Below are 72,089 nucleotides of genomic sequence, written 5' to 3' on the forward strand. Positions count from 1 at the left end.
TCAAGGCTGACGCTCTCTCTAGAAGCTTCTTTGCTGATTCTCCTGTGGTGACCAAGCCTGCTACCATCTTAGGCGAAGGGGTAGTTCTTTCTGCTATCTCGCCCGATTTGAGACGTGCTCTGGAAGAGTTCCAGGAGGACAAACCTGAGCGTTGTCCCAGTGGAAAGTTGTATGTTCCTGACCAGTGGAAGAAGAGAGTGATGACTGAAGTTCATTGCTCTGCATTGGCTGGTCATCCAGGTATTTTTGGAACTAGAGATCTGGTGAGTCGGTCTTTTTGGTGGCCCGCCTTGTCTCGTGATGTCAGGAATTTTGTGCAGTCCTGTGAGACTTGCTCCCGGTCTAAACCTTGTTCTCGCTCTAGTTGGTTGTTGATGCCTTTGCCGGCCCCCAGGAGGCCATGGACCCATATTTCAATGGATTTCATCTCTGAAATGCCTGTCTCTCAGAGAATGACTGCTATTTGGGTGATTTGTTATAGGTTCTCTAAGATGGTTCATCTTGTACCACTTCCTAAGTTGCCATCTTCCTCTGAGTTGGTGCCCCTGTTTTTGCAACAGGTGGTTCGCTTGCACGGGATTCCTGAGAACATTGTATCTGACAGAGGAGTTCAGTTTGTGTCTAGATTTTGGAGGACTTTCTGTTCCAAGCTGGGAATTCAGTTGTCCTTCTCCTCTGCTTTTCACCCTCAGACCAATGGGCAGACGGAGAGAACAAACCAGACCTTGGAGTCGTATTTGAGATGATTTATTTCCGCTGATCAGGATGATTGGGTTTCATTTTTGTCCTTGGCCGAATTTGCTTTAAATAATAGAGCTAGTTCTGCCACTTTGATGTCACCTTTTTTTTGTAACTTTGGGTTTCATCCTCGATTTTCTTCAGGGCAGGTGGAACCTTCTGCCTGCCCAGGTGTTGACACTGTGGTGGAGAGAATGCACCAGATCAGGGACCAAGTGGTGGATAAGTTATCTCTCTCCCAAGAAAAGGCCCAGCGGTTTTCCAACCGACATAGGACCATTGGTCCCCAGTTTAAGGTTGGTGATATGGTTTGGTTATCATCAAAAAATATCGCTATGAAGGTGGCTTCTCCTAAGTTTAAGCCTAGATTTATTGGACCTTACAAGATTTTGGAGATTATTAATCCGGTCTCTTTTCATTTGGCTCTTCCTGTCACATTTAAAATCCATAATGTGTTTCATAAGTCCTTGTTGAAGAGGTTTGTTGAATCAGTTGTTCCTGGGGTGGCACCTACGGACCCTGTATTGGGTGAAAGTAACATGGAATATGAGGTAGAGAAGATACTGGATTCCCATCTGGCTAGATGGAGACTCCAGTATTTGGTTAAGTGGAAGGGTTATGGTCAGGAGGATAATTCCTGGGTCTCTGCCTCTGATATTCATGCCAAAAGATTGGTGCGTGCCTTTCATCGGGCTCACCCTGATCGCCCTGGTGGCGTGGATGAGGGTTCGGTGACCCCTCCTCAAGGGGGAGGTACTGTTGTGAATTCATTTTCCCCTTCATCATTGAGGTCTGATAAACTCCCTCTTCTGGTGAAGGAAGGTAGTGAGGCTGATTACCAAGCACCTGAGCTGGATGATGATGACTGGGTGACAGGAATTGCTGACTGGATATAAGGCAGCCGATGCCCTTCTGCCTTACTGGTGATTTCCCTGAGGGATTTTAGGAGACCAGTCTGATTCCTGCTCCTCAAAAGCTAAGTTTTCTCCTCTGCTTTTTGCATTTGTGTTTTGGTTTTGTTTTGCTTTGTTTTTCTGGATTTCTGCCATTCCCTGCTGGGGTGTGCTGAATTCCTTTTTGCTCTGTCTTCAGAAAATACCTGAGTACTGATATAGTCTTTTTGAAGCCTAGCGTCTTCAGGGCTTTTTTACCTATCAGTCTGTTGGCTCTTGTTTTGATAGGGTTTTGACGGATTGCAGACAGCAGCTTTTCTATCCTGTCCTATTTAGTTAGCTTTGGCCCCATCATTTGCTCAGCCTATCTTTCTATCTGTGTGAGTGTTTTTTCATCTTGCTTCACCGTCATTATATGATGGGGGCTGCCTATTGCTTTGGGGTCTGCTCTGGGGCAGTTTAGATTTCCCTTTCTGTCTTTAGGCTATTTAGTTCTCCGGCTGTGATCGAGGGGTCTAGGGCACCATAGGAACCCCCCACGGCTACTGCTAGTTGTTGTTGATAGGTTCAGGGGTCTGAAATCCGATAGCTGCCAACTTCTCTGGTTTTCTGGACTTAGATAGTATTTCTGTTTTTGCCTCCTACGGTGACTCATTCATAACATTACAGCATCTTAGAGAGCATGATTCAGGCAGGCCATGCAGGAATGACATTGTCGCAAACTGTGAATCAAAGAGCACACCACCATCCAGAAAGCAGTAAGCCGGTGAAATTCTGCAGATAATCATAAAAAATAAAACCTCATATGAATGAAGTTACATATAAGTTTAAAGTTAAAACCTTATTTTAGGAAAATTATTTTATCCATAAAATTGAGTGTATTATGGATAATTGATAGTAAATGGCTTTCCTTACTTGTTATGGCAATGTTGGCATTCTTGTGTGAGATAGCAGGTACGCGGGATGCCGTGACGAGCATAAGGCAGAGCAAGAGTCAAAGGGTTTATTATAGGGAATACTCCACGCAGGGAGAGAATGGGTTACGAGGGAGCAAAATTGAATAATATATCGGGAAAAGAACAATTGTTTATATAACGGGTAAACTTATCAGTCTGTTGGTTTCCCGGGCTGTGGAGGTTTGAAATCACACGGTGGCGCCCACGCAAGTGACGCGTGAAGTCTCTGGCATGGTCCTGTAGCACGTTGGGGATCTGTCTATCGACATGGGTGGCGTATCCTGGCTCTCCTAAGCGAGGTCCAGCATTCCTGGGTCGACGTATGTCTGCAGAAATGCCGGTGGGTGACTCAGTTCAGCGGCGGAGACGGGGAGGAATTACCCGGATTTGTATGAATCACCGGGTCAGGCTTAGGCCACGCGCCCACGGCAGTCAGTGGAATGGTGAGAGATGAATTCTCGGTGACAGGGGTAAGCGGGCATACAGTTTCTTGTTGCTCACAGTCAGTGGGTGCATAGGCCGGGGGACTACAGTGCGGGCCTGAGCTATCACGTTGTTCCCAGGAGAGTGAACCAACCTTCTCCTGCTGCGCACTTTATCTTCCCTCCAAGTCCCTCGCTTTCCCGTGCGCTGTCCCTTTTATCCCTGACACGCCCCCTACTGTCAAGTGCAAAGGTCTGTCTGGGTCAGAAACCTTTCCCCCTGCAACAATGGTGACAGCCCCGACAGTTCCGGAACTGGCGCAGGAGAGGTACCACCGGTCCAGTTCATCTTCCTACACTTGCATAATTTTCAACATTTTAGATGGGAAAAATAAATTTGAAAGTTTGGGTTTTTTTTTTGCCTTTTATTGTTTCTTAAAGGTTATTCTTATCTAACACATATATGGCATAAATATAAAATATGCCAAAAATGTGAAGTACATGTGGCTCCCCAGGATCAAGTATAAAGAGCTGTCTGCTGACGCACTTGATTCACTTTTATGTGAGCGCTCTCTCTATAAATGTCCTAGATGGGACAGAAAATTGTAGTTAATCATCTTGGGCGCATTTTCTTCTTCAGTGAGTTTAAACTCAGCCCAGACAGTCTGCTGATGCGCATAGTTTATCACACTCTGTCGGATGGATTTGGAGCATCTTGCTAAAATTCGAGCACCTTTACTAATGTCAGTTATTTGTTGGCATAATTTAGACTAATATACATATGTCATGAAAAATCTGGCCCACAAAGAGAAGTTGGAAAAGCTGGGCTTGTTTAGCTTAGAAAAAAGGTGTTTCAGAGGAGATCTCATTTAATTGTATACATTTTTGTATGGTAAATACAAATGACTTATTCCTTCCAATGACCATACTAAGGACCAGGGGGCACTCATTATGGGTGGAAGAAAGGCGATTCTGGCAGCTAAATAGGAAATCGTTCCTTACAGTTAGAGCAGTCAGACTGTGGAACACCCTACCAGAACAGGTAGTAATGGCAGACACTAGACACAACAGCTTTTAAAAAAGAGCTGGATGATTTTCTCAGTACACCTAACATCCCTACTTCCCAGATTACTTCTGATGGTGAAGACGTCAGGGCCATGTGACTTACTGATCTCTTAAATCTGCCTTTCTCTGTCCCATCCCCCACCCAGGGAAGTGAGGAGATGTAGCATATAAGAATACACAAACCAGACTAACAAGGGAAGATGTACAGGTATAAATGAAAATATAAGTCATACAAATATGCACTCACAAACAATAGAGTGGAACACTTGGAAGTAAAGGAAGGAAAAAACAAATAGAAGAGGATGAGGACATGCAGCAGAGAAATTATCAAGTAACAGTCTTTTGAACAATGCTCCAAACACTTCCTCAAACAACCAACAACTCCAACTTCAGAACTAGAGCCAGGCAGTATGAAATTAACACTGACAATTCCTGATTGCCAGAGGTGAGAGGAGTAGCCAACAGTGAACATCTGAGACCATAAAAGCAGGAAATATCCAGGAGCTCTCAACTGAACAGATTTCTGCAAGCAGGAATCTGCTCTGTTTAATATGATGTTGAAGTACTTCTATTCAGTGCAGGAGTGTGTGAAATCAGATACCACAGTCTTCTGGTCCCTCTCTGTTTTACCCTCCCTTCTAATAGGGACTTTCTGAACCTCAGGCCCATCAGGGTGTGCCACATGAAAAGTCCTGATCAACCTGATGGCACAGATGTCAAATGCTGGTACCCACACTTTCTCTTCAGGACTGTAACCCTTATAGTGTACCACATACTGAAGAGACCAATGAACCTGGCAAGAATCAATGATCTTAGCTATCTGAAATTCTAAATTCCCATCAACAATGACCTTGGATGAGGGTGGTGGTGATGGTTTAGAGGACTCAACATACTTTTTGAGTAGAGACTGGTGAAACACATTATGAATCCTAAAAGTGGGTAGCAAAGTAAGGCTGAATGCTACAGGATTGATGATGGCCACAATCTTATAAGGACTGATAAACCTGGGACCCAGTTTACAAGAAGGAACCTTCAACTTAATGTTCCTCAAGGACAACCACACCAAATCACCAATACATAGGTCCAGACCTACCAAACATCTCCGATCAGTCACACTGTTATATTTGGACCCCATCTTCTTCAAATTATTCAGAACCCCTTGCCACATAGATTTAATAAATGATGAAAACCATTCCTCTTCAGGTGTTCCTGAAGACTGATTCCTATTAAAAAAGTATAACTGAATATGGAACCCATCTGCTTTGAAGAACGGAGACTTACCAGTAGACTAATGACAATAGTTATTCACCACAAATTCAGCTAGAGGTACGTAATTGACCCAATCCTCCTGATTCTCAGACAAAAACACCTAAGATACAGTAAGTCTCAAGATTCGGGTTAACACATTCAGTTTGCCCATTAGACTGTGGATGAAAGGCTAAAAAAAATGAGAGATAGATCCCTTTTCAAAATTTGGAAATAAATTACAACCCTTTTAAGAAGCAATATCGGTAGTAATCCCATGTTCTTTCACGATTTCTTTGATAAACATTTGTACCAAAGTCTTGAGGTTGACTAAAACGGGAATCACAATAAAATGAGACATCTTGCTGAATCTGTCCACGACCAACAAAATTACTGTATTAACTGCAGATATGGGTAGATCAGTGAAGAAATTTACAGATAAATTAGTCCAAGTTGTACTGGGAATTACCAATGGTTGGAGAGACCCTGGTGGAAGAGTATGAGAGGTCTTAAAACGCGCACATACACTGCAGGCAGGTACAGTACATACTGCAGGACATCCTGGTATACCCAAGAAGACCAAAACGTCGAGTAAGGAGCTCTTTAGTGGCTTTAGTACCAGGATGTCTGTCCAAGACCGAATCATGATGTTCACTTAAAACTTTAAAACGGAGATTCACAGGTACAACAGTTTACCTATTGGACAGGCAGCAGGGGCATCCTCCTGAGTCTCTACAGCCTCCTTCTCAAGATCAGAACATACAGATGCAATAACCACCCTTTTTTAGAGTATAGGAACCATTTCACAATTATCTCGACCCCAGGATAACAGCGATATAAGGTATCCGCCTTAATGTTCTTATTCCCTGGCCTATATGTGACAAAAAGTTTAATATGGTAAAGAACAATGACCATCTTGCCTGTCTAGGTGTCAGACGCTTATCAGATTCTAAATGTAAAAGATTGTTATGATCAGTGATTACCATGACTGGATGAACTGCCCCCTCCAGAAAATGTCAAAATTCTTCAAATGCTATTTAATTGCCAAGAGTTCCCTATTACCAATATCATAGCTTTTCTCAGCAGATAACAGTTTCTTTGAAAAATATACACACAGATGCCATTTACTAGGAGATGCAGCCTGCGACAATACAGTCCCCACCCCCACTTCAGACACATCAACTTCTACAATAAATGGCTGAGTGACATCAGGCTGCATAAGAATTGGCACAGACTCAAAACATTTTTTCAAGGTATCAAATGCCTCCCTGGCTGGACTGGACCATTTTGAAAAGTCCGTCCTTTTCCTGGTCATATCCATCAGAGGTTTGGGCACTAATGAAAAGTTTTTGATCAACTTATGGTGGTAGGTGGCGAAACCCCAAAATCTTTGTAACGCCTTTAAGTCCTCAGGACAATCCCAATTCAGTACCGCACAGACTGACTTTTGCCGGATTCATGCGATAACTGATTTGGCAAATAATTTATTGTCTCTGAGTATCTGTAAGACCTGCCTGACATGGACCTGATGTGACTCGAGGTCAGGCGAGTAAGTCAATATGTCATCAAGGTAATAACAACAAACCTACATGCCAGGTGACTAAAAATGTCATTAACAAAGCGCTGAAAGGTGGCAAGAGCATTTGTCACCAAAATGCCATCTTAAGGTTTTCATAGTGACCCTCAGGTGTATTGAAGGCTGTTTTCCTCACATCCCCCTAGTTAATTTAAATGAGATTATATGTCCCCCTGAGATCCAGTTTAGAAAACCATTTTGCTTCTACAATTTGGTTAAAGAGGTCTAGGATGGGAAGGAGAGGATATGGATCCTGGACCATGATCTGATTAAGTTCGCAAAAATCTAGGATAGGGTGTATTGTTTCTTGACAAAGAAAAACCCCGCTACAATGGGAGATGAGAAGGTCTGATATGGCCCTGTGCTAGATTTTCAGCGATACAGTCTGTAAGAAAGCAGCCAGACAGGTCCTTAAGGGGAGATATGTATCATTGAGGATGATAGCTTCGGTGTTGTATGCCTGGGAAATCAGCCCCAGTATGTATAGTGCTGAGAGAGTTAATAGGATGAAACGGGGACGGGTTTTACGAGCAGTCAAAGAAATGGGTTGGAGTGGCTGCTCACATATCCCCACCTCAGGTGGCAGATGAAATGGAGATGAAGTGTCTCATCCAGTGTCTGTGACTGGCGATGTGGGGACCAACAGTGTGTTTGCTAAAGGACACTGACCAGAGCCGTCGAACCAACAATACTGAATGGACTATTTATTTTCTGTTATCACTTTATGCCTCAAAAGGCTGTCTTTTTGTTTGCTTATGTTGAGCGGTTTATGAAGTTCTAATAAACCTCTCTGGCATTCTAATGAAACCATTTTCCTGTGACTACCTCAACCACAGCTGAGTGAGTAAAACCCTACAAGTCCTTCATGGCCTGACTCTCTGGACCAGAGATAATATATAACCTGCTCTTTGGTGGCTTGGCCCCAGGAATCTGATTAATGGCACAATCATAAGGACGATGGGGATGAAGTTCTTGACACCCCTGTTCTGAAAACACATCCCCGAATTCAGACAGATATTCAAGCAGAGATTGGGGCCTCACCCTGGCTAGCTGGGTGCCCAACCACCTCCAGAGTTTGTCAGGTACCAAAGGAGAGTGCAAGCCCTCTAGCACATAACAGTCAAAAAATTCTAAGTGCATGGCCCCTACCTGTAGATGTAACACTCGAATGACCGAGTAAAATACTCCTTGCTCAAGGTGCAGACTCAATGGCGATTATAGGCATTGGTCTAGACAGTTTATGTTGTTTGAGGCCCTGGACATGGAAAAACCTAGCATCAATCAAACTAAACTCTGCCCCACTGTCCAGAATGGCTGAAATAACCACCTTATTTTTGCCCAGATGAATCTCGGAAGGTAGAAAATTATGATCTGCCCACAGAGGAAATAAGCACACCCGGGTTGACAACCTCCCTGCAACCCAGGCTCCTTAGTTTTCCGACTGCTGCTGATTGTGTGATAGGGATGGTAAAGTGCTCAAAAAATGGCCCATTTCACCACAGAAAAAACGCACTTCCCCTTTTCACTGAACTACAGTTGGACCAATAGAATAAGTCGCCCCATCCAACTGCATGAGTTCCACAGTTGACTCAGACCTAGGTGCCCTTGACACTGGATACCCCTCAAATTTGAGAGTCTCTTTATGTCTCTGGCGAAGATGGTTGTCCACACAGATAGCCAGAGACATGGCCGCCTCAAGGAAAACCGGAGTCTCATGCATAGAAAAAGCATCCTTTACCCTTACAGATAGCCTGTACTGAACTGGCTACAGAGGGCGGGGTCATTCCACTTTGTATCTGTGGATCACCTTTGAAACTCAGAGCAGTACTCCTCCGCTGTCTAGTTTCCATGCTGAAGCTGATGTATCGCAGACTTGGCCAGGGAGATGCAATAATGATCGTTATATATATGATCCGTCACCTGAAAAAATTAATCAACTGTCCGAAGCAACTAAAAGTCTGCCTGGAGAGAAAATGCCCAGGCTTGGGGGTCACCCTGGAGAATAGAAATTACTATCCCCACCCATTGCTCCTCGGTTCCTGAAGAGTGGAGACATAATTTAAATTAAAGCTTACAGGCATCCCTGATGCCAGGGGTTGCCTGGAACTGGAAGTTGCAGTCCCTAAAGCAGAATTGTTTTGGTGTTGCAAAACAACAGTGCGTAGGTCTGCCATCTCCAAGCTGAGTTGCTGCAGTTGCCCTGTCAGAGCAGTCACTGCATCCATGATGGATCAAAAAAATTATTTGGGCCAGTGTTAATGTCACGGCACTGTTGCAGGATATTCAGGGACTAAGTGGCTCAATCCATAAAGCAAAGGGCACCCTAGCCTAGCTGGTGCCATGTGCCTTTCTGAGCTTCCAAATCAGCCCCTTTTTGTCTCTTCTCGCACCCAGAGAAGTAGGGAGTTGTAGTATATCAGAATTACAAAACTGGACTAACAAGGGAAGAAGTACAATGATAAATGAAAATACCAGTCATACAGATAAGCATTCACAAACAACAAAGTGGAACACCGGGATATAAAGGAAGTAAAAACCAATTAGGAAAGGATGAGGATGTGCACTCATGCTAATCACCAAGCAACAGTCTTATGAACAATACTCCAAATGCCTCCTCAAACAACCAACCTCTCCAACTCCTGAACCAGGCACTATGAAACTAACACTGGCAATCCATGATTACCAGTTATGAGTATATATAGCAGAGGGGAGTGGACAACCCTGAACAGCTGAGACCATGAAAGCAGTAAAGCTAGGGGAGCTCTCAGCTGAACAGATTAATTACTGCACTGGCGGACAGAACTGGTCACATGCTCCTCCAACAGCAGACATTGTATGGACTGAAGAGCTTACTGTCTGGATGAAAGCTCAAGTAACAAGTGCAGGAGGAGAACGTATAATACTTATAATTTAGTAAGTGCCACAAAATAAGGTTCTCAACACATTTTTTAAATAAAGATTAAACAGCCTCTCTAAATGTGGAAAGTAGGTTAAAGGGACCTGTTTAGGCCCTATAATGGCTGCCATAAAAGGCTGCCACTGGACATCTGTTACGTTTGCTGAAAAGTGTTTCTGAGACATTCCTAACTATCATGAATCTAAGATGACCGAAAGAGGGATCACGTAGGTTAATTATTACCAATGTAAAGGCATTGATTTAGGTTAGATCTACATCATTTAAAGGGTTTTTCCTCGGATAATAAGTTACCCCTTAGGATTAGGAATGGCCTACTGATTACTGTGTTGGTGACCTCAGCAAAAGTCAAGCATGCTCACCTCTGTTCCCTTAAATGTCTATGGCACTGCCGTAAAAAGCTGAGCACTGTGCTCAGCTATATCGAGCAGTCTCATAGATGCGCATGTTCAAATTCTGTTCCATTCAGGCAGGGCTCTTTATAAGCTAAAGTTCCCACTGGTCAGACTAGACTCCCATTGATCAAAAAGTTATCTGTTATCCTAGATAGGTAGCAGATAACTGACTATATTAGGAAAATTTATTTAAGCCATATGTTCATCATACAGTATACAATGGAAAATGTTTTCAACATGTATGTTTAACATGACCATAGATTTCTATGAACCACCTAAATATTAGCGACATGGCTGGAAAATGGCAGTCAATGGCTAACATATTTTATATTGTATGGCCATACAGTTGCATGCACAGGGGGCTTACCTTCAAGAGCATATTTCAAGCATGGTGACCAATAGTTAGGTGAACAGAAACAAAATAATATCTGGAATATTGAACAATTCCATTTTAGATGAACTCTAAGTGAAATATCAATGAGGTAGCCGACCAAGCTAAATGAGTAATGGCATAAAGTTGGGATATCCACAATCTTTTTTGGGCAGTTGAAAATCTGACATTTAATGGTGCCAATTTATGGCATGACGTAGAATTGGATCCATTGAATTATTGTAGATACCATCTATGGTCAACAGACAATGACTTGTAATGGGATCTCTCAGATTCCATCCACACCATTCTGTTCAATCAACTTTGTCGTAAGCTTCATTGCAAATATGAACACAATGATACTGGCTTTGAAACATTTGTGAGCTCTGCAAAAAATTTTCAGTATATAGTCATCCAGCAAAAAGCATAAAAGGTTTCGGTGAAAAATAGAAACCATGACGATGGCTCCTAACATGATGCCAAAACCTTGTAGCCCACTGCATTGTGTCATGTGAAACTCAACCGCACACTACCTACGATGAGGGTGAAACTGGGATATCTTGTGAAAACATATTAAGCAAACAAGGCAGGTGGCAGAGAGAGGAGGTTACAATTGTCCTTCAGAATAGGAGTGCAGCATATCAGAAGAAGCAGACAGAACCAGCTTGGACCTTCAACAGCTCTCAACCATGTCGGTCACAATGTGCCAAACGATGGGCTTCGTAGTCTCAGCCCTAGGGTTTGCTGGCATCATTGCATCCACATGTCTTGATATGTGGAGTACACAGGACCTCTACGATAACCCAGTGACTGCAGTCTTTCAGTACCAGGGACTATGGAGAAGCTGCGTACGACAGAGCTCTGGATTCACAGAGTGTCGACCCTACTTCACCATCCTCGGATTACCAGGTCTAACTATTTTTCAATATATTTTTGATTATAGTTGTAGGTTTTTCTTTCAGCAGTTAGAGGCAATTATATATCAAATGCAATATATTTTAGGATTAACTAAATGTTGACAAATTATTTTTACAAACTTTTTTTTCAAGATTTTTCAAACAGAATTGATTAAGTGTTGTTTTTGAGATGGCTATTTTTATTATAAAAAATATTTAATCTCTGATGATTTGCAGTTTTGCCATATTCGTATTATTTTCACCGTTTGAGCTGAGCTGATGAAGTGGACAAACACTTTTTCACGTCTAAAGACTGATATCTTAGTGGAATTCTAGGCGACTATAAAAGCACAAATGTACTTAAGGTATAATGCATAAAAATATGAAAACTTGTTCTTTATTCATATTAGAAAAAAAATGGCGTTTTTTTGTTTTTTTTTACTGGTTTCCAAATGCTGTTAAACAATAGCGCCCTGGTTGTGAACACATCTTATCACCAGTGATTCAGGTGTTCTGGTCCTTATCAGACATATGAATAATATCAACGCTGTCCACACCCTGCCCGTGAAAAAAGAGAACTGTGATAGGAATGATTAGTCTCTTTTTACACAAATGTACTTGTATTTTTACAGGAATCGTGGGAAATTACTTTAATGTGTTTTATAAAGGTACATAAGTAATAAGGTGAATTTACACTGTAGTGAAAAACTTGATTTAGTCATTTACACATATTGGTGTTTAAATATTATAGACTAGACATAGCAAGCCAAAAAAACTCAAGATATACTGTATATCAGAAAGAGTTAAAACTTAACAAGTTTTAAATGCGCTACCCCATGATTTTTTTCATACAAAAGTCTTAAAATGCTGTCAAAAGCTGTTTTAACTTGATTTATAGTGTTTGTTGAATAAAAAAAAATATTATTTTTAAAAAATTCTTTTGTTTCCTTAACTCCATATTTGGTGCTGTTGCTAACCTGTGCTGCTAATCAATCTCCTTCCCCTTCTAGCAGCCTTTTTACATCACCTGCTGAAAAAGTCTTTTTTAGCTATACTGCTTTGTTACTGCAGAGACTCTGCTCCTTCATTGACATACAGGAGGGAAAGCTATTGCTATTTCTACTTACTGCTGTTGTAAACTCAGGATCTCTGCTTCGAGAAGTGGGTGTAAGGAGACTGACTGAGCATATGTCGCCACCAGAACTTAGCTCATTAGTAGGAAGAGTACAATATTATACACTTTGAACACCATTAAGAGAATTACTATGTTGATAAATGTTGTACTCCTCATCATATCATTTTTTAACAGGCTGTAAATGCCAAACATTTATTCATTTCAATGTTTTATATAAAAAATATCATACCTAAAGGTGAAACAATGCAAAATAATAAAGGCAAATGTGGCATAAGATGCATTTGGAGGCCTACATTTGGGCACAGCTTTAGTGGAGGTTGATGGAGCATTATCCCTGGATGTCTGAATTTTCATATGAATAAAGAAAACAAAACTACAACTCCAGAACCCTGATTAAAAACACATGTGACATGCACAATGTGAACAAGTCGGTAAGACAACGTTCACACCACCCACTAACTGAGACACAACAAGAAAACAGATTTGCAAAAATACTCTGCAGTAAAATATATGACAGTAATCAGCAAGTGCTGGATAACAAATACAGGGTATTTAGTCGATACGTTTTTTTGCAAAAAACGTATACCAAGCTGCTTCACCGTGTCAAGGTAACCCATATTGAAGCAGTCCCTATCTAATGTATTTAAAACCTGAACATCTGAACAATGTCTAAAATGAACGGGATACCTTGACGCGGTGAAGCAGCTTGGTATACATTTTTTTGCAAAAAAACGTATCGACTAAATACCCTGTATTTGTTATCCAGCACTTGCTGATTATTGTCATATATTTTACTGCAGAGTATTTTTGCAAATCTGTTTTCTTGTTGTAACTCCAGAACCCTATAGGCATCTCACTGTATACTGGCCATGCAGCTTTGCTGAATCCTCTCACAAAGGAAATTTAGGTTGTAGAAATTAATTGTATTGCAGACGATAAAAAAGTCAGAGAGAAAGAGAAAAAACTAAATTTGCGCTCTAATTTAAACTTTTGAAAGATTTTTTTCAATTTGTATTTCCATACTGTATCTAAATTACTAACTGTCTATGGAAATATCTGAATATTTTATGATCTGAAAGAAAAATATATTTTTCTTCTAAGTGTTAGAAACTACAGGGTAAAAACAAATAAAAATTACAGAAATGGAAAAACTTCTAGGGCAAAATTTTGGCGTAGTTGCACAAAACAGTAAGGAATATTTCTATACATTTGCACATAGATGTATACAATATTCACATATAAATGTGGAATAACAAGGTTATATTTTGCCTACAAAAATCTACACTAATAATGCCTTGAGACTATGGCATAATTATCATGGTAGCATTTACCCAAAATGAGAATCAAGGTGAGCTGCAGTTAATGATTGAAGAATCCAACAAAAGAAGGCAAATTCGGCACCGCTGCACCACCATTACCTCTGAACTGGATTAAGAGGTACAACTCACACACACATGATAAACGTCATGAACCCTCATGGAACGGTTGCTCAATCCTTAGAAATAACAAAATTAAAATGCACAAATTTTTGTGCACAATGATTGAAGAATCTGATGGAAGGGGAGAGTGGAATTTGGATGCAGTTAACTAGGAAACCCCCCCAAAAAAGGGAGACAAGGACATGGGGAATAGATGGTAAAGTAGGGCTCAGCTTTATTTTTTCTTGTTCTGCCGAGTCTTTCCAAAGCCTGGCTTTTGAGCAAGTGTCCTGAGATTCTGAAACCTGTAAAGTAGTCATCTTATAGTATAAACTTCTACAAAAAATGTGTAACTGATTCTGATGTCTTTCTCTTTATAGCTATGTTCCAGGCAGTCAGAGCCTTGATGATTGTAGGAATTGTACTAGGCGCAATCGGTCTACTCATTTCCATCTTTGCCTTGAAATGTATCAGAATTGGAAGCATGGAAGATTCTGCTAAAGCCAATATCACCCTGACATCCGGCGTAATGTTCATTGTCGCAGGTAGGAAGGCTGTTCCTTTCTCTTTTATCTTTTTAATAAAATTATTACTGAAATAAACTTAAAGGAATTGTCCACTTTCATAAAATAGTGCTTCTACAGTGCATTTTTTTTTTTATAAATAAATAAATTGCGCTTTACTCACCCTTCCTGGGTCCCGCGCTAAGTCTCTGCTGTTGTTCTCTGTATCTGATATTGGTTGCAGTGCTGATGTCATGTTAACAGCGCAGCAGCCAATCAGAAAGCTCAATGGGTCTGCATGGGACGTTTCATCTAGACAAAAGAGCTGCTGAACTCATTGATGATGTCAATGCTGCACCTAATGTCAGATACCGGGAGCAGCAGCAGAGGCTCAGCATTGGACCTAAGGGGGTTGAGTAAAGTGCAGCTTTTTAAAAATTATTTTTCAGAATAAGATGTCATTAGTGTGTTCATGAGGGATAGAACCATAACTTGCATTCTGTATTTTCCAGTTGCTTTATCTTCAACAAAATCTAACTCCGATTTTCTGCTCTGTCAAACTTACTGTGTGGAGAGTACCTGCAATAATATTTCCTGTACACATCACACACAGAAAGATAGATTCCTGCATTTCTATCTTTATGTGGCACACAGACTGGTTTGTAACGTTTTCCAACGTTTATTGAAAATGTTACAAACCAGTATTGAGCGGTGTGGCTGTGAATCCTCATAATGCTGATTGTTCATCACCATCATCCCACTTGTCTTATTTAACAACATTTGTACCATGGAAATACCACTCATAAAATGTTCCCGCCAGGAGAATCCATACAACTAACTGATTCTTATAGTAATAGTGATTGATCTGATCTTCCATGGAACACTAACTAGATCTTAAGGTATTTGGTTGTTGCAATGTATAACATTGATGGGCACAATGCAATGTGGAGCAAAAAGAGGTGCAGAGGTAGCAGTAGCATCTGGGTCCTTCAGGACCTTTTATCACATAAGAAGACAAAATTATTATAAATAGCACATGGAAATTGAGGCCCATATTAAAAGTTTTTGCAATGGGGTCCAGCAAGTTCAAGTTAGGCCTCTTTCACACTTCAGTTGTTTGATGTCAGTTGAAGTCCGCCGATTTTAGAAAAAAACGGATCCGCCATTTTTTTGACGGAATCCGTTTTTTCCCCATAGACTTACATTAGCGGCGGATGGTGACGGATGGTCGTCCGTTGCATCTGTTTTTTGACAGATCCGTTTGAATTTTAGCATCCGCCATCTAGTGAACGGACAAAGGAACGTTTTTTTTCAGCGGCGGACCCGCTTTTTTAAACTGAGCATGCCCAGAAGATTTTACCATGCAAGCAGTTTCACCCTGAATGCCGTTCTGGAACAGACCAAAAATCTCTCTCTCTCTCTCTCCAGAGTTCTGTTCCTTTAAATTTCATACACTGGCAGATCCGTCCACAAAATGGATCCGGTGCATCCATTTGTGATATAGCGGAAACTGATCCGTTTTTTCACATTTTGGCAGATTTTAACTGACGTCAAAAGACTGAAGTGTGAAAGAGGCCTTACAACCGTGGCACTAAGTCAGAAGAGATGTGCCCTAAACATTTCTTTGGTCTCTCTCCATCACTCTAGAATTGGAGTTGCAGTAAAATGTATCATATTCTCCCCTTCAGCTCTGACTATATCCACAGTGATATTAAAGGCCTTCATCAATGTGTCACAAAAAGAATAATATTGTTCAAGACCATGAAACCAATTTAATGTTCAGTAGCAAAAATAAGAAGTGGGAGATTTATCAATAGTCTTGTAAGACATCCTATATGTGAGGGTGCTCGCCTCTGAAACTGACAATCGTAATGTTGTGGTTTTTGTAGTGCTGATTTTGTAAGAGGGGGCCAGGATGGTAGTCGCAGCCGAGGACACCGGGGCTCTGGTGTCCTGACCTCCTCTCACAGAAATATCATCAGCATCTACCGGTGTACATGTTCTTGTTGCTGGTCCACAGTCAGGGATTCCACTGCGGTGAGACCCAGCTCCTGCACACTTGATTCCAGTGCATGAAGATGAAATAACAGACACAGATACCAGTTCTGATACAATATCAATGTTTTTACTTTCTTCTTCAATGGTCCCAGACACATCAGTTACATCACAGTACACACAGCATTCCTCCTGCTCTTTCCCTTAATTACTTTCTTCGCCCTCACGTGCATTACGGGGTAGTAGCGCCCTTGGCGGTACCGCAGCTTCACTACTGTAGGACCTCAGTACATAGGGGATCCCGATCATCCGTTTCGCCCCGGACTTGCCAGCTTCAGCCCTATTGAGGATCTGCCACATCATGAACGTTCTGCACCCTGCACGACTTTTGGAACACATTTCCTTCTCCGTTCCTGCTGCTGATGCGAACTGTAAGTTCCACGGGTGCTCCATTCTTACCCAGCACCCATCTGACTGTACCCGTGCTTCTTCACTTAAACAATGTTGCGTATTTTCTATGTTGTCTGTTGTGAGTTCATTTTCCCCTTCATTACTGAGGCCCGAGGAACTCCCTCTTCTGGTAAAGAAAGGTAGTGAGCCTGATTATCAAACACCTGAGACTGATGATGATGACTGGCTGAGTGGAGTTACTGACTGGATATAAGGCTGCCGACGCCCTTTCTCTGTGGAATCCTTGGAGACCTGTCTGAATTCCTGCTCCTCTAAAGCTAAGTTTGCTGCTCGGCCTTTTGCATTGGTGCTTTGACTTTGTTTTGCTTTGTTTTTCTGGATTTCTGCCAGTCCCTGCTGGGGTGTGCTGAATTCCTTTAGCTCTGTCTTCTGAAAATACCTGAGTGCTTTTTAGTTTTTGAAGCCTAGCTGCTTCAGGGCCTTTTTCATATCAGCTTGTTGGCTTATGTCTTTGATAGGGTTTTGGCAGATTGCAGACAGCAGCCTTCCTGTCCTTTCCTATCTAGGTAGTTTTGGGCCCCGTCTTTGCTCAGTCTATCTTTCTGTCTGTGTTAGTGTTTTCATCTTGCTTCACCGTCATTATATGTTGGGGGCTGCCTATTGCTTTGGGGTCTGCTCTGGGGCAGTTTAGATTCCCCCATTCTTTCTTTAGGCCTATTTAATTCTCCGGCTGTGATCGAGGGGTCTAGGGCATCGTAGGAACCCCCCACGGCTACTGCTAGTTGTGTTGATAGGTTCAGGGGTCTGCAATCTGATAGTTGCCAACTTCTCTGGTTTTCTGGACTTAGCTTGTATTTCTGCTTTTGCCTCCTACGGTGACTCATTCGTAACAGAATCACCCGCCATACCGCAGATCCTAGGGTACTCAATAGCAGGAAAGAATTGTAAAAAAAAAAAAGTGTGTATATTTTTTCCTCTATCTCTCTGAGGCCGTAGGGGGAATTTTTTTTTCTCTCAATGGAGATAAAGCAATTGTCTGATCGTGTGGAGCAGCTCGCTGCGGAAGTGCGGGGAATTTCCGCCTACCTTGCTCATTCACATGCTGCTGAACCAAAGATTCCTACACCTGATGTATTTTTTGGGGATCTGTCTAAATTTTTGAATTTCAAAAATAATTGTAAATTATTTTTTGCCTTGAAGACTAACTCGTCAGGGAGCTCCGCGCAGCAGGTTAAAATTGTCATCTCTTTGCTGCGTGGCGATCCCCAGGATTGGGCATTTTCTTTGAAACCAGATGATCCTATTCTGACTAATGTGAACGCATTTTTTCAGGCCTTGGGGTTGTTGTATGATGAACCTAATGCCATTGATCAGGCTGAAAAGACCCTGCTGGCATTGAACCAGGGTCATGATTCTGCAGAATTGTACTGCCAAAAATTCCAAAAGTGGGCAGTACTTACTACCTGGAATGATAATGCCTTGGCTGCTCTCTTTCGGAAGGAGTTGTCAGAAGCCGTAAAAGATACTATGGTGGGATTTCCTGTTCCCTAACGTCTTGATGATTCTATGTCATTAAAAGGTTCATTCAGGTTGATCGGCGTTTGCGCGAACGCAAAGCTGCACGAGAGGTGTTGCCACCTGTTGAACAAATGTCTGAACCTATGCAATGTGATAGAGTTTTTTCCAGAGAGCAGCGTCAGGAGTTCAGAAGGCGTAATAAGTTGTGTTTTTTCTGTGGAGATGCCTCGCATATTATTTCTGTCTGTCCTAAACGAGAGAAACGCTTTGCACACACGTTTTCTGTTGGGGGTGTTCAACCTAAGTTTCTTCTGGCTATTACTCTGATCTGCTCCCTGTCCACATTTTCCGCCAAGGCTTTTGTGGATTCGGGAGCAGCCCTAAACCTAATGGACTTGGATTTTGCTAAACGTTGTGGATTTCCGATGACACCTCTGCAGACGCCTATCCCTTTGAGGGGGATTGATGCTACTCCTTTGGCGAAAAATAAACCTCAGTTTTGGACCCAGGTGGTAATGCGAGTCGCCCCAGACCATCAAGAAAATTGCAGATTTTTGGTGTTGCATAATCTGCATGATACTATTGTTCTGGGGTTTCCCTGGTTACAAATTCATAATCCAGTTTTGGATTGGAAATCTGTGTCTGTGGTGAGTTGGGGTTGTCGGTGTGCCTTTAGTGAGGCTCCGGTGTTTTCCACCTCTCCTCAGTCGCATGATGTTCCTGATTATTTGGCGGACTTTTATGATGTATTTAGTGAGAATGAGTCTGCGTCTCTGCCTCCTCATAGGAGTTATGACTGTGCAATTGAACTGAGCCCGGGGTGTAAATTTCCCAAGGGTCGGCTCTTCAATTTATCTGTACCCGAGCACGAGGCTATGCGATCCTATATTAAGGAGGCGTTGGAGAAGGGTCATATTAGACCATCCTCGTCACCCTTAGGTGCCGTTTTTTTTTTGTAGCCAAAAAGGATGGCTCATTAAGACCTTGTATTGATTATCGTGCCCTCACCAAAATTACTGTTAAATATCAGAATTCGTTACCCCTGATTTCTGATCTATTCTCCAGAGTTAAAGGTGCTTGCTGGTTTACCAAGCTTGACCTCAGGGGGGCATATAATCTTATTCGCATTAAGCATGGGGATGAATGGAAGATGGCGTTTAATACTCCGGAGGGACATTTTGAGTACCTGGTGATGCCTTTTGGGCTCACTAATGCCCCTTCTGTCTTCCAGTGCTTCATGAACGATATTTTCCGAGATTTTGTCGATAAATTTTTGATTATCTATCTGGATGATATTTTGATTTTCTCCAAGGATTGGGATTCTCATGTGGAACATATTCGGACTGTGTTCCGGATCTTGAGGGAGAATTCCCTGTATGTCAAAGGATCTAAATGCCTTTTTGGAGTACAGAGGATTTCTTTTTTGGGATTTATTTTGTCCCCGTCAACTATTGAAATGGACCCGGCCAAGGTACAGGCCATTTACGATTGGGTTCAGCCCACTTCTTTGAAGGCCCTCCAGAAGTTTTTGGGTTTTGCTAATTTTTATCGGAAATTTATAGCAAAATTTTCTAGTATCGCCAAGCCATTGACTGATTTGACTAAGAAGGGTGCTGATGTGTTAAATTGGTCTCCGGAGGCTGTTTCTTCCTTTCAGGAGCTGAAGCGAAGATTCACCTCCGCCCCGGTTTTGCGGCAACCTGATGTCTCACTTCCATTCCAGGTAGAGGTGGATGCTTCTGAGATTCGTGCAGGAGCTGTTTTGTCCCAAAAGGATCCTGTAACATCTAAAATGAATCCCTGTACTTTCTTTTCCCGAAAGTTCTCTCCATCTGAACGTAACTATGATGTGGGGAATAGGGAACTGTTGGCCATGAAATGGGCATTTGAGGAGTGGAGACATTGGTTGGAGGGAGCTAAGCATCAAGTCGTGGTCCTCACTGACCACAAGAATTTGATTTACCTAGAGTCGGCTAAGCGCTTGAACCCTAGACAGGCTAGGTGGGCCTTGTTTTTTACACATTTTGATTTTGTGTTTTCTTTTCTTCCTGGAACGAAGAATGTCAAGGCAGACGCCCTCTCTAGGAGCTTCTTTGCTGATTCTCCTGTGGTGACCAAGCCTGCTACCATCTTAGGCGAAGGGGTAGTTCTTTCTGCCATCTCGCCCGATTTGAGACGTGCTCTGGAAGAGTTCCAGGAGGACAAACCTGAGCGTTGTCCCAGTGGAAAGTTGTATGTTCCTGACCAGTGGAAGAAGAGAGTGATGTCTGAAGTTCATTGCTCTGCTTTGGCTGGTCATCCAGGTATTTTTGGTACTAGAGATCTGGTGAGTCGGTCTTTTTGGTGGCCCTCCTTGTCTCGTGATGTCAGGAATTTTGTGCAGTCCTGTGGGACGTGCTCCCGGTCTAAATCGTGTTCTCGCTCTAGTGGGTTGTTGATGCCTTTGCATGTCCCCAAGAGACCATGGACCCATATTTCAATGGATTTCATCTCTGATATGCCTGTCTCTCAAAGGATGATTATTTTGGTGATTTGTGATAGGTTCTCTAAGATGGTTCATCTTGTACCACTCCCTAAGTTGCCGTCTTCCTCTGAGTTGGTGCCCCTGTTTTTACAACAGGTGGTTCGTTTGCACGGGATTCCTGAGAACATTGTGTCTGACAGAGGAGTCGTTTGTGTCTAGATTTTGGAGAACTTTCTGTTCCAGGCTGGGAATTCAGTTGTCCTTCTCCTCTGCTTTTCACCCTCAGACCAATGGGCAGACAGAGAGAACAAACCAGACCTTGGAGTCATATTTGAGATGTTTTATTTCTGCTGATCAGGATGATTGGGTTTCATTTTTGCCCTTGGCCGAATTTGCTTTAAATAATAGAGCTAATTCTGCCACTTTGATGTCACCTTTTTTTTGTAACTTTGGGTTTCATCCTCGATTTTCTTCAGGGCAGGTGGAGCCCTCTGCCTGCCCGGGTGTTGACACTGTGGTGGAGAGAATGCACCAGATCTGGGACCAAGTGGTGGATAAATTATCTCTCTCCCAGGAAAAGGCCCAGCGGTTTTCCAACCGACATAGGACCATTGGTCCCCAGTTTAAGGTTGGTGATATGGTGTGGTTATCATCAAAAAATATTGCTATGAAGGTGGCTTCTCCTAAGTTTAAGCCTAGATTTATTGGACCTTACAAGATTGTGGAGATTATTAATCCGGTCTCTTTTCGTTTGGCTCTTCCTGTCACATTTAAAATCCATAATGTGTTCCATGTTCCATAAATCTTTGTTGAAGAGGTTTGTTGAACCTGTTGTTCCGGGGGTGGCACCTCCAGACCCTGTATTGGTTGAAGGTAACATGGAATATGAGGTAGAGAACGTACTGGATTCCCGTCTGGCTAGATGGAGACTCCAGTATTTGGTTAAGTGGAAGGGTTATGGTCAGGAGGATAATTCCTGGGTCCCTGCCTCTGATATTCATGCCAAAAGATTGGTGCGTGCCTTTCATCGGGCTCACCCTGATCGCCCTGGTGGCGTAGTTGAGGGTTCGGTGACCCCTCCTCAAGGGGGAGGTACTGTTGTGAGTTGATTTTCCCCTTCATTACTGAGGCCCAAGGAACTCCCTCTTCTGGTAAAGAAAGGTAGTGAGCCTGATTATCAAACACCTGAGGCTGATGATGATGACTGGCTGAGTGGAGTTACTGACTGGATATAAGGCTGCCGACGCCCTTCTGCCCTGCGGGTGATTTCTCTGTGGGATCCTTGGAGACCTGTCTGAATTCCTGCTCCTCTAAAGCTAAGTTTGCTGCTCGGCCTTTTGCATTGGTGCTTTGACTTTGTTTTGCTTTGTTTTCTGGATTTCTGCCATTCCCTGCTGGGGTGTGCTGAATTCCTTTAGCTCTGTCTTCTGAAAATACCTGAGTGCTTTTTTAGTTTTTGAAGCCTAGCTGCTTCAGGGCCTTTTTCATATCAGCTTGTTGGCTTATGTCTTTGATAGGGTTTTGGCAGATTGCAGACAGCAGCCTTCCTGTCCTTTCCTATCTAGGTAGTTTTGGGCCCCGTCTTTGCTCAGTCTATCTTTCTGTCTGTGTTAGTGTTTTCATCTTGCTTCACTGTCATTATATGTTGGGGGCTGCCTATTGCTTTGGGGTCTGCTCTGGGGCAGTTTAGATTTCCCCTTTCTTTCTTTAGGACTATTTAATTCTCCGGCTGTGATCGAGGGGTCCAGGGCATCGTAGGAACCCCCCACGGCTACTGCTAGTTGTGTTGATAGGTTCAGGGGTCTGCAATCTGATAGTTGCCAACTTCACTGGTTTTCTGGACTTAGCTTGTATTTCTGCTTTTGCCTCCTACAGTGACTCATTCATAACAGTTGTCCTTGGTTTAGAGCCCTCGTGGACCTGTCGGGCATGCTTGCCCCTCTGACTAATTCCTACAACCTACACTTGCTTAACCCATAGCAGCTCCTACTACAATTATCTATGTGTGTGCACTTCCTAACAAGCTATACCTATCAAGGACCCACTAGTATGCCCCATCTAGTGGTCTGTTCCAAAATTACACATACCCATATCTATGAACTCTATACTATAAGTGCCCTCCTCTAATGTTCCCAAAGGAATCACTATCTTACCCTAATATGCACAGAAATACAATACAAAAGACATAATAAAGCTTAATATCTTACGGTATGTACACACATAATGTGGCAATACAAATAAGACAGTCGGTAATACACAGCCATGTAGTAGTACCGAAGCATAACAGTATATTTACATTAAAACTCTTAAAGGGGAGGCAGCAAAAAAGGGATGTTGTATCCCAATCCCCTACAATTTTATGAAAAGATGAAATGTGCTTCTCTTACAACATAAATTAAAGGGAATCTGTCACCTCTTTTTTGAGATATCATATAATGATATCATTCAATTGTGTGTCGCATAAGGATTCTCTTAGTACTTTTGCTTCCCCCTGACCCCGCACCTTTCATGCACAAATACCTTTTTTATATCGGTTCAGATGTATGTAAACTGCCACGGTCCGGTCCGATGGGCGGGGCTTATTCAACTGCTCCCCCCTCCCTGTCTTGCTCTACACAAGAAGAAATGCATAGAGCAAGACAGGGAGGGGGGAGCAGTTGAATAAGCCCCGCCCAGCAGACCGAACAGCGGCAGTTTACATACATCTGAACCGATATAAAAAAGGTATTTATGCATGAAAGGTGCGGGGTCAGGGGGAAGCAAAAGTACTAAGAGAATTCTTATGCGACACACAATTGAATGATATCATTATATGATATCTCAAAAAAGGGGTGACAGATTCCCTTTAAATGATAGCTCTGTAATATTTCACAAAAAAATATGAGGTTACTTTTCAGGTGCTCTGGTGCTCTGTGTGGTCTGCTGATTAAGTGACCATGGTGAAAGACTTGAATTCTCTTACCTCAACCAGAATTGATAACTTTCTTTACCTTTATCATTCCTTTCTGGACAGCGGAGGAAGCAAAAGAGTATGCAGGCATTACAGGACGGGATCGCAGCTGCTGGTTTCTGTAAGGAAAAACATTCCCCTACCAGTTTAGAAATGTTTTTTCTTACAGAAAGAATCAGCTGTGATCCCGTGCTGTGATGTCTGTATGATCTTTTGCTTCCTCCCCTGCCCAGGAGCTGTGGTATGATCAGACCATGTTCCTATACGGTCAGACACAGCCATTACACAGTACACAGCAAGGGCACATTTATAACATTAGCTCCACAAAGGAACATTTTTTTAATACAATCATTATTCTTACATCTATGGTACAACCCCTTTAAAGATTAGAGAGATGGGAAAACAGTATAAAGGATTTTGATTACAGTACAAAAATTATTTCCCAAATTAGAAGTGTTATATTTTCTCCATGTAAAGCAGTTGACATAATTGCTGACATCTTTCTACTAAGCTTTCACTTGTTTCCATCCATTTTTACAGTTTTGTCACCACATAGTGATGTAACCTTCTTATTGATTATTGTTATTTATGTTATCTTTTTCATTTTGGTCTATTGAAGGTCTTTGCTCCATAATTGGGGTGTCTGTCTTTGCTAATATGCTGGTGACCAACTTCTGGATGACCACCAGTAGCATGTACACAGGTGGAGCCATTAGTGGCATGGGAGGTATGGGAGGTCTCCAGACACTTCAGACAAGGTAATTGTGAAGATTCCTATCACCTTCTTTATGCAAACGAGATACGTAAAGCCCATTTATTGTAAGCAAGTCCTCCAGGAATTAAATGACGATTCTTAGAAAAAATACCATGTTATGACTGATACAGAGCCTGAAGGGCTGACCGTCATGCTCAGGTCATATACTGGCCTTGCTCTCAACATTATTACTGATTTTAAAACAATGTGAAATATGTCAACTCCAGAACTTACTTTTTTTAGTTGACGGATTTTTCACCATCTCTGTGTGCATGGGTGTAGACAACTGAAGAATATAATTCATCTGATCCTAACGAAGGATGTTGTCTCCTTGTGACATAGGTACACGTTTGGATCTGCACTGTTTGTTGGATGGGTTGCTGGTGGCGTCACATTAATTGGTGGAGTAATGATGTGCATAGCATGCCGCGGTCTCATGCCTGAAGAAACTAAGTAAGTCGACTTGTGAACTTAATTTTAACAAATTAGCTCAATTTAGACAAAAGTATGGCACCCATTTTTGGTGCCGTAACTTCAACTAGGAGGACTCCTGTTGCTTCAAATGGAAAATTGAATGCGTAAATACAGTAGACATCTAAGAGCAACCAATCTTTATATCACTGAGCAATGGATTTGAATCAGTAATTAACAGGAAAAACACTATATGAACAGTAGAATTGTTCTTGCTGCATCTACTATGAATTCCCAAAAGTTTTTTCAATGTAGAGATCTTCCTTTTAGTTGGAGGCAGTATATGATTACCCAATTAATAATAATTCTTGGACTCACATTCAGCAAAGCGATCATTTCAGAATTCAACAGTGTTTGTGCAAAAATGTTGACAGTTTTGGAGCGTTCACCCTAGTTGACTGATGTGAAAATAACAAAAATCGCAAGATTATTGCACAACACAGAACATGAAATATTGTAGCATTCCGTATGCCAGAAATCTTACTCCAGTCCCTGATTGGAATAAGATTTGCAGCATGGTGCACGGTGGTGCTTGCCACTTGTCAGACACCCCTGATTCATTAAGAGGCGTATGTCTTTTAATGAGTCAAGAGCATTTGGCTCCAACCCGGTCTTGATGAATCGGGGCCTTAGCGAATTCAGCACATCACACTCCAGTAAGTTAAGATTTAAGTGTAACAACACAAAATTTACTGCTTCAGAGTTTTTCAATCTTTAGTTGTATGTTTCTATTGTTAATAAACTACAATTATAAGAATTTCATTAATTTTGAAACTTTTGTCGACAAATGCATCAAATTTACACAAGACTCAATATTTACAGGGTGGACTCTTTTTTTCATGACCTCTGTAGTTTCCCCTGGCAGCTGAATATTGGCTTCTGGACCAAATTCTGACTAATGGCAACCCATTTTTTTCTAATCAGTGCTCAAAGTTTATCACAATTTCTGTGTTTTTGTTTGTCCATCCACTTTTGAGGATTGAATACACGTTTTCAATGAGATTGAGATATGGGGCGTTTCCTAATCGTGAACCCAAAATTTCAGTGTTTTGATCACCGAGCCGCTTAGTTATCACTTTTGCCTTGTGATATGGTGCTTCAACATGCTGAAAAAAACATTGTTGATCGCTAAATTGCTCCTGGATCATTGGAAGAACTACCTTTGGAAGATGTTTAGGTACCATTGTTTATTAATGGCAGTTGTTGTTACCATTCTTCCAGATTTCCTGAACAGTCTGAAGGGGGCTTCAACAAAGAAAATAATTTTAAGGCCCCGTCACAGACAGCGAGATCACTAGTGAGATCATTGATTTTGTGACGCAACAGCGATCTCGCCAGCGATCTCGATGTGTGTGACATGCATCAGCGACCGGCCCCCCTGCTGGGTATCGCTGATCGTGCTCTAATGTCCTGGGCCATTGTTTGATCGATGGTCTCCTGCTGGCAAGCGCGCATCGCTGCATGTGGCAGCGGGAGACCAATGATCAGCGAGCTCCCAGCACTGTAAGCAGACGCTGGGAGCTGGTATCCAAGGTAAATATTGGGTAACTAAGCGCGCGTCACTTAGTTACCCGCTGCATACCTTGGATACCTGTGTGCTCATGCTGGGAGCTGGTATCCAAAGTACACAGTGGGTAACTAAGTGACGCGCGCGCTTAGTTACCCGATATTTACCTTGGATACCAGCGTCCTCGCTGGTCCTGATCGCTGGTGAGTCTGCCTGTTTGAGAACTCACCAGCGACCATGTAGCGAGGCACCAGCGATCCTGACAAGGTCGTGTCATTGTCGGGATCGCTGGTGCATCATTTAGTGTGACGGGACCCTTATTCTAGTCCTAAGCAGTTTGATCCTTGTACTTTATACAGAACAACAGTCTGTCCTTGATATCTTTCATGGAGAGAGTAAACTTCTATGCCCACCTTCTTGACAACAAGCCAGCTTCTAAACAATACAGTGCATAACAATACACTGACACCTGTCCACAGCCATTACTTAGTGTTAGGAGTCTGATTTCTTCCTCTCCTATGATGAAATCTAGACCCTTACATTCTGCATTCTCCTGCGCTTCATCTGCTGCCGAGGAGATTGCAGAGGAGAGTGCCTTTGTTCCCTCAACTGAGCATGCTCATGGGACGAACTCCCATTGGAGTTCGGGAGTCAGGTGCTCAGGTCCTGTGTCGAATCCTATTGGTTTCTCCTGGAGTCTAGGAGATTTCCGGAAGGTCCCATTTGGTATCAAAAGCGCGCATGGCTGTTCTGCCATGCGCTAGTATTTCATACTTGCTGCTGTATGTTTGCTGATGGATGCTTGGACTGGTGAATGACTCAGTAAATACCCCCTACCTTGGTTATTACGTCTGTGTGAGTGATTGAGTTCTACCAGTAGCAGCGTCAGTGCTAGTGCGCCTAGCTCCATCTTAGTCAGCAGCTTAGCGTCTGCATTGCTCCAGCGTGTTCACAGCACATTGCCAGCGGCTCATTTCTTGCCGCGCTGCAGTTGCAGCTTACTTCGGCATCTGCAGTTGCGACGCCACGGACCTCATTTTCACGGTAGGTCTAGACGGAGTAGTCCTGACGTCTAAGGCTACTCCTGTGACCGGGAATACCGTGTCTGCATCGCTGTGGTCTGTGACCCTGAACAGACACAGCATTTTCTGTATGCTTTTGCCTGCAGTTCTGTGAATATAACAGAGTCTGCATCAGTGCACAGTTGGTGCAGTTTAACCCTGTGCACATTGCCGCCATAGTGCTCTGCCTCTTTTAGCAGCGGTTTTTCCATCCACTGCACGGTGGACCCCGAGTGGCGAAGGCACTTTATTTATATTTTTTATTTACTGTCTTCTGCCACTCCTCACACTTAGCATGTCTGTACTCGTATTGAACCAATCCTTAATCTTAATCCTATTTAAGAGACAGTCTTGGCACCTGCAGAATCCTTCTTTTCAGCAACTGAACCTCTGTTTTTAAAATTCTTGAAATTTTATGAAAATGGTTGATTTAGGTGAAAAACTTACAAGCAAGAATGGCCTTGCCTGTAAAGTCCTTTTGCTGAAATGCCTTTCACATATTTCCGATAATGCCTTTCACCTATTTCTTTGGTGGTAAGTGGTAACCATGGTTAATAGAAATAGACAATGATTTCAAGCACCAGCCACCTTTTAAAGCAACTAGTCTGCTCTCATATAATTCAATCGGTATGACAGAGTGGTATCAGCTGCCTTGTCCTAGTTAACATTTTCTCCTGAGCAAATGATAAGATCACTAAAATTATGTAAGACGGTTATTTTGTGGGAAGACTAAAATTCAGTGGAATTTTGCTTTTGGTGATTAAGTTAATTTTCACAGCAAAAAATTACTATTTTTTTGCAATTCCTCTGATTACTCTTTCTAATAATCTAGAATTGAGACTGTCACTATAAAAATTGAAGCAGCAAAGTTTGTGAAAAACAACATTTGTGTCAGTCTCAAAATTTCTCGCCGTGACTGTATATCCAAACAAAGCTCAAAAATTAAAGAAGATGGATGATAAAAACATGTATCGCCTATCACCCTCCAACTATGTTAAGAGCATTTTTTGTATATGGGACTTACAGACAGTCAAGCATTTTACTGTTATTTCCATCTTTCGCATAGAAGTTGTATATCGGGGTAGTACGAAGGTATGACCATCGCTCAATTCAAGCTGAGAATGTGTGACATTGATTCTTACAATTAGTGGTGGTTTCAGCAACCTCCAGGATTCCCTAGAGATCATACATTTATATTCTATCCTATGGCGAGGTGAAAAATGTTATTTATGGTCCAGCCCTTTTAAAAAACCTATAGAACCAATTCAGATTCCTAATAATAATGCAATGCAATTAAAAAACAATATTTGTTTTTTGTTTTCTTAAGCCCCCGTCACACATAACGATGTCCCAGCGATCCCACCAACGATCCGACATGGATGGGATCGCTGGGACATTGTTAGGCTGATCGCTGGTGAGCTGTCACATAGACAGCCCCAGCGATCAAGACCAGGGACGCTGGACGCTGGTTTCTAATGGAAACGTCGAGTATCCAGGAGCCGCGGCTCCTGTATACCAGCTGTTTACCTTGGAAACCGGCGTACACGCTGGTTACCAAGGTAAACATCGGGTATCTAGGAGCCGCGCGACTCCTGGATACCCACTGTTTACCTTGGAAACCAGCGTGTACGCCGGTTTCCAAGGTAAACAGCAGGTATCCAGGAGCCGTGACTCATGGATACCCGACATTTACATTAGAAACCAGCGTCGCTGATCTCTGGTCTCTCGCTGCCACACGCAGTGATGCGTGCTGGGCAGCGGGAGACCAGCGATCGAAAAACGGCCCAGGCCGCTCGAGCACGATCAGCGATAACTGGCAGGGGGGCTGGTCGCTGATCCCCGTCACACACAGCGATCTCACCCTTACACTAGTTCCTTATAGTAAATGAAGGACCTATCAATTGTCCATATTACAATACCCCTAAATCAGCTCTGATCTTACATAAATGTGTGTAAAAACCTGTCAAGCCAAATGTGTTATGTATAGCAATAAATACAGCAATAAATATAGTAAGGAATGATATTATATCTTTAATTTATCTTTAATCATTTTTCTCTAGGTACAAAGGTGTTTCCTACCATGTATCTGCCAAAAGTGCTGGTTACAACAAGACATCAGTATACGAAGATAAGAGCAAGAAATCAATTTACAATGAGTCTCGACGCAGCGAGGATGGCAAAAGCTACCCTTCAAAATATGACTATGTGTAAAATTAGGAATGACACCCATTTTTCTACAGTGACATAATGTGTATGATGCAAATCAAAGAGTCCTGTACTTAGCGGCACCTGCCTGCAATAATTATTAAACTAGACAAAAAGTTAGGGTACTCTTACATCATATACACTATATTATCCCAACTTTAGTATAATTATGGTACTTGTATATATTTTTCTTAGCTCTTCATAAATAATGCTGCATTCCTGCTCTGGTCCATACTAATTGTTTTTGTAAAACTTTATAGAAAACTAATGTCAGTAAAGATAAGCAATTCTGTCATACGATGACCCCATGTATACCTGTCACAGTTTCACAATAATTAAGATCTAGGTAGGGTCACCATGGAACAGATGCATGTTCGTTGGGATGTTCTGCTTGGAGTTTCTTACATTTCTGTGTGCATTTTTTACTGTTGATAGTTTGCATTCTAAAATATAAATAATAAAACTTTAAACTGATTAAATATCTATTTTTTATGTAAAAGGTATTTCATGCACTTACCCTACTGTACTAATTATAGCTGAAGTCACAAAATCACTTTCTAAACATTCAGTATCCAACCAGCCTAGCCAAAGCTTTATAAGAAAAGGCATAATTGTCTTTGGTTGTCCCATCAGTGACAGTTTTACAAAAATGGCCGTAATAGCAAATATTAAGGTAACAGTTCATCTGTTCCAAAACCTTCAGTCTGAACACTACTTATGAATTTGTTTTAGGGTCAATGTGACATTTTGATCTCTATTGAATTTTTTCTAGGCGCCGACGTGATTAAAAAAATCTACCATTTTCTGTTACATTGTTTTCTGTATGATATAAGTATTTTTTATATTTTATTAGTTTGGACAATTGCTCACAAGGTGATCCCAAATATGTTATTTTTATTCAACTTTTTAATACAATTTAAAAAAAAAAGTTGTAATGTAATTTCCATTCTTTTTTAATCAGTCCCCTAATGGAACTTGTGCCTGTGATTGTATGGTGGCCTATTCAATACTTTGCAATACTGTTGTATAGCAGCCTACTGTATTGTTACTGGTATCCTTGAGACTACAGGCTATGAGCATTGGAAGCAACTTCTCCTGTTTCTATGTTGCTAAATGCTATGAATATTGCAAAGAAAGGGGAGGCAAAATAGCGCAATAGGGTCTTATCCACGTTACAAGAGAAAGGATAAACCAAGAAACTTGCTCACCTGATTAAAATGAGTTAGAAGCATATAGGCTGGTAGCTGCTGCAGATCCACAGGTCATCCACGTCCAGAAGAAATCATAAAACCAAGAGGAATTTGTGGTTAAGCTCCGCGCTGCCGCAAAGATAATTCCAGGGGAATGTCATGGATTCACAGTGGTTTATTCAATGCGTTTCGGAGGTTGCATGCCCCCTTCATCAGGAAAAACCACCTAGTATAGTGGTATTTCCTGATGATGGGGCATGCGACCCCCGAAACGCGTTGAATAAACCACTGTGAATCCGTGACATTCTCCTGGAATTATCTTTGCGGCAGCGCGGAGCTTAACCACAAATTCCTCATGGTTTTATAAATGCTATGAATAACAGAGGTATCTAAGGGGTTAGTAAAAGAGGTAATCACCTTACCTTCCAGGAAGGTCAATCCAGTGTGAAAACCACTTGTATTCATATAGGAACCTTGGCAGACCTTGTTTGGTCAAAGTGTCGTGCAAGGAGTGAAGAAACACGCCAGGCTGGAATCCAGGTGAGAAATGGAAAAAACATGTTGAGAAAAAGCAAAAAGATGAAAAACATTAATACTCCATAAGTTTACACGTCTTGGGTTAGAAACCCTTATTCATAGTTGTGAATAAAGGTTGCTAACCCGAAAGGCATAAACTTATGAAGCCTTATTCTTATGGACCCTTCTTCGATCTAGGTGGTTAGACTGGTGCAATCGGAGCTTGCTACATAACAACCGGCAACCAGGCTCTATGGGGTTAAACAACATCTGTTGTTTTTTTTTATATTTCTACAGATACAAGATTCTATAACTTTTACTATTCTTATAACGAGCAGGAGGCGTTGAGACGCTTAATACTTTGTTTATTAGAAAAATATGGGCAGTCTTATTCAATGACTGACAGCCTAGCCTTTCCATACAGCTGTAGCTGACACTGAGAAGGACTTCCTACAGGACTCTGAAGCTCAAAATTAATGTAGATTTTAATAAATCTAATTTTTCTGCTCCTCCTGCATAAGTTCATGCAGGCAAAAAAAAATTACTATTGTTTTTATAGATGCAAAGTGAAACAACTTCAGTCCAATCTGGTGCATCCAAGTTTTAAGGCTACTCAATCGACAAGTTCTGAGAAGTGTTCAACTTATCACTATTTTTTTTTTATTATGGGGGAAGTTACATTTTGAAACTTCTAAAAAGTTTCTATACGTGATAAAAAAAAATATACCTTCCAGTACAGGTGTTCAAATCTATAAAGATGGAAATGTTGCAATCTACGTTCAAAGCAGAGAAGGGAGTTTTAAAAGGTTTTAGCAGCTTATCAATGAAGCGGTTCACATTTAGGCACATCTCTATTCAATTCCTTGCTGGTTTAACTTCTACAGACTTTACTCAAATGCGTTTCTTCCAGTGAGTTAAAGAAGACATAAATTCTGATTTTACACACTGTCAACAGACTATGAGATTTTACAGAGAAGCAGGAAAGGAGCATTGAGAAAGCATTTCCATTGCATTTTGAAAGCAAAACATTGAGTTTTCTGGGGTTTTATTGCCATATACAATCAGCGAGTTGTGCCAGTTTAAGGTTCCATGGAATATCACTACAATTTAATTTCCAATTCTACTCCTCTTCTTTGAATAAAGATGGATTTCATTTCAAAAAGCCCTGTACCTTTCCATGTTAACATAAATATTGGAGAGGAGATAGCTTTCTAAAGCATTGCTATGCTGTCGATGTAGATGAGGAGAAGACAAAATTCTAAGACTTCCCGTGTCGCCAATAAGCAATGATTCCTCATTTGTTTGTTTGCAATTTTTGCATTTTTTTTCTTTTGTTAAAACAGATTTTTTTTGGTCTTTTCAAAAGAATAATAGTTATTTTAAAGTAATGCAAACACCCATAAGCCTAGAGAGGTTCAGGACTAAGGGTACCGTTACACATAGCGACACACCAACGATCCCGACAACGATACGATCTGGCTAAGATCGTTTGTGCATCGCTAGTAAGCAGTCATACTGGCCGATCTCCATAACGACGCAACAGCGATCAGCGATGTTACTAATGACCACGGCGATCGTTGGGACCTTGTCACACACTGTCTATTGTAACGATTCAGACTTTGAATCACGCCTACGTTGCAGAGTTCTGAGTCACCAACGAGGTCGCTTGTCGTTGATAAAGGGCGTCAAACACAGACATGCATGCTGGTCAGCGGGACGCCAGCGATCAAAAAATGATCCTGGATGTTCGAGCATGATCAGCGACATCGCAACAGGGCGCCGGTCGTTGCCGCGTGTCACATTTAGCGAAATCGCTAACAATGTCGCTGTTGCGTCACAAAATCATTGTCGCTTTAGCGATATCGCTAGGGATCTCGATGTGTGTAACGGGGGCTTAAGACTTTACATAGCCAATTATAGCTTAGAGAATATTTCCCCCAAAAAACTAAACTCTTCTGGGATGAGAGTGCTACTGGAGGAAGTGGAGACCTTCCAGTAGAGTTGGCAAATCTCCAAGGCATTAACAATTATGCTCAGTGGTTTCCTGTGCCTAAGTATTTGGAAAGTAGGGACTGAGACTTAGCGGTGATGAGGAATTAGTGTTATTGCGTTGTGGAATATTATTTACTTTTAGAGCAGCATTGATTCCATGGTGATGTACATGTGAAAAGAGATTTAAATATAAAATACAAATCTAAACTACAATGAACAAAATAGCAGTGACAGACTGGTACAGAGGTAGAGAGTCATCTGTGGGCTTTCAGTCAGCAGAGTAATGGGGAAGGAGACAGCAAGTTGGGGGGTTGCGGCAGCTCCAATGTTGGTGAGGTGACAGTGGGATCTTTGCAGACTGTAGGCTTTATTGAAGAGATGGGCTATCAAGTTCTGTCTGAGGTTTCTGAATGTTGAAGTCAATCTGACATGCTGTGGAAAGCAATTCCGGAGGATGGTGGATGCTCAGAACTCTTGGAGGTGACTGGGGGAGGAACATACGAGTGTGGATGAAAGAAGAAGCATAGTGTGGAAAGATATTGGGAGATTAGTCCGGAGATAAATGGAGGACAAAGAATATGGACGACTTTGTAGGTCAGTGTTAGTTTAAACTGAATCCAGTGAGAATATGGGAGACAATAAAGAGATTTGCAGAACAGAGAGGCAGAAGAGTATCAAGGGGAGAGGTGGATAAATAGGCAGAAGAGTTAAGGATGCACTCAAGAGGTTTGCGAGTGTTAGTTGGGAGACCACAGAGGAGGATATTGCAGTAGTCAAGGTGGATAACGTTATCCTCTAAAAGGTGTGGTTATGGGTGAGAATTTCTGCTCACCTCCTGAATGCCCACCATCAAAAGTTGTCAAGTAAGACTTAAATGAGTTAATTTATCATTGAAGCCAGAGCCATGATTGGTGGACCTCCAAAGGTCCAGGATCAGAAACCTCCAGCAATTAGTGCTAATTAGTAGGGAAGCTGCCCATAGCCATACATTTCGCCTGTAAAAGCCACTACAGGAGAAGTGAAGTATTACAGCGTTTCGTTAGTGAACCAATACCGATCTGGTTCCTAGAAGTGGAACCAGGCATTGTACATAGGAATATAAGTCAAAGCTCCTATGACTCAATACAAAGTGTATTACAGAGCCCCTTCCTGCCATGTGCCATTTATGACACAGGTGCCTTTATATGTAGTGGTATTGTGCTTTAGGGGTCCTCAGGGTCCGGAGTCTTAGTGCAACTGATATTTATGAAAGAATTATAAAAACAATCCAATAATTCTGTTTTAAAAATATTTATGAGAATTTCAACACTATGCCTGCTAGTAATTGTGAGAAATTGTAAGCAGGACCACAATTATTTACAATTAGGTGTTCTTAAAGAAAACTTGTTACCATTTTTTTGCTGATCCAGCTCAGAGCAGCATGTTTGCTGTTGTCTTGGTGAAAGACGTTTATCTGTTGCAGCTCTGCTAATCCTTACGCTTGCAAAATGCTAGTTTTTCCGCGGGAATTTAAAATGCGATTTTCCCGCGGAATGGAATTCCGGAATTCTCGCGGTAATTTCCTCGAGAGCTCCGCTACGTGTGAACCCAGCCTTAGTGATTAGTTCCAGATTTGCAGTCCTTGATATTCATAAACTACCAAATTCGCAGCCAGAATCATTTGGTTGGTTTCTGTCTATGCACAGCGTGGCAGGAAAGCTGTCAATCAATTTATTGGCGCAGTCAGACAAATGTCATCATTGAGAGGACTAGCAGAGAAACTGCAGTCAATCTTTCAAAACTACAGCAAGGAGCACATTAAGTGGCACAGCATTGGAAACAGGGTTTCTATCCCAATTTTATTCTGCTCTCAGATTCGGAAAGCATAACGTTGGTGACAGATTCTGTCTAAAGTTATGGCACTATCATTGTCAATGCTGTATGTATATAAGTATATAACTGGTATCCAATTGTACCTTGCCCTAAAATATTCAAAAGGATATTTGTATTACTTTTCTATAAATTTGTAATATGTGTACCCATAAGCATTAGCCCGACCATCTTATCCAATAGGTTTACCATTGACAGCGTTTCTATATTACTAACTGTATATGTTTTTTCATATTAAAGGCGTTTTCTACTACTTTAGCAAAAGTGGTTCCAAAATGCTTTTATACTTGCAAAAAACCAAAGAGAGCAGGTTACTCACCCGCACAAGCTGCTGAGGTCAGTGATTGGCAAAAATAATAATGTGCACTGTCAACATGACTTCTTTGATGCAGCCAAAATACAGAGTCTGAAGTAGCGGCGTAGAACCGATGCTGGATCCAGGGAGGGGGACTGCCTGCACTCTTTATGAATTTACAAATATAAAAGCTTTAGGGGAAAACTTTTATTAAAAGTTTTAAACCCCTTGAAGACTTGTAGAATGACTTTTTTGGTATTCTTTGCCTACTTTTGCTTACATATTAATAAAGAAAACAAACAAAAAATGTCTGTTTTTTGTATTACTTTGTGGCTTAATTGATTACTAGAGTATTGCTATGAAGGCAATTGTTTTCCTGCTCCATTTAACAGTTTTCAGCTCTGGCTAAAGTATTTTTGGAGAAAACTCCTAGCTGTTTCTGTGCTATTTATTCATTTTGTCTTAATCATTTCTATTTAGCGTTTGGACGATTTTCACAACTCTAGTGCTGAGCTATACACTCTGAGCCATTCAGATATTTTCCCACATTGTGCCCTCCCCTGTAACAGCACACACAGAAAGTGCAGCTGCCTCCTCTATTCTACATTCTATCCTGTCTTTCCTTGATAACATGTATTGAAAGGTTACTTTACAATAGCACAGCAGTATATGAAAATGTTATCTGAGAAATGTGCTTCTTTCTCCACTTATGAGCCATGTCTTCCTCTCATCTTTGACTCCTGAGCATGTCAAACATTCTTAAAAAACAGCTCAACTTCATCTTGATCAAGATAAGATGGACCTGCCTGCACAGTGAGGTGTCAGGTTTGCAGCCAATTGTTCTATATGGAAAGGGGAGGAGAAGTAATGAGTAAGTAATAAAATTGGCAAAGAGAGATACAGAAAGATGGTGTTGAGCTTTCTAATAAGTCTTTTACCGTACCAAAGGGTTGGATTCACAGCTACACAGCTCAGGACTGCTATATAATTTTCTCCATGCTGTTTTTTTCTGTCTAAGTAATAAAGAGCAGGAATCCCTCCCTTTGTTTTATGCTGAGCATGAGAGACATCATAAAAGATAGTCTCATCCTACTAGCTCAGAGACAATAGCTAATTAAGAGATAGAGGCTGCAGAGGAGAAACCTGGTGAAAATGGAGAATACAAATCATCTAATGGACAGGAATATTAGTATTCCGCATCTACACACAAGGCAGCGTCATCTGGTATGTTACTTGAAAGTATAGTTACCGTCTAAATTTCATGCAATGACTTACAATGCTGACTACAAAGAGTATACGTTAGCTCCAGACAGTGTACCTCTAACTTATCTGATGTAAGATAAAGAAAAGTTAGAGGATTTTTTTTTTTTTAAAAGAAGTAATAAATCCATTTATCGCTTTGAAATGTTAAAATGATTTACATCTTATACGTGGAAACTCATAATCAGTAAATTACAAATTAATTTTTCATTTTATTTTTCATTAAAATTGATTTAATGGATTTCAAGATAACAACCGTATTCAGGATTTAAACTCTAAACCCTAAATCTCCGACTAGTGTTATGTATCCCATGACTGTATGTGACAAAGTTTGTATATAAAACCATTTTTTTTTGCACCACTGTTCTTACATAGTTAACTGCGGACCCTGAAAAGCAGCCAACAGAAACCTTCCAGTTTGCACCATGTTCCTGCCTTTATCTTGGTAGCGCATTGCGTGTTGACTCAGTTAAGTCGACCAGTAGATAATTGGCGTTATCTGTGTTTTCACACCAGACACCCAACCCTGTTATGTTTACCGTATTAAAAAGATTTGGGCTTTTTACATGTCATTCCTGAGTCATAAGGCATTAACAGACTGATGCATTTTAGAGCCGAAATGGAAAACTAAAGAATATCCCCATTTCAACCCAAACTAATGAGCGCTCAGCAGCAGTTATTGTAATAGCTTTGAGGCGTCGAGTTTATATTTACAGACTGGAAAGAACAAGGCAATGAATGGAGCGAAACTAGTTCACAAAATATACTAATACTAACTATATGAATCTTTTCTATGAACTGGTCTATAAAAACAACATCAATATTGACATGACTATCAATGAAAGACAAAAGAGGAAAATAATGGAAAATTCTGGTGAAAGGTACAAGATAAATATAGCTACAGGTACATGTATGTCCTCATATTTTCTTGCAGTATAACTCTTGTTTCTAGAAAAATTGTAGCAGGATATATGTGTCTGTCTCTAGCTCCTCCCCCTCTGTAGAACTTTATGAGCACCAACTGTCATCTTCTATGTCAGTAGTTGGAAAATCTGAAGAGAGAGATTTTACCTGTGAATAATTGAGAATGAAAGCTGAGATCAGGAGGAGAAAGAATCAGATTTCTCTAATAAGATATATATATATATATATATATATATATATACTGTATAACAAAGTTTGTTATTTTCATGAGCACTATTGATATACAGCTCTGGCAAAAATTAAGTGACCACTGCACAGTTTTATAAAGATCAGCTTCTCTACATGTCTGACAACCATTCCATTCTAGTGTCAGTTGAATTCCAGCCAGAGTACACCTCATTCTACTTAATGTGCTTCTGATTAGGTGATCACCTGAACCAAATCTTATTTAACGGAGGAAAGTATAAAAAACCCTGCTGTGGTGTTCACAATCCTCTTGCAATAGGACAAGCTGGATGGCAAAACAAGTGCTGCTGGTAATATTCTAAAAGTATTAGGAATGAAAAAATAACTTTTAACCATGCCAAAGGAGTTGAAAAGAAAAGTCTTGTGTGAGGAAAAAAAGGGCTCAATTCTGGCTTTACAAGCAGAGTGATACAGTGAGCGTCATGTTGCCTCCAAGTTTAAAATTTCTAAGACGGCAGTCCATTACAACAGGGTCAAGCAGCAGACATTGGGGACAACACAGCTACAGACCGGCAGAGGGTGAAAACGACTCTCCACTGACCGGGATGACTGTCATCTTATTCGAATGTCACTCAGCAACCGCAGGATGACATCAAGTGACCTACAAAAGGAATGGCAAATGGCAGCTGGGGTGAAGTGCATGACAAGAACAGTTCGTAACAGGCTCCTAGAGGCAGGACTCAAATCATATAAAGCTATAAAAAAGCATTTCATCAATGAGAAGCAAAGGAGAGCCAGGCTGAAGTTTGGTAAAGACCATAAGGATTGGACGATAGAGGACTGGAGTAAGGTAATCTTCTCTGATGAGTCTAATTTTCAGCTTTGCCCAACACCTGGTCATCTAATGGTTAGACAGAGACCGGGAGAGGAGTACAAGCCACAGTGTCTTGCACCCCTTTGATATTTGGCGGAGGATCGGTGATTATCTGGAGATGGTTCAGCAAGGCTGGAATTGGGCAGGTTAATATTTGTGAAGGACATATGAATCAAGCTGCATACAAGGTTATCCTGTAAAACCAGTTGATTCCTTCTCCAACTCTGAGTACTGTTTTTTCCAGCAGGACAATGAGCCATGCCACACAACTAGGTCAATAAAAATGTGTGGATGAAGGACTACCACACCAAATCCCTGTCATGGCCAGCCCAATCTCCAGACCTGAACCCCATTGAAAACTTCTGGAATGTAATCAAGAGGAAGATGGATAGTCACAAGCCATCAAACAAAGAACTGCTTAAATTTTTGTACCAGGAGTGGCATAAGGTCACCCAACAGCAATGTGAAAGACTGGTGGAAAGCATGCTATTTTAGAATTTTGGATAACTAGAGGAGGAAGACCTGTGAAGACTCAGATGTCAAGGTTAGATTTCAGAAAGGCAGATTGTTACAGAACCCCCCAGCACACCGAATAGGAGATGTATGCCCTTAATGCAGCAACCGACCGGCTGCGACCCCCTGGGCAGAGGTAAACAAGATATCCCACTTCTGACCTCCCCCCACCTTTGTAAATCCCACGGCTATTGTAATGTACATCTGGTGTCTAAAGGGGGTTTTACACATAGCGATATCGCTAACAATATCGCTAAAGCATCACCGATTTGGTGACGCAGTAGCGATATCGCTAGCTGCGATATCGCTATGTGTGATACTTACCTCCGACTGGCTCCCCCGCTGTCTGTCGCTGATCGCGCGAGATTGCGCAGCTCCATTTATCGTCGGGCGCTTCCTGCTGGGCTTCCTGTGGCGCCGACAAGCAAAGCGTGGATGCGGACGGAGGACGGCAGGATCGCAGCATCTGAAAGGTAAGTATTGTCCGCTGTATCGCTGCTGCATTGCTGTGAGATCTTCCTGTCTGGAAGCTCACTAGCGATCATTTAGCGATGCACCAGCGATCCTGACCGGGTCATATCGCTGGTCAGGATCGCTGGTGCATCACTAAATGTAAAGGGGCCTTTAATTGGAGCCTGTTTTCTACTGGCACGACACACATTGATTGTCCTGCCCTCTGTATGTATATATATATATTCTGAGACCGATGAGTAAAATGTTGTCACACTGGAAATACATGGAGTAGCAGTGATCTTTTATATGTTCCCATGTTACAAAGCCTTTCGAACCAGCGTCTTTCATTTAAAAGTGAGGAAAAGCAGAGTGAACCTCCTGAGAAATGGGGTGGTAATGTAAGAAGTATTACAGCACAGAAGACCCCGTTACACAGATTTTAAGGGATTCAGAAAGAGAATTGGAAGGATCCAATGGCTGGATATCCTTAAGGACAAAAATGTCCAGAAAGGATGGGAAATCTTGAAAAATGCAATTCTCAAAGCACAATTGTTAACAATTCTGAAAAGAGGGAAGAATAGGAAGCATTTAAGGAAACAAGGATGGATGAACACAGAACTTAAGCACATGCTAAAAAGGAAGAAAGAAATGTTTATAAAATGGAAAGAGGGAGGCATATATAAAGAAGAATATAATGCTGTCTGCCGAACTTGCGGGGCACAAATCAGATTATCTAAAGCTGACAATGAATTGAGGCTTGCAAGAGACGTCAAAAGCAATAATAAAGGATTTTGGGGATATGTTAAAAGTAAAAGAAAAGTCAAAGATGCTATATGATTTTTACAGGATGAAAATGATGAAATGGTAAGACAGGATGTTGAGAAGGCCAAACTTTTAAATTCCTATTTTGCATCTGTTTTCTCTCAGAAAGGAAATGTAATATCAACTATTCTTCACTGTCCTATTAAGGTAATAGAAGAAACCAGGATATCTATAAAGAAAAGATAGTGAGGAAACACTTAGCTAACCTAAATGAATTCAAGTCTCCAGGTCCAGATGAATTACACCCCAGAATACTGAAGGAGATAGCACAAGAAATTTTTGAACCCCTCTCCATAATCTTTGAAAATTCTTGGAGAACAGGAGAAGTGCCAGAAGACTGGAGAAGAGCAAATGTTATTCCTATCTTCAAAAAGGGGAAGAAGGTGGACCCAGGCAACTGTAGGCCGGTGAGTCTGACTTCTATACCAGAAAAGATCTTTGAACAAATTATTAAACAACATGTATGTCAGTACCTGGATAAGAATGAAGTGATTAAACAGAGTCAACATGGGTTTGTAACTAATAAGTCATGTCAGACTAACTTAATTTCCTTCTATGACAGAATCACTGATTGGATGGATCAGGGAAATGCTGTAGATATAGTATATCTTGACTTCAGCAAAGCATTTGACAAAGTATCTCACACAATCCTTATTGAAAAAATGGACAAGTATGGAATGGACAAGGCAACTGTTAGGTGGATTCATAACTGGCTTAGTGATCGGACCCAATGAATGGTCGTAAATGGCTGCACATCCAGTTGGAAGAATTTCTCAAGTGGGGTACCGCAGGGCTCTGCCCTGGGCCCTGTATTGTTCAACATCTTTATCAATGATTTAGATGAAGGAATTGAGGGTAAACTGATTAAATTTGCTGATGACACAAAGCTAGGAGGGATAGCTAATACTAGAGATGAGAGAGAGGATTCAAAAATATATAAATAAACTGGAGCAATGAGCAGCAACTAACAGAATGGTTTTTAACAGGGAAAAATGCAAAGTACTACATCTGGGAAATAAAAATGAAAAAGCATATACAGAATGGGAGGAATAGGGCTAAGCAACAGCACATGTGAAAAAGACTTGGATATACTAATAGATCACAGACTGAATATGAGTCAACAGTGTTAAGCAGCAGCAAAAAAGGCAAATGCAATTCTAGTATGTATTAACAGAATCATACAGTCTAGATCACGTGAAGTCATTATTGCCCTCTACTCCTCTTTGGTCAGCCCTCATCTGGAATACTGTGTCCAGTTTTGGGCACCACATTTTAAAAAAGACATCAAGAAACTGGAGCAAGTTCAGAAAAGAGCGACCAGAATGGTGACCGGTCTGCAAACCCTGTCTTATGAGGAAAGGTTGCAGGATTTGGGAATCTTTAGCTTGCAGAAGAGAAGTCTGAGAGGAGACTTAATAGCAGTCTACAAATATCTCAAGGGCTGTCACATTGTAGAAGGATCATCTTTATTTTCATTTGCACAAGGAAAAACTAGAAACAATGGGATAAAACTGAATGGGAGGAGACACAGATTAGATATTAGAAAAAACTTTTTGACAGCTTGAGTGATCTATCAGTGGAACAGGCTGCCACGAGAGTTGGTGAGTTCTCCTTCAATAGAAGTCTTCAACAGAGTCTGGACAGGCATCTGCCTGGGATAATTTAGCGAATCCTGCTTTGAGCAGGGGGTTGGACCAGATGGCCCAGGAGGTCCCTTCCAACTCTGCGATTCTATTATTCTATGATTTTATGCCAAGACGCATGAAAGCTGTGATTAAAAATCATGGTTATTCCACAAAATATTGATTTCTGAATTCTTCCTGAGTTAAAACATTAGTATTGTTGTTTCTAAATGATTATGAACTTGTTTTCTTAGCATTATTTGAGGTCTGCAAGCACTGCATTTTTTGTTATTTTGACCATTGCTCATTTTCTGAATATAAATACAAAATTTAGTGCTTGGAAATTCGGAGACATGTTGTCAGTAGTTTATAGAATAAAAGAGCAATTTACATTTTACTCAAAAATATACCTATAAAGAGAAAAATCAGACCAACTGAAAACTTTGCAGTGGTCTCTTAATTTTTGCCAGAGCTGTATAAGAAAAAAAAATGATGGCTAAAATTTAATTACAAGGAAGCGTGACAGGCCTCATTCCTATAATTATTACACCTACTGAAAACCTCAGCTACATTCTGCTGAAATATATTTTTGGTGCTAATTGCATTTGGTTCTTTAATTAGGATGGTAACATATTGGAAGGCAAGCACAGCATTCCCTCCTAGACTGCCCAGTGCTCTCCTCTCTCCCAGCTAGTTGAGTGAATGCTCAAATATTGGAATCTGAAAGAGCCAGAAGCATTTAAAGTCTTGTTAATAGAACCAATCATCTCCTGCCCTTTTGATTTTTTAAGAAACTGATGGAAATCCATAATGTCAGCTCAGGAACTGAGCCTGCATCTTTGCAAGAAAATGATGATTATTTAGTCATCATCTATTCCTCACAGTCACGAGTGAAGCAGTCTGTCAACCAGTTTAATACCGCGGTCAATATGTGATAGAGGCATTAACAGCACAGGTACAGAGGTGTCAAGGGGCACATTGTTTAAACAGACCATTGCTGAAGACATCTTGCCTGTCATCACAGTACTTCTGTAAAAGCCAGCTTGTGACCAGCGTTCATAGGAGAGTGTGATTTTTGCCATATACAGCAATACTATAGTACTGATGTGTGAAGCATAAGCGATAAGATGACAGAAGGTTCAAATCACCTAAAGGAACTACAAGATACAGTAAAAAAATGTTTTTAAAAATATGAAAAAATAAAAAAATATATAAAAGTTTGAATTTTGAAAAAAAATTCAATACTTAGATATTATAAAAAAAACTGTGCATGTTTGATATCACCATAATTTTACTATCCTGAAAAATCATACTGCCATGTCATTTTTACCAAATAATTAATGCTGCAATAACAAAACCCAAAAAAACAAATTCAGAATTGCACTTTTTTTCAGTATTACAGCACTTCAATGTTATTTCCTGCTTTCAAGTATATCAAATGATAAAATGGATTTTGTCAATCAAAAGAACAATTTGTCCTGCAAACCAACAAGCCCTCATATTTCTACAGAAAAAAGAATAAGTTATGGCTCTTGGAAGGGGAGGAAAAAAACACAAGAGGAAAAACAGAAAATCGCCCAATCGGGGATGGGTTAAAATAATTCTTATTAACCCCATTTAAACTTTAGCTGTTCTAGTAGGATTTCTGACATTTCCTTAGTTGCATTTTACAGAAAAAGCTATAGTCCATAAAAGGCTTACAACACAGCAAAGGGATCTCATTGCTGAAAGTTATCAGTTATGAGAAGGGTACAAAAAGTTTCCAAGGCATTAGATAGAGCATGGAACACTGTGAAGATGGTAATCAAGAAGCGTTTTAATTGTGGATTACTTGTGGCTCAGGCCACTCTTCCATTCTTGAAGACCAAAATGCAAAGGATAAATATTCCTTATGATGGCATTGATATTGAGCTCTAGCTACACCTGCCCCATCCTTTCATGTCATTCATAACATGTCAGACATATACTCTGTTCCGCTGGTGCATGGACTGGCATAAAAAAATGTGTGAAATGACTCACAGAATTTGCTTATGCCACTTACACTGCTGCTGCTGCTAATATTTTTTAAGCTAGCACTGTAACATTCACAGGGTTGAAAGTCTAGGACTGCGATGCACACTGTGTCCTCACTGCTGTCTAGGGGGAAACCACTCTTAAGATTGTCAACAAGCATGTTTCGAAATTCCAACATGCGTGCATCCCTTTCCGGGGGGGACATCTGGCAAAATTTAATCTTGTTCCAATGATGTAACAGAGTGGCAATCCAGTAGTCAGCACTATTACTAACCCTAAAAATACAAGCCTCATGTTGAAGATAGTGCAGCAAGAAGGCGCTCATGAGGTTCAAGACCATGGTGTGCTAGTGGTGTTGTAACACTCAAGGTTGATTCCTCCTTCCCCTCACAACAACCACAAACAAAAGAGAGGGAATCTGTCATGATTAGAGTTGAGAGAAACAGGTCCGCCAGATTCATAAGTCGCCGACTTATGGCAAAGTCGGGTTTCGCCGACCGAAACCCGACCACAGCGTGAAGTCGGCCATGCGGTCGGCAAAACGAGCGCCAAAGTCGGATTTCCCAGAATACTTGCACGTGACTTTTTTCAGCCACTGAGCAAGGACGTACACTGTGGACAATGAGATGTCATGTGCAGCGTCTGGGGAGAGAGAGAGATTGAGAGAGAGAGAGACAGAGAGATTTTGTGGTCCAGCATGTAGGTGTGTTTACTGTCCTCCACTCCCAGCCGACTTTGCTTCCTCATTGACTTGCATTTGGTTTCGTGTTTCAGTCGGATCTTCGACTTTTCCCAATAGTCTGCCGATTTCGTTTGACTCGACTTTTGATAGTCAGGTTTCATGAAACCCGACTTGACCCTGAAAAAGGCAAAGTCGCTCATTTCTAGTCACGATCTCCACTCTGTTCCTGTCTGCTATGTTACTTTGTGTAGATGTGGCACCCCTGAGGCTCAGTCGCCACAGAGGTACTGCACCTCCTCCTGAGGTGTGGTACCTCACCATCCAGGTAAGGTGGAAACTCCTGACCACGCTCCAACACCTGCACACCACACCACAAAGTAGTGTAGCAAAGCACCTTTGGCGGCTCCCTGCTTGGAGTATAGCAAAGCACCCATTGGAGGCTCCCTGCTTGGAACACGAAACGTGCTGGGAGGTGGGTGGAGTTAGATTACATTACAAGGAGCGGGAAGAGTTTATGATTAGAGGTCAGTAGTTGGCTGGAGAGAGAGAGAAGAAGATCCCAGGAGAGAGGGATAGATGGATGGAAGTGCTGCAGCAGATCCCAGTGATCTGGGTCTGCTGGCACGGGAAAGAGAGAGCAGCATAGACTGAAAGCTTGACTCTCCATAGAAAGAAAGGATTAGTACGGAACGTGAGGAGTAAAAGAGAACAGAGGACGTGGGTGAGAAGAGAACCCTTCCCAGAAGTTCTAAGCGCAAGGCCGGGGCCCGGTCCCCGAGGTTGTACGGATACTTATGGTCCTGCAGCAGACACAGGAGGAATAGAAGTAGTGACCACTATATTCCCACACAAAGCTTGGGGGCACAACAACAACTGGATAGTGAGCCGGGACTTAGTAGCAAGGAGTACCCAAAGCAGGCTACAGCTGTCTGCCGTACAAGTAGAGTTCATAGGAACATCAGACAGGAACTCCAGTGTAACTCAGTACTAGGAGTACTTCATCTAAAGGCGCTATAAGAGGAGTCATTCAGATAGGCACAAGTTGGCGGAGTGTTGGAAAGGAGTATTCCATCTGGCCTGGGGGGTTGACTGAGTCCCAGACCCGGAGGACACGGCACAGAAGCAGCCACCTGTTTGTGCAACAGACTGTGAGTAAAGCTTTGGAGCTACATGCCCTGGTGTCCTCCACTTATTCCAGCGTCAACCTGCCCGGCACCGCTACATCCCCTGCGCCTGACACTACACCACGTAATTGTCACCATATCTACTCTGCCCTGGGACAACAGCCCTGCCTGTGGAGGGCTATACCATCACTGCTGCACCACACCATCTGTCCCAGAGGATCTGTCTGCAGCATCGGCCTAACATCTACATTGCCGAACACCACAGGTGGCGTCACAACTTATTCATTCATACTGAACATTTACCATGGGCGCCCAGGGCCACGGGCCGGGTCACAGCTACCGTGACAACTCCCATTGAGATCCACCGGGTCCGGTACCGAGTACCCCAGAGCCCTGGGTGTGAGGGCGTCCCATAGAGGCTTTCAGTCTGTTTTGGTTGTGTTTGGTCTGTGCTCAAATCATCTGTGTTCACTTTTCTTGATTAGTCCTCTACTTAAGCAGGCTAGCTCCTCCATCCAGTGTCAGTCATACACTTGCTGCTGCCTGTGTAAGACTGATCCCTCTGTGCTCTGTGCCTGACCCAGCCTGATTTTATTCCCTTCCCGGACTTAGGCTCTTTGCTTGTGACCTGACTTCTTTTGTGCCTGCTCCCTGTAAACTGTCCTGTCTTTCTGGTTTTCCTGACCTCGGCTAGTGAATTGGATTTCTTCTCTGACTTCCCTTTGTTGTACTGCGCAATTTCCTGGACCTGATCGCAGATTGTTGATTATTCAATAAGTAGTGTACATTTTTACTTTCTGTTATTGCAGTCTTTCTCTCCACTTCTGGGGCTAATATTTACTCTAGTGACTCGCGTCATATTATAATTGACTGTTAATTTTTTTCTTTTTTCCACCTATGGATCCATTACGTACTTTGCGGGATCAAGTAGCAAACCTGACTCAGTTAGTACAAGATCTGGCCTTGGAACAACACAAACTGGCATCCTCACAGGCTCACTTGCAAGGCCAGATTTCTGGTACTCTTACTCAGTGGCGGATTAAGTGGACTATGGGCCCGGGGCTGTTCATAAAATAATATTAAATATTCCTCAAAATCAACAGTCAAAATATAATGATGGGCTATAAAACCGGGACACAAAGTGTAGGGAAGAACCCAGGTGCGCACCCTGAGGAACAACCCCGTTATCCCATGCTAAAGTGCTTACCCATCATGTGCTCCAGGACAAGTGCAGCGCCGCCACCAGCGCAAGTGCAGCGTGGCGGCACTGCACTTGTCCTGGAGGCTGGAGGCTCCAGCCTCCAGGACAAGTGCAGCGCCGCCACGCTGCACTTGCGCTGGTGGCGGCGCTGCACTTGTCCTGGAGCACATGATGGGTAAGCACTTTAGCATGGGATAACGGGGTTGTTCCTCAAATAAATTTCTTACGTTTCTAAAATATTTTGGACTTTCACTCCATTTTTTTGTGTTAACATATAAGTTACACTTAGGCTGTGTGCACACGCTACGGATTAGGTGCGGATTCATCCGCGTGGATTTTGTAAAATCCGCAGGTGAAACCGCAGGTCAAAATACCTGCGGTTTTACCTGCGGATGTCAAAAACCACTGCGGAACCGCAGCAAAATCCGCAGTGTGTGCACACAGCCTTACACAGGCTGCCTGCCTGCGGCTGCCTGGCTGCTGTGTGTGTGAGTGTGACTTAAGTTGTGAGTGACACTGAGTGGAAGGAAGCTGCCCGCAGGGAGAGCTCAGCAGCTGACTGAGCATGGAGGCAGCCGCATAATGCATTGGAGGGAGCAGCCAGGGAGGCTGGGGAGAGGCAGAACATGGAGGCAGCCGCATAATGCATTGGAGCCGGGAGCAGCCAGGGAGGCTGGGGAGAGGCAGAGCATGGAGGCAGCCGCATAAATTGCATAATGCATTGGATTGGAGGGAGCAGCCAGGGAGGCTGGGGAGAGGCAGAGCATCCTCCTCCCAAATGGTGACGGTGAGTGACCCACCTGCGCTAGCCGCTGCCAAAATCTCCTGGGCTGAGCCTGATATACGCTCTCTTCTCTCCTCACTGTGCCTCGGCCGGCCGCCTCAAAGGCTTCTCTCCCGAGTCCCGGCCACAGCACAGAGAGAGGAGGAATTTCTGCTCCTGCCGTGCTGCGCCGCCCCCACACACGTGCCACCTGGGACTGCCCGCCCCCCTTCCAAGTTACTACGCCACTGGGCGGCGGCGGGCGGCTCACACAGATGCCGACCGACCGGATTGGCCCCTGCCCTGGGCCCCCAAAAAACCTTGGGCCCGGGGCGACCGCCCCATCCGCCCCTATTAAGATCCGCCATTGCTCTTACTGCCCCTCAGAGTCTCTCTCCTTAGACTGCTGTTATGATTTCTGAACCATCTGACTTATCTTTGAGCCCCCTGAACCTGTTATAGTACTCCCTGAAAAAAATTTCAGAGGGAAAAGACCAGTTCAGAATTTTTAAAGAGAGCTGTAAATTATTGTTTACCTTTCACCCCCTGTCATCAGGGAGTGAGTCAAAGTGGGTGGGAATTATAATGTCACTTTTGCAGGGGGTCCTCAGACCTGGGCATTTTCCCTACCCTCTTTTGCTCCTGAACGTGCTTCGGGAAATACCTTTTCTGATGCTTTAGGACAGATCTATGACGAACCTTGACAGGGTCAAGGTGGCAGAGACAATGATCACGAACCTGACACAGGGGAACCGCACAGCAGAAGACTATTGTGCTGAGTTTCTTCAGTGGTCTACTGAGGTCCTGTGGAATGATGCAGCTCTCAGATGCCAATTCCTCAGGGGTCTTTTGGAGTCTCTAAAGTGTTAGGCGTTGGATTCCTGCAGCAACACAACAGGAATCCAGAGCCTCACATGCTGCTCTGCAGCAAGCCATTCCTGAGGTTAAGTTCCTCTTCCACTCCACTGAGCATGCTCACGAGACGATCTCCCATTGGAGGTCGGGAGTCACGTGCTCAGGTCCTTCTCCAGATCTGATTGGTCCATTTCAGAGATCTGGAAGGTCCCAGCAGCGCACGGCTATAAAAGGCCCACATGGCCGCTCGGCCATGTGCTAGTATAGACTCTTCTTGCTAGATGTGTGAATGGTGATGGATGTATGATTCTGGTGACTGACTTATTAAGATTCCCCTCCCTCTGATATTACGCATGTGGATAGGGAACTATAGAAAGAGTCAGCGCTAGTCAGTGGCAAGCCTTAGGCCACTGTGCACACCGCACCTCTACACTAGTGTCCGATGGTGTCACGCATAGCAGCTGTGCCTGCCGCCACGCTGCATTCAGCAGCACTTACCGGCGTCCACAGTAGTGATGCTGCACGCATGGAAGGTCTAGACGGACACCGCTCCCTGTCTTGGACCCGTGTCCTGTGACCAGATACCGTGTGTGCAATTTCACCGAGACCTGTGAGTCTAACAGGCTCGGTGTTTATGTTTATGTTACAGCGCCTCTGTGAGTTAACAGAGCCCGCTCTGCACACGTCGGGTGACGTTGAACCCGTGCACATTATACCGCCATATAGCGCGTCTGCCATTAATTAGCAGCGGTTTTAACACCTACTGCACGGTGGACCCGGAGTGGCGAACACACTTTATTATTTATTTATTTAGTGCGTTCCGCCGTTCCAAACATAAAGGATGCTCTGGCTGTACATGCTCCACCTGGTTGTTTGGTGGAGGCCATGACTCAGGCTATCTGCATGGATTGGAGGATGCCGGAGAGATGCGAGGTTCAACAAGAGGTTCCATTTTCTCCAACTGTCCCGGTTCGTTCACCGGAGGTGGAACATATGGAGGTTGGTGCTGTCAGCTCAAGGATTAATAAGAGGAGATGCCATTGGGAACTTTGACTTTGTCTCTATTGTGGCCGAGCTGGACATTTCTTAAAGGATTGCTTGGCATGACCTGCAGCAAACAAGCTGACAGGAAAGACTTATAGGTAACCTTTTACTCCTCTGATAAAGTGATGTTGAATGCTCAACTTCTTTTTCAAAATCAGTGTCTGTTCACATTTGCCTTTATTGACTGCGGATCTGCGGCTAGTTTCATTGATTCGGGATTTGTTCTGAAGTTAGGATTAGGGACAGTTAAGCTATAAAGCCCTATTCAAACCGTGGCCATTGATAGAACACCGTTGCTCAAAAATCTGGTTTAGTTAGTTACGGAGGAGTTCACACTCAAGGTAGGGTCTCTTCATATGGAATTAATCTCCTGCTATGTTTTGGACAATGTACCCGCTGGAATTGTATTGAGTATTCCTTGGTTGCGTATGCATAATCCGATTATTGACTGGAATTAGAAAGATATTGTCAAATGGAGTCCTTATTGCATTGAAAAATGTCTTAAACCTGTGCATGTTAGTCTTGAGGGTCTAGACTTTGGAGATTTTTTTTCAGAAAAAGAGTCTGAGATCTTACTTCCTCACCGTCCCTATGACTGTGCTATTAATCTTATTCCTAATGCCAAATTACACAAGGCTTGCTTGTATAATTTGTCTGGCCCTGAGCGGTCAGCCATGAAAGATTATATTAACGAAAGTTTACGAAAAGGTCATATTCGTTCTTCCACATTACCGGAAGCTGCCGGATTCTATTTTGTTTAAAAAAGATGGAGGTCTCCATCCCTGCCTTGATTTCCGAGAATTAAACAAAATATTGGTTAAAAATACTTATCCGCTTCCACTTGTCCCCGATCTATATAATCAGCTTTCTGGGGCCAAATGATTTTCCAAACTGGATCTCAGAGAGGCATATAATCTGATACAGATTTGTGAGGATGATGAGTGGAAGACAGCGTTTTTAACATCTGAGGGTCTCTTTGAAAATCTCATCATGCCTTTTGGTCTAACGAATGCACCTGCGGTATTTCAAAATTTTATGAATGATATTTTCTCTGATTATATTGGCAGATTTAATGTGGTTTATTTAGATGATATTCTAATTTTCTCACCTGACCTGGATTCACATTATAAACATGTCCGTTTGGTTCTGCAAAGGTTGAGAGATAATTGTTTGTTCGCTAAAATTGAAAAATGTACATTTTCTGTTCAAGAAATATCATCTTGGGGTTCATTGTGTCAGCCTCTGGGTTTAAGATGGATCCTGGGAAAGTTCAGACCATCATTGATTGGGTTCAACTCAGCGACCTCAAGGCTCTGCAGTGCTTTTTAGGGTTCGCAAATTATTACAGAAAATTTATTAGAGGATTTTCTCAGATCATCAAGCCTCTTATGGATCTCACTCGTATAAGGGGCACAGCTAAAGGTTTGGTTGCCAGAAACGGTTGGGGCTTTTGAAAATTGGAAGAAATATTTAATGTCTGCACCTGTTCTTATGCAACCAGACCTCCAGAGGCTGTTCATTGTGGAGGTAAATGCTTCTGAGGTCAGGATGGGGGCTGTATTGTCTCAAGGTCCTGAGACTTTAACTAACGTGCGACTACGTGCCTTCTTTTCTAGAAATTTTTCTCCTGCTGAAAGAAATTATGATGTGGGTAATTGGGAGTTACTTGCTGTCAAGTTGGTTTTCGAAGAATGGAGGCATTTTTTGGAAGGAGCTGTTCATCCAGTCATCGTGGTGACAGATCACAAAAATCTAGCTTATATTGAACCTGTCAAGCGGTTGACACCTAGACAGGCCCGATGATCTTTATTTTTTCAAGATTTAATTTTTCTATTACGTTTAGACCAGGGTCTAAGAATGTGAGGGCAGATGGCCTGTCTCGTAGTCTTGATTCTGTCTCCTCCAGAACCTCCTTCCTCCATTCTTCCTCAGGGAATTGTTATGGCCATGGTTTCCTCTGAGCTGGAAGTGGAAATCCGTACTGCTCAGTCCTTGGCTCCTTCCAATACCCCTGAATGCAAGCTGTTTGTCCATGTGTATCTCACATTATGCCTTTTGCAAGAATTCCAGGATTCTGTATTGAGTGGTCATCCAGGGGTCACTGCCACTCAGAAGGCAGTTGCTAGACTCTTTTGGTGGTCCGCTATGCATAAGGATATTAGAGATTTTGTGTCAGCTTGTGAAACTTGTGCACGCGTCAAAGTACAGCATTGCCGGCTGGGGAATTGGCTCCTTTGCTAATTCCGGAAAGACCATGGAGTCATTTGTCCATGGATGTCATTTCATTTGGGGCCTCCTGGTTGAACCCCAATATTAGGACTAACTATTTTTAAGGTCAAAGGTGACTATTTGGATTTGCAAATAGAATTTCACAACTGTGTTGTCAGGTGTCACAGGCCCAGGGTCTCCATCCCTGTCCCTAATGCTAGGGGTGCTCTAGCTGACTCTGTTCCCTGGATTTCTTCTTCTGATGAATACACTGGGGCCACGTACCTTGCCTTAGCTCCTGTATCCGCCCTCAGTCTGTACCCTTACCCCACCCAGGGAAGAGGGGAGTAGTAGTGTACTGTAATACACCAACCAGACTAACAAGTTAATGTGAACAGTGATAAAGGAAATACCAATAATACAAATATACACGCATAAACACAAAGGTAAACAACGGGGAGTGGAGGATGGGGTTAAACCAAAGTAGGTGAAGAAGGAATTATCACACATTCAAAACCTAGCAACAGTTACAGATAAATCTACCAAATGCCTTCTCCAATAGCAACCAACAACCACCTCCAGCCATGCAGCATAAACTACTCTGACAATTAGTGCTAGCCAGGACCCTGTTTATATAGGAGATGGGAGTGGCTAAGAGTGCACAGCTGAGATCTCACCAAGGTCATGGAAGTTCAGACCAGCTGGGAACAGAGCCTCAGTGACCAGATGTAACCTCAATGATGTCACCACCAGTCTCTGAGGCTGTGCTCATAGCAGTTCAGTCACTAGTTGTTTTCAGCCTTGACGGTCGCATCTTTGTATCATCCAGGTTGAAACTGTTTATCCCCCAGACATGGATTAAAACATGGGACAGAACGACAGGTATGGTATATTGTTGTTTTTTTTATTTTACTTTTATTAGAGAAGAATGAAGGCTTTGCAGGGATTAGGCGTTTAAAAAAAAATGGAAAACTGTGTTTTGTCTTATTTCAGTTAACGGACTTTATTCTGGCTGTGTCTTTATTTACCATACAATTATAGGATTAGTAATGGATAGGTGTCTTAGAGACGTCTCTCCATTACTAAGCTGTGGACCTGATGTCAACTGACAATGCAAAGGTGACATGAACCACATAAATATTATCCCACTTGCCACTGATACAGGGCAAGTGCGAAGAGCCGGGCAAAGCACTAGATTTGGTGCATCTAGTAGATGTGACTTTTCTCGGCGGCTGCAGGCTGCTATTTTTAGGCTGGGGGGCCAATATTCATGGCCCCTTTCCAGCCTGAGAATACCAGCCCCCAGCTGTATGCTTTAGCAAGGTTGGTTGTCAAAAATCGGGGTGACCCCACGCTGTTGTGAATTCACTTTCTGGCCTACCTCTGGTTACTGGTGAAGGTAGTGGAGATGGTTATATTGACAGAGGGGTCGAGAGTTCTCTTTCCGGGCTCCCTCTGGTGGTTACAGGAGGTAATGGAGCTGATCTCATTAACAAAGGCCTGCCACCTGATAAGGAGGAGGACGATTGAACATTGGGAGTTTCTGACTGGATTTAAGACAGCCGACTCCCTCTATCCCTGCTGGTGATTTTTTCCTGCCTCCTGAGGTCTTAGTTTCCAGCTCAGTCCCTGCATGCTCGAGTTAAGTGTTCTTTTGCTATTGTTCACATTTGATTTGGTTTTGTCTATTTCAGTTTTGTGTGGTCAGCCAGCCCCGGCTGGGGCTGTGCTGAATTTCCATCCTTATGTTACTGTTTGTGCCAGTTTGTTTTTGTCCCTTATTAGATTGGCCTCTCTTTGCTTTGTTTTCAGAATATACCAGAGTGCTGATATAGTGGGACAAGTCGTGCGACTTCAGTATTTTTTCTATCAGACGTGTTGGGCATTTGTTGCAGGGTTTTTTGCATGATTGCAGACAGTGTCTTTCCTTTCCTATCCTGTCTAGTTAGTTTGGGCCCCATCGTTTGCTCAGCATATTTTCCTACCTGCGTTTGTGTTTTCATCTTGTCTCACCGACAATATATGTTTGGGGGCTAGCTATTCCTTTGGGGGTCTGCTCTGGGGCAGTTTAGATTTCCCCTTTCTTGCTTTAGGCTTATTTAGTTCTCCAGCTGTGTCGAGGCATCTAGAATCATTGTAGGTACGCTCCACGGCTACTGCTAGCTGTGTGGATAGGATCAGGGGTCTGTGTTGTGAGTTCATTTTCCCCTTCACCGTCGATGTCTGATGAACTCCCTCTTCTGGTGAAGGAAGGTAGTGAGGCTGATTGAAAAAGATACTCTGAGTCTAAGAGCACTTGTGCTCGAAAAGCATACAGAGACCTGGAGAATATCCCCATGCGGTGAACTTTGTTGCCATTACTTGATCACAAGCAGCCATGAATGTATTTTAAATATGATGCAATAAAAATCCTGGATTTTAAATTTCTGGAGCTGGACCTTTCTTCCTTTTCTTGGAGTGAGGCTGATTACCAAACACCTGATCTGGTAGATGATGACTGGGTAACAGGAACTTCTGACTGGATATAAGGCAGCCGACGCCCTTCTGAGTCGCTGGTGATTTCTCTGATGGATTCTTGGAGACCAGTCTGATTCCTGCTTCCCAAAGATAAGTTTTTGCTCTGCTATTGAACTTATTAGTTTTGTTTTGTTTACCTTGTTTTTTGGAGTTCAGCCATCCCCGGTCGGGGGTGTGCTGAGTTCCATTTTTGTCTCTGATCAGTTTGTCTCTTTGCTCTGTCTTCAGAAATTTCCTGAGTGCTGATATAGTCATTTTGAAGTCCTAGCGACTTCAGGGCCTGTTTTTCCTATCTGACGGTTGGGACATTTTTTGGTAGGGTTTTTTATGGATTGCAGACAGCAGCTTTTCTATCCTGTCCTTTTTAGTTAGCTTGGGCCCCATTGTTTGCTCAACCTATCTTTCTATCTGTGTTAGTGTCTTCATCTTGCTTCACCGTCGTTATATGTTGGGGGCTGCCCATTGCTTTGGGGTCTGCTCTGGGGCAGTTTAGATTTCCCCTTTCTTTCTTTAGGCCTATTTAGTTCTCTGGCTGTGATCGAGGGGTCTAGGGCATCGTAGGAACCCCCCACGGCTACTGTTAGTTGTTGTGAATAGGATCAGGGGTCTGCAATCCGATAGCTACCAACCTCTCCGGTTTTCTGGACTTAGCTTGTATTTTTGTTTTTTCCTCCTTTGGTGACTCATTCATAACAGGTCTGCAATCCGCTTAGTTACCAACCTCTCTGGTTTTCTGTGGCTTAGCTTGGTCTTGCTTTCCACCTTGGTGACCCAATTATAACACCACGACTTTTTAAATGATTTATTTAAATAATTAAAAAAGCAGCTTGGGGACCCCTTTATTCTTGATAACTAGCCTTACTGAAGCTGACAGCTGAAGATTGCAGAACCCAGCTGTGAGTTTTGTCTGGCTGGTTAGCAAAAGTACAGGAGAAACTTTTTTTAATAATTTATTTACAGCACAGGAGCGGCTGATGAATACTCCCATCCGCCGCTCCTACTCTCGCTGTTGCGCTATTATTAGCAGCATCAAGTGTCAGCTGAGTGGAGCTGTAGTCCCATCAGCTGACACCAGTGATCAGAGGTAAACTCTATACCTCCGATCACAGCTGAGCACTCACACTGTCTTTTGACAGAATGGGAAACGTGGTTCTCTGACCGGCGGGGATGATTTCCGCGCCAATCAGAAGCGGTGCTTGCCACACTGCCAAGCACATGACAGCACGATAAGCACCCGGTGTTCGGGCAGCCAAACCCAAACAGTAGCACAGACTTCCTGGTGAAGTACGTGTTCTGTCTCCATGCCCGAACAGTAGGTGTTCGGTATGGACACCGAACTTTACTGTTCGGGTTCGCCCATCTCTATTAGTAACTGCACCACAGACATACTGAGGGGTGGAATCGTGACAAAAGAAAAACAAAACAAAAAAATATTTTGAAAGAATATTCAAAGAGTATACACAAGGTCTGGACTTTGGGAAGGGCACATTTAGCATTTCCCCTTTAGAACACGACCAATTTTGTGACCTAGAAAGTTTCAATCATGACTGTTCAGTGGACCTATTCAACTGAGAAAAAGTGTCTCTGTTGTCTCCATAACTTCAACAATATTTTTTATTTAAATAAAGATCATGAATTCATATTAAATATATCTAATATATAAAGCTCAATGTGTGTGGGTGTGTATGTTTGTATGTATGTATGTGTGTATGTCCGGGATTGGCATCTGCACCGTTGCAGCTACAGCCACAAAATTTTGCACAGTCACACCTCTGGACCCCGAGAGCATCATAGGCTATTTTGTGAGGTGAAATTTTAACCCTGCGATTTCCAATTCACCAAACAATTTTGCCCCTAGGTACATAATGGGGAAAAAGTGTATGTATGTATGTGTGTATGTCCGGGATTGGCATCTGCACCGTCGTTGCTACAGCCACAAAATTTTGCACAGTCACACGTCAGGACCCCGAGAGCGTCATAGGCTATGTTGTGAGGTGAAATTTTAACCCTGCACGTTCCAATTTACCAAACAATTTTGCCCCTATCTACATAATGGGGAAAAAGTGAAAGGAAAAGTGTTGGAGGCAAATTGACAGCTGCCAGATGTGAACAAGGGGGACTTAAAGAATGAGAGCGATGGCACCAAAGAGTATATACCGTACAGTTGCTAAGGTGAGGCCCTGACATGGGATACTCACCACACACGGGGATATGAACACACACACAAAATGCGCCACACACTACCACGTGCTTCAACACATATACCACCCTCAGCACACATTTCACCACACATACACCAACCTCGCCACATAAAAGTCGAAACACAAAAGTCGCCACTCAAAACTCGCCACGCTGTCCCAGAGCTGTTTAAAAGATGAAAAATGAGCTGTGATTGGTTGCTATCAGCTACAGTTTTCTTTGTAGACAGCTGTGGTAACTGAGGCCTATTATTTTTATCATTTCTATGGTGTTATCGTCCTTCTGTAAAGTTGGAAATAACACAATTTATTACCATGCCAAAACAGACCACACTCTGACACAGACTGCAGGGGGAGCCCAGTATCACACAGGATAGGATTAGATACATGGCTCAGCAGTCACTATCACACAGGATAGGATTAGATACACAGCTCAGCAGTCAGTATCACACAGGATAGGATTAGATACACAGCTCAGCACACAGTATCATAGAATCATAGAATCGTAGAGTTGGAAGGGACCTCCTGGGCCATCTTGTCTAACCCCCTGCTCAAAGCAGGATTCGCTAAGGCTGGTTTCACATTAGCGCATTTTCAGCGCGCGCACGGCCGGGGGTAGCTCCGCCCCCGATCCGGCTCTCTGCCCGGCGTGCCCGCCCCTTCCTTGTAGCGCCGCCTCCTAGCGGACAGCGGCGCCTGCGATCGGCGCACCCTATCTTTAGCATAGGGTGCGCCGATCGTGCGCAGGCCGTGCGCTAGTTGCGCTTTGACCTGCGCTGCGCACTTTTGACGGTGCGCCGTGCGCGCCAAAATCAAACTTTTCGGATTTTGGCGCGCACGGCGCACCGTCAAAAGTGCGCAGCGCAGGTCAAAGCGCAACTAGCGCACGGCCTGCGCACGATCGGCGCACCCTATGCTAAAGATAGGGTGCGCCGATCGCAGGCGCCGCTGTCCGCTAGGAGGCGGCGCTACAAGGAAGGGGCGGGCACGCCGGGCAGAGAGCCGGATCGGGGCGGAGCTACCCCCGGCCGTGCGCGCGCTGAAAATGCGCTAATGTGAAACCAGCCTAAATCATCCCAGTCAGATGTCTGTCCAGCCTCTGTTTGAAGACTTCCATTGAAGGAGAACTCACCACTTCTCGTGGCAGCATGTTCCACTCATTGATCTCTCTAACTGTCAAAAAGTTTTTTCTAATATCTAATCTGTGTCTCCTCCCATTCAGTTTCATCCCATTGCTTCTAGTCTTTCCTTGTGCAAATGAGAATAAACTTGATCCTTCTACAATGTGACAGCCCTTGAGATATTTGTAGACAGCTATTAAGTCTCCTCTCAGTCTTCTCTTTTGCAAACTAAACATTCCCAAATCCTGCAACCTTTCCTCATAAGACAGGGTTTGCAGACCGGTCACCATTCTGGTCGCTCTTTTCTGAACTTGCTCCTGTTTGTTGATGTCTTTTTTAAAATGTGGTGCCCAAAACTGGACACAATATTCCAGATGAGGTCTGACCAAAGAGGAGTAGAGGGAAATAATGACTTCACGTGATCTAGACTGTATGCTTCTGTTAATACATCCTAGAATTGCATTTGCCTTTTTTGCTGCTGCATCACACTGTTGACTCATATTCAGTCTGTGATCTATTAGTATACCCAAGTCTTTTTCACATGTGCTGTCACTTAGCCCTATTCCTCCCATTCTATATATGCTTTTTTCATTTTTGTTGCCCAGATGTAGTACTTTGCATTTCTCCCTTTTAAAAACCATTCTGTTAGTTGCTGCCCACTTCTCCAGTTTATTTAAATCTTTTTGAATCCTCTCTCTCTCTTCTCTAGTATTAGCTATCCCTCCTAGCTTTGTGTCATCAGCAAATTTAATCAGTTTACCCTCAATTCCTTCATCTAAATCGTTGATAAAGATCTTGAACAATACAGGGCCCAGGACAGAGCCCTGTGGTACCCCACTTGAGACATTCTTCCAACTGGATGTGCAGCCATTTACGACTACTCTTTGGGTCCGATCACTAAGCCAGTTATGAATCCACCTAACAGTTGCCTTGTCCATTCCATACTTAGTCATTTTTTCAACAAGGATTGTATGAGAGACTTTGTCAAATGCTTTGCTGAAGTCAAGATATACTATATCTACAGCATTTCCTTGATCCACCCAATCAGTGATACCGTCATAGAAGGAAATTAAGTTAGTCTGACATGACTTATTAGTTACAAACCCATGCTGACTCTGTTTAATCACTTCATTCTTATCCAGGTACTGACATACATGTTGTTTAATAATTTGTTCAAAGATCTTTTCTGGTATAGAAGTCAGACTCACCGGCCTATAGTTGCCTGGGTCCACCTTCTTCCCCTTTTTGAAGATAGGAACAACATTTGCTCTTCTCCAGGCTTCTGGCACTTCTCCTGTTCTCCAAGAATTTTCAAAGATTATGGAGTGGGGTTCAAAAATTTCTTCTGAATACAGAATAGTATTAGATACACAGCTCAGCAAACAGTAACACACAAAATAGGATTAGATACACGACTCAGCAGTCAGTATCACACAGGATAGGATTAGATACATGGCTCAGCAGTCAGTATCACACAGGATAGGATTAGATACACGGCTGAGCAGTCAGTAACACACATGATAGGATTAGGTACACGGCTCAACAGTCAGTATCACACAGGATAGGGTTAGATACACGGCTCAGCAGATGGTATCACACAGGATAGGATTAGATTCACTGCTCAGCAGTCAGTATCACACAGGATAGGATTAGATACACGGCTGAGCAGTCAGTATCACACAGGATAGGATTAGATACACGGCTCAGCAGTCAGTATCACACAGGATAGGATTAGATACACAGCTCAGCAGATGGTATCACACAGGATAGGATTAGATACACGGCTCAGCAGTCAGTATCTCACAGGAGAGGATTAGACACATGGCTCAGCAGTCAGTATCACACAGGATAGGATTAGATACACAACTCAGCAGTCAGTATCACACAGGATAGGATTAGATACACATCTCAGCAGTTAGTATCACACAGGATTGGAATAGATACACGGCTCAGCAGACAGTATCACACAGGATAGGATTAGATACACAGATCAGCACACAATATCACACAGAATAGTATTAGATACATGGCTCAGCAGACAGTAACACACAGAATAGGATTAGATACACGGCTCAGCAGTCATATCACACAGGATAGGATTAGATACACAGCTCAGCAGTCAGTATCACACAGGATAGGATTAGATACACGGCTGAGCAGTCAGTAACACACAGGATAGGATTAGATACACGGCTCAGCAGTCAGTATCACACAGGATAGGATTAGATACACAGCTCAGCAGTCAGTATCACACAGGATAGGATTAGATACACGGCTGAGCAGTCAGTAACACACATGATAGGATTAGGTACACGGCTCAGCAGTCAGTATCACCCAGGATAGGGTTAGATACACGGCTCAGCAGATGGTATCACACAGGATAGGATTAGATACACGGCTGAGCAGTCAGTAACACACAATAGGATTAGATACACAGCTCAGCAGAAAGTATCACACAGGAGAGGATTAGGTACACAGCTCAGCAAACATTATCACACAGGATAGGGTTAGATACACAGCTCAAAAACAGGATGTGCCAAAGGAGAGGACATTTTCATTCCAAGAATTCCACTCATTCCATCTGATTTGTTTCTTGATTTTAAACACCTCCAGTTTCCAGTTCAACTGCTATTTGCAATGTCCATTAACATTGCTCAGGGACAGTCCTTGAAAGTAGCAGGGATCGATTTAAGTACCGTATTTTTCCGACCATAAGATGCACTTTTTTCCCAAAAAATTTTGGGGGAAAGTGGGGGGTGCATCTTATGGTCGCAATATACTAACCTGCGGTGCAGTGGTGGCAGCGGGCAGTGCTCTGCGGTGTGGGGGTGGTGGCGGGCTGTGCTCTGGTGCAGTGGCGGCGGCTCCACCGGCATTTCTTCGCAGCCCGGAGGCCCCCTGCAGATCCCTTGCTGGCCGTTGCCATGTTGCGGTGGCTTCCGGGAACATGGACGCCGGAAAGATGGCCGCAGGTCCGGGGACGGCGCATGCGCAGGTTCAGATCTCGTCCCGAGATCTCGGGGGACGAGATTCAAATCTCGGCAACGAGATCTCATCCCCCGAGATCTCGGGACGAGATCTGAACCTGCGCATGCGCCGTCCCCGGACCGGCGGCCATTTTTCCGGCGTCCATGTTCCCGGAGGCCACCGCAACATGGCGGCGGCCAGCAAGGGATGTGCGGGGGGCCTCCGGGCTACGAGGAAATGCCGGCGGAGCCGCCGCCCCTGCACCGGAGCACAGCCCGCCGCCACCCCCGCACCGCAGAGCCCACCTGCCCCAGCTCAGCACAGGCCACCTGCCCCAGCAAAGCTGCCCCAGCACAGCACAGCTGCCCCTGCCCCAGCACAGCTGCCCCTGCCCCAGCCCAGCTGCCCCTGCCCCAGCACAGCTGCCCCTGCCCCAGCACAGCTGCCCCTGCCCCAGCACAGCTGCCCCAGCACAGCCCACCTGCCCCAGCCCCAGCGCAGCTGCCTCAGCACAACCAACCTGCCCCAGCACAGAGCCGCCACCGCACGAGCCTGGACCACTGAATGACCCCTGTGACTACTCCTCCACCTGTGCCGGATACCTTCCCAGGTAAGCTGAATACGGACTGTAAGTTGAACCCCTGTTTGACACATTATTATTTTTTCCCTATTTTCCCTCTGAAAATTGGGGTGCGTCTTATGGTCCGGTGCGTCTTATAGTCCGAAAAATGCGGTAGTAGGGATTAATTTGCAATCTCCATGCTTTTCTCATGGTCAACTTTACGTGATCTGTTCAAGGGTTGGAACTGCCGAAAATCTGTTCATCTTTGCACTGAAAGGAAAAACCAAACATGTTGTTCATCAAAAGGCTCTTCAATGAGTTGAAAATGAAATACTATCAATACTTGGGTGATCGTTTAGTTAATTTGTGTTGCAAATCTGTAGTGTTGAATATATGATGTGAAATGTTTTTATGTGCAATATAATCATTATAATTTGTTTTAACTAACCACAGTTGGTTACTATGCCCAGGCAACGCCGGGCTCTTCAGCTAGTATGATTATATTTAATTAAAAATCTATATTATTATTTAAATATATGAAACACAAAAAGCTCATTAACAAACATAGCAAAAGGTTATTGTCATGATCCATGCTGGATCAGGACTGATAAAAAGCACAGGTAAGGCCTCTTTCACACTTCAGTTTTTTGCATCAGTTATAATCCGCCAAAAAGGCGGACAAGCGGATCCGTTCTCAACTGATGTGAACGGATGGCACAGGATCCGTTTTCAGAGAGAGAGAGAGAGAGAGAGAGAGAGAGAGAGAGAGAATTTTTTTTTTTTTTTTTGTCCGGCACCCGGAAAGAAATTCGGGTTAAATCAGTGTTTGCAGGATCCGCCAGAGGAAAAAACGTTACAAGCTCCGTTTTGAAATTTTTGAGGATGGTGACGGACAGCAACTTTTGGCGGATCCTCACAAAAAACGGATGCAACGGACAGCAATCCGTCACAATCCGCCATTAATGCAAGTCAATGGGAAAAAAACGGATCCTCAAAAAAAATTTGAGGATCCGTTTTTTTCAAAACCTGGCGGATTGTGACTGATTGTAAAAAACGGAAGTGTGAAAGAGGCCTAATCTTTTTTTTCGCTTAGGTTTGGTTTTTGCCCCCGGTGGCAATTAGGATTATTGCACTGTGGTGTCGTTTGTTCAAGTTTGCCCCCGGTGGTGGTGAGCGTCATTGCACTCTAGTGTCTTTAGTTTAGTGCACATGATTATAATGCAGGTGTGATTGCTGGCTCTGCTATAAAAGAGTCACAGGTGTTGCAATCAGTGTTGGTGATAGTGTTCATTTCAACCATCCTTGGTGGAGGAAGGAGCTGGAGAGCGTTCCTTGAAGCACTGTCTTAGCCCTGGTGTGGAAGGAGTCATAGGGGATTTCCTTTTAGCTCTGACAGAGCTTGGTGGCAGCGATTCAGGAAGAGAGCTTCATTCTGGTGGTGGACTCTGTTGCCAGGAGCAAGTGCAACAGAGTAAAGCTAAGTGGTGTTTCTCCGTTTGTGTTTTTCCTTAGTGTGTATTAGTACAGCGGTGGGGCCAGTGCCTGCGCCACCCAGCTCCCTAGCAAGGGATAGGTGTAGGGTGTGCTAGGGCGACAGGTTCCTGATCAGTGCCCGGTGCGGAACCAGTGTAGGGAACATTAGGAGCGTTAGGGACACTGACTCAGGGGAGTGCAGGAGGTCTCCACGTCCCCTTTCTCTATCGCAGGGCCCACCATTGTAACTGTTTTCCCTTCCCCTTGTCTTGTTGTTTTAGTTGCCGGCCTGCGAGCCGTGTCACACAGGACAGTATCACATGCGGCGTCTTGTTGTTTTAGTTACCGGCCTGCTGGTCGCGTCACACAGGACGGGTCCACGTGACATTATCACCAACCGACAACTTTTTTTCTGCTGAGCCATGGACCCAGTTCAGACCTTTGCCCAAATGCTGCAGACCCTTACTGATAGGGGACTGCGCGGTGAGTTGGTGCAGCAACTGCAGCGGTTGGTGGGCTTTGGGGGCTTGGTTCAGAGACAGGCTCAGCTAGAACCCAATATACCCCTCCCTGACAGATTTTCTGGAGGGAGAGATCAATTCTTGGTGTTTCAACAAGCCTGTAAATTGTATTTCAGGCTGCGCCCTCGTTCATCAGGGAGTGAATAGCAACGGGTGGGAATCATTATGTCCCTTTTTACAGGGGATCCCCAATCCTGGGCCTTCTCCCTGCCGGACGATTCACCATTTTTAGAGTCCATGGATGAGTTCTTTGCGGCTTTGGCGCTTGTGTATGGGGATCCTGATGGTGTCGACCTGGTGGAATCCCGAATCTGTAGGTGTAAACAGGGAGCCCGGGTCGCTGAGGAGTACTGCTCACAGTTTAGGAGATGGGCCACTAATACTCAGTGGAATAACCCTGCACTTAGGAGTCAATTTGTGCAGGGTGTGTCTCCAAAGTTGCAGGATACTCTGGTGCAGTACGCCGCCCCCAGGTCGCTGGAGGCCGCCATGTCCCTTGCCATCCGGGTGGATAGACGCCTTAGGGAAAGACATATACAAAAAGTGCCCCTGATGTCCTCACTAGGGAGGAGGACCCACCAGTGCGGACGGAGGAACCCAGACAGCCCGGTGTTGTTGATAAAAAAAAGGGGGTGTCTGCGACTCGCCGTGGTGGGGGGTATGCTTTTCCTGTGGGAAGCCTGGCCATTTTATGAGAGCCTGCCCAGTTCATGCCAAGTCTCCTGTCGAACCTATGCAAGTAGGAGGAGCTAGTTTGTTTTCGGAGCTGCCTACGGTTCGGGGAGTGGTGTCGGCATGTTTGTACTGTGGGCAGACTGGTCATGTCCTGAAGGCTTGCCCATTGCGCGCCAAATTACCTGTGCCATCTGAGAAGCCGCATTCCCCTGGTTGCTTGGAGGGAGGTGACCAGGGAGTATACATTTCCTCCATTTTGCCCTCCCAAAGTACCATGTCAGCAGAGATCTTGGCTGGCGGGGTACCGCAGGTGATACCGGTGTTTGTGGACAGCGGAGCAGGAGTCAGTCTGGTGGATGCTCGCTTTGTCCAGACTCATGGTCTGAGGTGTAGGACGCTAGCTCAGCCTATAAGCTTCCAGGCCATAAACTCTGTTCCACTGAGCCAGGGGAGCTTGACCAAGGTTGTAGAGAATATCCATCTGCGTATAGGACATCATGAGGAGTCCTTATCATGCTATGTCTTGGTGGGAATGCCAGTGCCTATTGTTTTGGGCCTCCCTTGGCTGAAGAGACACAACCCGGTAATAGATTGGCGGGCGAGGGAAGTGGTCAGCTGGGGGCACTCGTGTGAGGGCTGCTGCCTAGGAACTACTGTCTCTGCCGTCTCTCTTCAACGTACCCCTTCCTCTCCGGTTAGGGCTGCAGATGTGCTGCAGGAGAGTAGGGGCAAGTCTCAACCCTCGCCATTGGCCAACCCAGGGAGGCACAGACCTCATGGTGGAAGGGGTTGGAGGGTGGTGTACCCCTTGGTGAGGTGCGGGGGTGTGAGTGTGGTCAATCCCAGAAAGAGTTCTCCAAGTGGTGACAAACGAACGAGTGGCAATAAACGTTCAGGTCCAGACCTGTGTGTGAACGAGCGTGTATGTGTGGCCACCAAAAAACATCCAGTGGAAGTGTGTTGTGGAGTGTTACCAGCTCATACCAAACATACACATACACAACCCGTTCCTCAGGTCAGCGCTTCGGAGATGTGTGTTGCCTCCAGAACATATGTTGCCAATACCAGTGGGCTCGTTTCTCAGCAACCTGACATGCAAGTAGTTGCTGGGGTGAACTTTGGGCCTGGGCGTCCCCGCTGGAGGTGGTTCCCTGATGGGGAGTGGTCTTGAGGGTCCAGAGGCCCCTCATTAAAGGGAGGGTACTGTCATGATCCATGCTGGATCAGGACTGATAAAAAACACAGGTAAACTTTTTTTCTTAACCTATGCTTAGGTTTGGGTTTTGCCCCCGGTGGCAATTAGGATTATTGCACTGTAGTGTCCTTTGTTCAAGTTTGCCCCCGGTGGTGGTGAGTGTCATTGCACTCTAGTTTCTTTAGTGCACATGATTATAATGCAGGTGTGATTGCTGGCTCTGCTATAAAAGAGTCACAGGTGTTGCAATCACTGTTGGTGATAGTGTTCATTTCATCCATCCTTTGTGGAGGAAGGAGCTGGAGAGCGTTCCTTGCAGCACTGTCTTAGCCCTGGTGTGGAAGGAGTCATAGGGGATTTCCTTGTAGCTCTGACAGAGCTTGGTGGCAGCGATTCAGGAAGAGAGCTGCATTCTGGTGGTGGACTCTGTTGCCAGGAGCAAGTGCAACAAAGTAAAGCTAAGGAGGAAGACTGGGCTGCGGGTACCTGTGGAGCACCAGGTCTGGATCTGTCGAGGCTGTATCCCCTGTGGAAGAAGGGGTGTGATTAGTCAGGGAACCCAGCTGGAAGCAGGGAAATAAAGCTCGCGAAGCTGCAGAGAGGCCCCCGCCAAAAGCGCTCGAGCAGTAATGTAGGCAGCGTGCTCCGCGCTCGAACTGCCGGCACTGCAACAGACTGTAGCACATATACCCGGTGGCCTAGATACAGTTTTGGCATAGGCAGGCGGCGTGCAGTGGGCTGAGAGGAGTACTCCGTCCCCTGAGCATCAGTGCTGCGCAGGCCTGCGTTCGTTAACCCCGGCCGCCAACCGCAGGGACTTGAGAGAAAGAGGTGCAGGGTACCCAGTGACTACCAGAGAACAAGGTGCTGTATGTTTCATGCCCGTGAGTACAGTGCAACGTGCCACATAAGAGAAACTAAGTAAGGGACAAACACTTGCACCCTGATTTGCCAGTTTATACTTTCCGGTCTACACTGGACCGGGACAGCGCTGTGGCCTTAATTGTCTTGGCCACATCAACTTATGGACTATTGGCTCAGCGGAAGGAACCGGAGAGCGATTGCTAGCACCAGAAGATGGATCTTCATTGCCTACAGGACCTTCTTTGATCAGCACAGTGCCAGTCATTGTTGGCGCTATTGACTTCCCAGCAGAAGTCACAGTCAGAGGAACTTCTGACACATTAAGTGATTCACAAGAACTGCCGTTACCTGATTCATTGTTTCTTAACTCTGCTTATCCTTTGCAAATTGAACTCTTTATTCCCTTATTTAACTGTTTACCTCCCTGCGTAGCGTATCCCATTGTTAATTAAATTTGTTAACCCTTGCTCTGCCTCCTGTCCATCACTGCATCCCGCAACCTGTTTCATCCACATTAAATTTAAATTTAACTTTTAATTTTTCATTTCTCTTTTTATCATGATAAACATTTTACAGATCTGGAAATATTCAGTTTTTCACTGACATTTAAAGATGATAGAGAAAGCAGAGAGGGACATCAGTAGGTCTGCAGCAGTAGCCAAAGTTGATGACCACCAGATCATCAAAGCCTAGGATAGACTTTAGTTTTCAGTAGTAAGATGATCCCGGTTTTTATATCTCCCAATAAAATGAGCAGTGCCGTCGACCCTCTTTTTAGTTGTTAAGAAGATCAAGTGTTCCTGGTTTCAGGTAACATCAAAGAAGAAAAGATTTATCAGTAAATGCTTGAAGAAGATGAGTTAGGATCATTTTAATCTAAAATGTATGTGTGTTTCCTGCCACCTGCTGGGCTATGGATGTAATGCATCCATTTAATAACAGGTAAAAGTAATGATAAAAGCAAAGCATCCTTACATTTTGACTCATTAGTAAATGCAAAACCACATATTGAATGCTTAATTTAGTTTTAGTAAATAAATGTTATTTTTTATATACAATCTTTCTAATATGAGTATCAAGTCATAAAAATGATCAAGAAATCTGCTTGCTATCGTCCAATAGAACTTTTATTGTTTACATGCAGTGAATAAATCCCCATTTTCATTGATATTTTACACATATTTATAGATATTTTTATTATCATTTCCAAATAACACAATTGCCTTGATTTATGACTGTTGACTGTATATACAGGGTGGACCATTTATATGGATACACCTAAATAAAATGGGAATAGTTGGTGATATCAACTTCCTGTTGGTGGCACATTAGTATAAGGGAGGGGGGAAACTTTAAAAGATGGGTGGTGACCATGGTGGCCATTTTGGATCCAACTTTATTTTTTCCAATGGGAAGAGGGTCATGTGACACACCAAACTTATTGAGAACTTCACAAGAAAAACAATGGTGTGCTTGGTTTTAATGTAATTTTTTTCTTTCATGAGTTACTTACAAGTTTATGACCACTTATAAAATGTATTCAAAGTGCTGCCCATTGTGTTGGATTGTCAATGCATCCCTCTTCTCTCTTGACACACTGATAGCAACACCGCAGAAGAAATGCTAGTCTAAGGGGGTCAGATTCCTTGTTGGAATGCTTGGACCTGACACCTATAATGTGGTGGTGCACCATCTTGCTGGAAAAACTCAGGGAATGTGCCATCTTCAGTGCATCAATTATGGGTGTCAGGTCCGAGGACTCTTACATGAACAGTCTCCTGGAAAGTGGATTGGTCATAGTGGGCCAATTTAATGGCCACCAAGGTTTCCTGATCTCACCCCCTTAGACTTTTATCTTTGGGGTCATCTGAAGTCAATTGTCTATGCTGTGAAGATACGAGATAAGCAGCATCTGAATCAACAATACTGGAAGCCTTTGCTAGCATTTCTTCTGCGGTGTTGCTATCAGTGTGTCAAGAATGGGAGAAGAGGGTCACATTGACAATCCAACACAATGGGCAGCACTTTGAACACATTTTATAAGTGGTCATAAACTTGTAAATAACTTATGAAAGAATAAAGTTAAGTTAAAACCAAGCACAATATTGTTTTTCTTGTGAAATTCTCAATAAGTTTGATGTGTCACATGACCATCTTCCCATTGAAAAAAATAAAGTTGGATGCAAAATGGCCATCTTCAAAATGGCCACCATGGTCACCACCCATCTTGAAAAGTTCCCCCCCCATATACTAATGTGCCACAAACAGGAAGTTGATATCACCAACCATTCCCATTTTATTTAGGTGTATCCATATAAACGCCCCACCCTGTATATTTTTAAAAAGGCACCTAAGATCAGAGGGAGGGCTGTATACAGTCACATGTCAGAACAGATTGGATAGTAGTGCTGAAACGATAAAGTTATATACACAAAGATTTAAAATCATTATCTTATTTATTATTATTACCTTACTGACCGGATAAGACCCTATTGCGCATTTTTTTCTCTTTCTAGGCTAATGATTGTGTTTGGCAACATTCTGGTTCTGCCTTTTTGGATGTATATCTACTTAACATTTCCTAATATGCCAATTTTTGGAAAGAAGATGAATTTTGTTACAAAAAAGTGGAAAAATGTAGACATTTAACTGTGCACACGTTTTCGCATAACCATTTTACTAGTCCAGTTACCTATATCACGTCCTGCTGCCGCATTTTGCTTTTCTGTACAAATACAGTTAGGTCCATATATATTTGGACAGAGGCAACATTTTTCTAATTTTGGTTCTAGACATTACCACAATGAATTTTAAACAAAACAATTCAGATGCAGTTGAAGTTCAGACTTTCAGCTTTCATTTGAGGGTATCCACATTCAAATTGGATGAAAGGTTTAGGAGTTTCAGCTCCTTAACATGTGCCACCCTGTTTTTAAAGGGACCAAAAGTAATTGGACAATTGACTCCAAGGCTATTTCATGGACAGGTGTGGGCAATCCCTTCGTTATGTCATTCTCAATTAAGCAGATAAAAGGCCTGGTGTTGATTTGAGGTGTGGTGCTGGCATTTGGTAGGATTTGCTGTGAAGGAAACATGTGGTCAAAGGAGCTCTCCATGCAGGTGAAACAAGCCATCCTTAAGCTGCAAAAACAGAAAAAACCCATCCGAGAAATTGCTACAACATTAGGAGTGGCAAAATCTATAGTTTGGTACATCCTGAGAAAGAAAGAAAGCACTGGTGAACTCATCAATGCAAAAAGACCTGGGCGCCCATGGAAGACAACAGTGGTGGATGATAGCAGAATAATCTCCATGGTGAAGAGAAACCCCTTCACAACAGCCAACCAAGTGAACAACACTCTCCAGGAGGTAGGGGTATCAATATCCAAATCGACCATAAAGAGAAGACTGCATGAAAGTAAATACAGAGGATTCACTGCACGGTGCAAGCCACTCATAAGCATCAAGAATAAAAAGGCTAGACTGGACTTTGCTAAAAAACATCTAAAAAAGCCAGCACAGTTCTGGAAGAACATTCTTTGGACAGATGAAACCAAGAACAACCTCTACCAGAATGATGGAAAGAGAAAAGTATGGCAAAGGCGTGGTACATCTCACGATCCAAAGCATACCACATCATCTGTAAAACACGGCGGAGGCAGTGTGATGGCTTGTGCATGCATGGCTGCCAGTGGCACTGGGTCACTAGTGTTTATTGATGATGTGACATAGGACAGAAGCAGCCGAATGAATTCTGAGGTATTCAGAGCCATACTGTGTGCTCAGATCCAGCCAAATGCAGCCAAACTGATTGGTCGTCGTTTCATACTATAGATGGACAATGACCCAAAACATAAAGCCAAAGCAAGCCAGGAGTTTATTAAAGCAAAGAAGTGGAATATTCTTGAATGGCCAAGTCAGTCACCTGATCTCAACCCAATTGAGCATGCATTTCACTTGTTAAAGACTAAACTTCAGACAGAAAGGCCCACAAACAAACAGCAACTGAAAATCACCACAGTGAAGGCCTGGCAGAGCATTAAAAAGGAGGAAACAAAGCGTCTGGTGATTTCCATGAGTTCAAGACTTCAGGCAGTCATTGCCAACAAAGGGTTTTCAACCAAGTACTAGAAATGAACATTTTATTTACAACTAGCTGAAGAGCCCGGCGCTGCCCGGGCATAGTAACTAACTGTGGTTAGTTATAACAAATTATAATTATTATCCATCCCATAGTCCCGTGCCCATATACCCATCATACATATCCACCATCCCATAGTCCCGTGCCCATATACCCATCATACATATCCTCCATCCCATAGTCCCATGCCCATATACCCATCATACATATTCTCCATCCCATAGTCCCATGCCCATATAAGAAGAAGGCTTTACTACGGGACGACCCAGCCCCCCTGCGAGCGCTGCGTGCACGCCTGACTATGTGCCCATATGGACTCTCTCCCTTTGTCCCAAGACCTTGATATCTCTCTCCTCCCCTCCAAAAAGGAGAATATTGCTACTTATCGTGGCTGCCTTCCATGGACTTTCCATGCTCACATATATCTCCATACCTCTAGTCTGATGAAGGTCTGAGTTGTAGACCGAAGCGTCATATAATTTTGGGAGAATCTGTTGTACAAATAAATTTCTTCTGCATGTATTTCATTTGAGTGCCGGAATTTCTTATACTACCCATGCCCATATACCCATCATACATATTCGCCATCCCGTAGTTGAGTGCCCATATACCCATCACACATCCTTCATCTCATAGTCCCATGCCCATATACCCATCATACATATCCTCCATCCCATAGTCCAGTGCCCATATACCCATCACACATCCTCCATCCCATAGTCCCGTGCCCATATACCCGTCATACATATCCACCATCCCATAGGCCCGTGCCCATATACCCATCATACATATCCTCCATCCCACAGTCCAGTGCCCATATACCCATCACACATTCTTCATCCCATAGTCAACCATTATGACATCATAATGAGCGGTGGGGCTTGATGACATCAGCGTCGCCATGGCAGCCATTGTGACATCATAATGAGGGGCGGGGCTTGATACGCACACACTGTTTCCCCAGTATGCAAATAGGGGCATTATGACATCATAATGAGGGGCGGGGCTTGAGGCACACACGCTTTTTCCCCAGTATGTAGATAGGGGCAAAATTGATTGGTGAATTGGAACCCGTGGGGTTAAAATTTTGCCTCACAACATAGCTTAGGACGCTCTCGGGGTCCAGACGTGTGACTGTGCCAAATTTTGTGGCTGTAGCTGCGACGGTGCGAATGCCTATCCCAAACATACACACACATACATACACACATACATACAAACATACATACATACACACTTTGAGCTTTATATATTAGACTAGCTGAAGAGCCCGGCACTGCCCGGGCATAGTAACTAACTGTGGTTAGTTATAACAAATTATAATTATCCTCCATCCCATAGTCCCGTGCCCATATACCCATCATACATATCCACCATCCCATAGGCCTGTGTCCATATACCCATCATACACATCCTCCATCCCATAGTCCCATGCCCATATACCCATCATACATATCCACGATCCCATAGTCCCGTGCCCATATACCCATCATACATATCCTCCCTCCCATAGTCGAGTGCCCATATACCTATCACACCTCCTCCATCCCATAGTCCCATGCCCATATACCCATCATACATATTCTC

At 43.2% G+C, this 72,089-nt stretch overlaps 1 protein-coding gene across 1 annotated transcript; it reads left to right on the forward strand.

Moving 5' to 3' along the window:
- The first annotated feature begins 11,246 nt into the window (after window positions 1-11,246).
- On the forward strand, window positions 11,247-30,341 carry CLDN18 (claudin 18). Its single transcript, XM_073576644.1, has 5 exons — window positions 11,247-11,483; window positions 14,404-14,568; window positions 24,484-24,622; window positions 24,961-25,071; window positions 29,718-30,341. Exons 1-5 carry the CDS (start codon window positions 11,264-11,266, stop codon window positions 29,866-29,868), a joined length of 786 nt encoding a protein of 261 aa, XP_073432745.1. The 5' UTR covers window positions 11,247-11,263; the 3' UTR covers window positions 29,869-30,341.
- Window positions 30,342-72,089: the final 41,748 nt, after the last annotated feature.

The sequence above is a fragment of the Dendrobates tinctorius genome, unplaced genomic scaffold (assembly GCF_039654945.1).
Source record: "Dendrobates tinctorius isolate UK_male_01 unplaced genomic scaffold, ASM3965494v1 ptg000049l, whole genome shotgun sequence".
NCBI classification, from domain to species: Eukaryota; Metazoa; Chordata; class Amphibia; order Anura; family Dendrobatidae; genus Dendrobates; species Dendrobates tinctorius.

What these genes read in the sequence shown, in the direction of transcription:
- CLDN18 (XM_073576644.1), top strand. Translation starts at nt 11,264, where the DNA reads ATGTCGGTCACAATGTGCCAAACGATGGGCTTCGTAGTCTCAGCCCTA. An exon ending in CACCATCCTCGGATTACCAG is followed by an intron (nt 11,484 to 14,403) that starts GTCTAACTATTT and finishes TTCTCTTTATAG; the next exon opens with CTATGTTCCAGGCAGTCAGA. An exon ending in CGTAATGTTCATTGTCGCAG is followed by an intron (nt 14,569 to 24,483) that starts GTAGGAAGGCTG and finishes GGTCTATTGAAG; the next exon opens with GTCTTTGCTCCATAATTGGG.